Here is a 72,089-nt window from a genome sequence, read left to right as displayed (position 1 = left end):
GGATACAGCTGAAGCGTTCTTGGCTTTGCCAGCCATATATGCCGTCACTGAGGAGACATCTTCCAAGGTTCATATCCTACGGGAGGATGAGGAGCTTACCAACTGGACTTCAGTTCCGTTCTAATCGACCATGGTTGCCGATGTGTAAGACGGTCTTTATATATAATGATACCTGTATGTCGGCAATGCCATAAGCCATATAACAGAAAAGTAGTTTTTGTTATGGCTTGTTAATAAAATCCTTGCATGCTTTTTGAATTTCTGTGTCTAAATTCTCTCTCTCTTGCACTTACTTCTAGCACCTTTAATTTCTAAAACAATTTGCTTTCATTTCCAGGCTCCAATCGAATCCAAATCACGGATGCAATGATTCGAATTCATCCGAAACACGCCTCGGAAAGTCCCTTCCCATATACTTCAGGGAAGGACTTGACGAGGACGGTCACGTGCCTGAAATAGATGAGAGTTTGCATCGTCTCGAAAACCACCAAATCACTTCAATCGAGCCAACCGAAGAGATCAACATAGGCACTGTAGACGAACCATGCACCCTCAGGATCGGGATGGGTCTTGAACCTGCACAAAGATCCCGGATGATCGATTTCTTGATAGAATATCAAGAGGTCTTTGCTTGGTCTTACGCCGACATGCCAGGCTTAGACCCTTCAATCGTAAAGCATTTCCTCCCTCTCAACGAGCTGATCTTCTTCTCCGCATTAAAGAGGAGGTTGTCAAGCAGGTAGATGCGAGATTCTTGGAGGTATGCAATTACTCTGAATGGGTAGCGAACATTGTGCCAGTGGAAAAGAAGAACAGGAAAGTCAGAGTCTGCATCGATTACCGAGACCTTAACAGGGCCAGTCCCAAGGATAACTTCTCGCTGCCCCACATCGATGTCTTGGTGGACAATACAGTACGTCACACACAATTCTACTTCATGGACGGCTTCTCTTGATACAATCAGATTCAGATGGATGAGGAGGATAAGATCAAAACGACGTTCATCACGATGTGGGGTCCCTTTTGCTATAAGGGCATGCCTTTCGATCTCAAAAACGCCGAGGCAACCTATCAGCGGGCAATGATCGCACTCTTTCATGACATGATGCATAAAGAGATAGAGGTCTATGTCAATGACATGATTGCGAAGTCCAACGAAGGTGAAGGTCATCTGGTCAACCTTAAGCGGCTATTCGATCGTCTTAGGAAGTACAAGCTCCGACTCAACCCAGCGAAGTGCACCTTTGGCGTCAAGTCAGGGAAAATTTTAGGGTTTGTAGTCAGTGAAAAGGGCATTGAGGTCGACCCCGACAAGGTCAAGGCGATCATGGAGCTGCTCCCTCCATCAACAGTGCGCGAAGTAAGGAGCTTCTTAGGACGGCTGAATTACATCGCGCGTTTCATTGCAAATCTGACAGACAAATGCCAACCGCTCTTCCACCTGCTTCGCAAAAATGCAGCGGTAGAATGGGATGACGAGTGTCAGAAAGCCTTCGATACAATCAAGGTATATTTAGTTCAGCCGCCGGTGTTGATTCCACCTTCACCGGATCATCCTCTTGTTTTGTACCTGACAGTGCGCCAACAATCCATTGGATGCATGTTAGGGCAGAAGGACGATTCACGCATGCAGAGCAAGCAATTTATTATTTGAGCAATAAGTTCACTGAAGGGGAGTCTAACTACCCTGAGATAGAGAAAATGTATTGCGCACTTGTGTGGGTCATGCAAAGGCTCCAACAATACACTCTCTATCATACTGTCCGTTTGTTGTCCAAGACGAATCCCCTGAAGTATCTACTCGACAGTCCATCCTCCATGAGGAACTTAGCCAAATGGCGTTGCCGACTGACGGAGTACGACATCGAGTATGTGTCGCGTACATTAGTGAAGGGCTAAGCAATTACAGATCATCTAACAGAGTTCCCGATTGATGATGATACACCAATCAACTCTGACTTTTCAGACGAAGAAATCCTCCAAGTGAGCGATGAGGAGGAAAATCCTGGATGGAATATGTACTTTGACGTTGCAGTCAATTCCACCGGATTCGGTATTGGCGCAGTGATGATATCCCCTGAAGGACGTCATTTCCCTATTGCAGCGAAGATCCACTTTCCTTGCACAAAACAACATAGCTGAATACGAAGCATGCATCTTTGGCTTACAGGCAGCAATCGACCTCAAAGTCAAGGAGCTAGAAGTGTTTGACGATTCCATGCTCACGATCTTTCAGACGCTCAAACAGTGGAAAACAAAAGATCCAAAGCTGGTACCGTATCACGAATATCACGAGGAGTTGATAGAGAACTTTGAGAATATCTCGTTTATATACACAACACGCATGAAGAACCAGTTTGCTGACGCACTCGCAACGCTCGCATCTATAATGAGCATTACGAATGAGAATCTCATCGAGCCTCTCGAGTTTGAGATTGCCAAAGGCCCTGCCCACTGCGACATGATCGAGGCTGTCGATTGCAAACCTTGGTATGGAGATATCAAGCATCTATTGCAAACTGGCCAATTCCCTGCTTTCACTGATCGACATGATCGAAGAACTCTCTGACGCATCGCACCACACTTTTTCCCGAGTGGCGAGACTCTCTACCGCCGTTTATTCGACGCCACACTACTCCGGTGTGTTGACGAAAACGAGGCACAACGTCTCATGGAAGAAGTGCATGAAGGCAATTGCGGTCCTCACATGAATGGGCTCATGCTTGCAAAGAAACTCATGCGATTGGGCTATTTCTGGTCTACAATGGACACTGACTGTGTCAAACGCGTCAGGCACTGTCACTTGTGCCAAGTCTACGCGAATCAGATCAAAGCACCGCCCAACGAGCTGCATCCAATGGCTGCTTTGTGGCCCTTTTCAATGTGGGACATGGACGTGATCGGTCCTGTCAACCCCAAAGTATCCAATGGACACTTGTTCATACTAGTAGCTATCGATTACTTCACCAAGTGGATCGAACCTATCACCCTTGCGTCAGTCACTGCAAAGGCCGCGGCGCGCTTCCTCAAACGTGACATCATTGCGCGGTACGGAGTCCCTGCGACTCTCATCACCGACAATGCCAAGAATCTGAACAACAAACTCATCAACGAGCTCTGTGCACAATTCAGAATCCAACATCGTAATTCCTCTCCGTATCATCCATAAATGAATGGTGCGGTAGAGGTGGCGAGCAACAACATAAAGAAAATCATCGAAAAAATGTCGGTGAATTACAAGGACTAGCATGAGATGCTCCTGTTCGCGCTCTTGGCATATCGGACATCTATCCGCTCATCTACAGGGGCAACCCCGTACTCTTTGGTCTACGGCATGGAGGCAATTCTTCCAGTCGAAGTGGAGATTCCCTCCATGAGGGTTCTTGCCGAGTCCAAACTCAAGGAAGCAGAATGGGTGAAGCGACGCTACGAACAGCTTAATCTCATCGACGAGAAGTGACTCACAACACTTTACCATGGTCAATGCTATCAGCAAAGAATGGCCCGAACATTCAACAAAAATGTTCGTTCTCGTGAGTTCAGCCCCGGCGACCTCGTCTTGCGAAAAGTCTTGCACATCGCCCCAGATTCCAGGGGCAAGTTTGCTTACAAGTACGACGGTCATTTCATCGTTAAAGTCTTTGACGGAGGGGCAATCATTCTCAATGATATGGATGGGAATGAGAACGCTCTTCCGGTCAATGCTGATGCTCTTAAGAAATACTATCCGTGATGGTGCTTCTCTCATCCCACTGCGGGTGTTTTCTCCAATGCACATTACATTTTATCTTTCTTCGCATGTACAGTCCCCATCACTTTTAATTTTGCTAACTCATGCACTCCCCTCTTTTGCTCTTTCCATTTCTTTGAACTTTTCATGAGAGAAAAGGAATGAATTTCCCGCTAGGTTGAAAACCTCTTTGAGACGGCCTAGGCAAAAATTAGGGAATGAGGGGCACGGTTTAAAATCCCGCAAAGGGGAACTGTGGCAAAAGGAGAGCATGAAACGGAATCATCGCTAGATCGAAAACCCGCAAAGGGCGGTGTAGGCAAAAATTAGAGGAACCGAGAGGTGTGATTAGATCCAATCAGGGCGGTTGTAGCAAAATGTGAGCTCTAAATGAGGGAAATATAAAACAAAATACCTCGCTGGGTCGTCACGCGTCTTGCGACCTAGGCAAAAGTAAGGGGCCTTCGGCAGCTCGACCACGAAATGACCGCTACACTCAGCGTGCAGCGGCAACAAGTAGTGGTTTGGCAGTTTTCGATGCAAGCAAACTCTCCTTGACTCTCATAACATGAGACACGTTTCGACATGCAGTCGAATCGTTGTATCCTTGATTTGGAGAATCCCAAAGATTTCCCTCTTTACCTTTATGCAAATTCTATGGGTCATACCCGTTTTGTAAAAAGTTTTTCTTGTCAAGTCACAATCTAGCGGGATACGACCACCCCTTTAAATGTTCAACAAGTTCAAATCCCCAAAGCATTATTATTCAGACTTCTTTGCACATCTTCATTATGGCTGTAGAGTAGGACTGGCAACCACTGTTAGCTCCCATGGTTCTATATGCAGGAACCAGGATGTGAATCCCGAAAGGAGTCTTTCTTTGACGAATGCATGTCTGCCTTATGCCAAGGACCACAGCCAAAATCCCAAGAGAAATCTTTAGGATAGCTCTGTGCATTCAGTTGCATCACAATCAGTTGGCAAGCAACGAAACATTTTGCCACACCATCGATTGCAATACAGACAAGCTCAGTGATGGAGGAAGCACAATGATTCCTTCCACACCTCATGCAACCCCACGGCATTTGCACCTTTCATTTTCGCAATCCATTTTCAATTGGCGTGCACCTTCTCAGGAACGCAGTGCACCTTTTATTTCCGCAATGCACCTTTTAAGTGGCGTGCACCTTCTCAGGAATGCAGTACACCTTTCATATTCGCAATGCGTTTTTCATTAGCGTGCACCTTCTCAGGAATGTAGTGCACCTTGCAACCCGCTGGGCAAGCGCCCTGCACCTTGCAAACCCCGCCGAGCAAGCGCTCATGCACCTCGCAATCCACAGGGCCATGCGCCCGTGTATATTGTAAACCCCTCGGGTTAGTTCCGATTTTTAAATTTCTGTTCAGGGGTCCATCCCTACTTTTAAATTTTTGTTCAGGGGTCCGTCCCGACTTTTAAATTTCTGTCAACGGTCCGTCTCGACTTTAAAATTTTTGCTCAGGGGTTCGTCCCTACTTTTAAATTTATGCTCAGGGGTCCGTCACGACTCTTAGATTTCTGTTAGGGGTCCATCCCGACTTTTAAATTTCTGCTTAGGGGTCCGTCCCGAACTTTACATTTCTGCTTCAGGTATAACATCCCCTATATATCCAAAGTAAGAGGAAGACGAAGGTCATCAGAGGTGCTAAATTGATCATTGCTATTAAATTGGGGTGCTTCTGAAAGTCTTTGGCTACATCCTCTACTCGAGCACGCAGTCAAAGAGGGGTAAGCTGTCAACACTCCATTTTGGCTCACCAGTTCAGGCAACGCCTATCAACAGCAATTCAGATTACGACTTGAGCATCGATACAGAAAATGGCTCAACAGAGCAGCAAATTGTTATTCATTCTCAAGTCAACAGAGATAGCCAGATGATTCAAGCATATGACATAGGAACATATAGAATCATTCAGCAACATACAGAGCAAACAGACAGCTCAGACAGCATTCAAATCGGCATTTTCAGAATACATCGCCGACAGTGTTATTTTCCACTAGTCCGCTCGACCCTCAGAAGATAGTCAATATTGGGCTTCAAAAATTCTTCGCGATGTCAAACAGATGAAAAGTGTCTCCGAACACATTTCGCAGATCAACTGCTCCATACAGAACAATTTCAGAATACAGACAACTTTTTAGTGGAAGTCCAAAAATGCCGGTTCATCCAAGAAAAGTTAATGCCCGATGTCAGATACAGTCATGTCCAACAATTATGCAGAGCATGATCATTGCTTCAAATTGTCTTTTAGAAGTCATACAAACTCCTCTAATGACTCCCGAACGACAGAATAATCACACCTTTCAACGGAAAACCTTATCCGAAGACTGGTCTGATAGAACATCGGCAAACCAAGTTAGCCATGCATTACCCAGAAAACTGCAGCGGACATATGCAATTGGGCAAATCAGACAGCAATATCTCTTTCAGTTTCCTGAGTGACCTCCGAAGAGTATAAAAGTCCGTTTTCAACGGAAATTCATAAACGAAGGTCATTTTCGTGGAAACTTGACGCCGGATTGTTGGCAAACCCAGTGCTACTCATCTCAACGCTCAACGTGAAATCCTCAAACGGAATCTCACAATCCATCTAGACCCTCATAACACCATTTTAGGGTTTCATATGCAATTTTTCAATCTTTCGAGCCCAATTCTCAACAAATAGAGATTACAGTGATCTTCGGCTTGCCCAAGTAACTTAGAAAGCATTCTGAGAAATTTGGCCTCGGACTCTTAAGACGTCTCTGGCTTCACATTGACAATACCGGCTTATTGGTCAATAATTCAGTCTGATTGACAATGCATGTCAAAACGACCGATTCAGAATACATACAAGAGATATGCATTCAAAAATGACTAACTTTGCTCCAATCGCCTGAAACAAGCAAAATCGGCTTTCAAGCCAAAAAATCACACGAACATTCTTTAGGGCAAAATGGACAATCTTAGGCTCATTTGAATCGTTTTCGAGCGTACAATGGAAATTAGACGTTCGTTTGAGCCACGAACCTCGAACCCGCGATCAATTGAGACTCGAACTTTCCCTCAAGGCTGTGAGGCCTACGACTCATCCATGACCAGCCATGACTCCCTCTTGACCACCCTATCTCCTTTGGCTTCTTCTCCTTGCAAGTCGCCTTATCTTCCATTCAAAATATCAAGCCTACAATTTCATTTCAACATTCCAACTTCACTTCACCATCAATGCATTTAGCTCTTCTTCATTAATGCATTTCAAGAAGTCTTCATCCCCATTTTCATTAAAAATTCGGATCCCCCCTAATCCATGCCATTAATCAAGCTTTTTCTCACTTAATTGCACTTAATCTTTACCTATTTATATCCTTTAAGTCATTAACATAATCACAAGTGACCACACATCATCTCTCTAGCTTTCTCACTCTTGAAATCCTCTCAAGAACTCAGAAAAATCGCGGCTCTAGTTCAACAAACACCAAGTAAGAACATCAAAGACTTAAGTTGGAATCATCCCAGCTTAAATCCAAACTTCACCAAACTTCATATCCCACATTTTTTCGACCTCCTCTATCCATTTCGGGGCTTAGATTTTATTTTTGGAGCCTCCAACCCATCGGAACAAGCAACCACAGAATCGAATCCCGTTTTGGTCCTTCTTGGGTCAAATCTTTCAACCCAGGTTTCAAGCCCTTTCAAGTCGGTTTGAGTTACCAAAACCCATCAAACACCTCCCCACACAACCCTAGGGTGTCAAGAAGTCAAGAAATCCAAGAAAAACCCGTCGATTTAACCCCAGGAAGAAGAAACAGCCCGACTGCCCAGTCGGGTCGAAATTTCTGACTGTTTGTGCGGTTTTCTTGCAGATCGGGTCGATCCGAGACTCTTTTTGGAAAACGACCACCACAGCCACCTCCGAAGGTGAGTTAGGAGTTGGGAACCGTTGGCCTTGCCTCAAAATTCCATCGGAAGACACCATAGTGACGTCCGACCCGAAAACAGCCCAGTCGAGTCTATTTTCTAGACGTACTCTGTTTTTCGTGATCTTTGCAGGTCTATACGGGTCGACCCGATAACTCTGGGAGCAAACAACCACCACGGTCACCTAGAAGGGTCCCTTGGCTACCCAGAGTCGTTGACCTTGCCTCAAAATTCCATTGGGAGCCTCCGTGGCGACGTTCGACCCTACTTGTGCCAGTCGGGTCTGTTTAGTTTCCAGCTGGGTCTATTAAGGTTATTCGGGTCTATGCAAGGCCAAAACAGCCCAAACCCGACCCAACAAAGGTCCAACTCGACTTTTTGCAGTCCCATCTCGTATCTCGGGACTAGGTATGACCATTCCCGACTTAGAGGAGCTAGGACTTTTATATTTTGTTGTGTTTACGGAGTCATAAGCGTTTTTATGAAAGTTTTACTCCCAAATTTTAATATTATGCAATTTCCTTATTATATCATGCATGTTTATCATCGTTTAATGTGCTAGCATGTCGAGAAACGTTTAAATCGAAGTCGATGAGACCGATTTAAACCCAAACGACCAAAGAGGCTCACAGGTTTCCTTTGAGAAAAGGTAACCGTGCCCATTTGTTGGTTTTTCGGGTTATAATCGGTTTCCTTATCCCGATTTGAGTTGATTCCCGAATTTTTATGTTTTCCCACATCCATGAAGTCGGTATTATTTTATTGATTCTCTAAATAACTTGTTTGTGCAAGTTTGCATGTTTGAATGTGTTATTTAAATCATGGCAATATCGACTTTCGTTTAATCGTGTCATTTATCGTGTTTGTTGCTTGAGCATGCGAGAAATAATTCGAAACGAGACGGGGAAAACTCGTGGAACTCGATGTGGGCCATGAGACCTCTTGGTTTTCTCCAAGGAGAAATGGCCGAGAGTCTCTTAGACTCGTACGAGTTGCACGAGGCTTCCTCTCCCCGTTTTAAGTCCGTTATCAGATTTTGTGTAATTTGCAATCTACATTATTGTCGCAATATCGCATGAAAATGTCTTTTCCAAACAAAACATGCATGGATTCGGGTATCGATGACTCATTTGGGTCCATTCGGTTATGAGAGTATTTTCGGTCATTGGACCAAATTATTCTCGATCCTTATGGAATTATCTTGGTCGCCGAGTCACGAATCGTTTTCATAATTAATGCATTCGACACAACCCTTAAGTATTAATTTCACGAACGGGTTAATCAGGACGCTCACACGGTTAATTCATTCAATTTAAACAACTTTGCACGAATTGAACATTAATCTGTAACTCGCGTCGACGAATTACAAAACGGTGTTAATGCCCTTTTCAAAATACACATACTTCCAAACCCGAGACATGCAATACGAAGTAACATGGACATCTAGGAGAAACTTGTGTGTTTTGACTTGAGTTTCACCTGACTTCAGGTAATTCAGGTCGGAATACAAAAGCTCCTTTTAGACCACTTTCGGATAGATCGACCAAATCTTTGGCTTTTACGGGGTTCTCGCATAACCCTGAAAGATCCAAGGAATTGGTCAACACCGGTTACAGGCCGAGGTGGCCCGTATTGCGTTGTTTCCCTTTTCTGAAAGTACATTTTCAAGTCAAGGGCAATAACATCATTTTGTCATTTGGCGACACCTCAGGGGTTAGTTCGATGGAAACACGAAGGTATTGGAATAGGAACGGGCTACCTATTCAGGCGCAGGTTCATCTGCATAGCCTTTCTTATTCCCACTGATGAGTTTTTGTCATCCTAGCATAGTTCAGGGTGCTAGTTGGGTATTCTGTATCAAAATACAATTACTTGACTAATCATTTCACTCGATCTAACCAAATGCTAGAAAATGGTTAGGTGGATTCTAGGTTCCAAATCTAAAGTCAAAACACAAGTTTGGATGAATTTAGTGTAACTTCAGTGTCACAACACCGAATCACTGTAAAAGCAATCAACACACAGGAAACTTGACTACGAACATCCGATATGTTAGGTTCTCAAACCAAAGATGAATGCTAAAACATTGGCACGTTTGTTTGTCTAGGGTAGGATTTGCATGCCAAAATACCTCGGATTAACAATTTTTTTAAAACACGTACACTTGACAGTAAAAAACACTTTATCTGTTATTAACATGTTGTGTGTTACATTTCTGCACTTGTTTGCCATGTGGGTCGAGCCTGATCCCTAGGCCGAATAATATTAGGGTTCAACGCCCTAATCATCGTTCAACAGGGTCCAACGCCCTAATCATCACTCACAGAGTCCGACGCCCTATTCAGCGAGAGCGTACATCGAGTTCCATTTCTTCGATTTTTTTCCTAAACTCACGGTGAGTTGGAGCGGAATAATAACCGAACGCGAATCGACTGGAATTCGACCCTTTTTGTAATTTGTATTTATTATTTTCGAGAGCATTGTAAGGATTTTATTATGTATATTCATTCTGTAAGAATTCCAGTTGGTAAACGAACGGTCCGAAAGTTGAATTAATCGAGTCGGTCTAATGCTTGCCTAAAGGAAAGTATATCCAATATCTCACGGTTCTGGTTCACGCAGGGATTCAACCTCCATGGTTTGATGAACTGTAACGCGAGATTGTGAACCAATTCCATGACACATAGATTTACTTCTCTCTCGGCTTCTCAACCGATATTGTTTGATTCGTCGAACTTACAGTGTCAAAACTCGCGAGCCGAGAGCAACTTAATTCATGCGGTAAATAATAAAACATGCAAGCCTAGCAAATCAGAGTACCGAAAGGGCGTGCGGGATATAGGCCTGCACATAGCATGAACCCCCAAGCTCGGACTTTCCGGTTCCGCACATATCAATGCCTTAACAACAACTAGGTGTTCCATACCCTAGACCCGGGTAACTTATCCGCCCTCGACCTTCGGGTCGTAAAATGATAAGTGGCAACTCCTTCTCACGCGTGTCCGTCACACGTCTCCACGGGAAGGTGGACACTCCCAAGCCGCGCGATCCAAAAGTACGCATGCGGGTCCCGACGAGAGTCCACATTCGGCTCCGTACAATAGGCTGGGGTGCATTCAGATCAGCTAAGTCCTCGACTGCACCGTACCTATGCCGACCCCGACCCGCACGTTTGGGTCCCATTGCTAATTTCCCTAAACAAAACACAAATTAGTCGAGCATTTAACAAACACAAGTATAAGACATATCCCGCCTTGGGACCGCATCTAATAAAAAAGAACGGGATCAGGCACCCTAAGTCTACAGAATCCTATAACCCTTGGCTCTGATACCAAAAATTTCATGACCTGAAATTTCAGCAGAGTTTCCCCTATATTTTCTCAATATCCATTGTCACATAAACAATTCATATATAAACTGCTTTCCACAACTCCCAAAACATTTAACCCATCTAGCAGGCTCTACAAAAACATATAACCAATCCAGCAGGTTCTAATATGTATATAATTCTCAAGAGAGTACTTTTTCTCAATCATTTCACTAAACCAATTAAACAAAAGTTTCAGATCGTAACATAACTATAACATTCTACAAGAACTTACTACTTATACTATGTGTGGGTCTATGCACCAAAAATATTCTTCCCTGATCCCCGTTGTCCAAAAGTTCTCCCGTACGACTAGTCTGCCTCGTAACTTATCTGGAAAAATATATGTAAGGGGCTGTGAGCTGCATCTCAGAGAGTATTATATTCCAAAGTAAAATAAACTAATATACTATCACGATTCACACACAATAAATCATATACACATATATATGTATATATATACGTATTCTACCACAATATCGAATCCAATACCAACATAATCCTTTCACACAACTCATTAGACAAACAATCTCAAGTAATATCAATATAGCAATAAGGTCGCGTTTCTTTGCGACAAAATTATGACGGTACCATGACCCTGCATATCTTAATAAATTATCTGCATCTCCTCATAACATATCTTATAAGCGGAGGCCGCCTATTAACCTATGGCGGTAAGAGTTGACCCCAATTTCTATTTCGCAGGGTCCAGCGGCTGATTGGGCCTCCTTTTCTATTTCGCCGAATCCAGTGGCCGATCAAACTCCTATTTATATTCCACTGGGTCCGGCGGCCGATTGGGCCCCTATTTGTATTCCGTCGGGTCCAGCGGCTGATCGGGCCCTTTTTATAATCCACCGAGTCTAGCGGTCCCATGGCTATAGTCAAACAACAATCACAAGCATACTCAATAAATATATTAGACTATATTCCTCAATCATTTAGCCACATCCACATCTATAACAATACATATAAATACTTATTATCATTTGACGATGGAAGAAAGTATTCACAAAGATCCCCCTAAAAAAGATAACTCAATGAGTCGAGCCTTTCGGGTGTATAATCTCGGTCTTCTCGGCTTCTATAAATTATAAATATGATTAGAAAATCAGGTACAAATATATATATATATATATATATATATCTCAATCTTAATCAGTGCATAGCTTTTTAATTATAAAATTGATCTCATTGAAATCTACTCACACCAAAATCACATACTGACTAGTTATGAGATACATCCACAAATAAGAAATTTAACCTCATTAAAACCATTTTAAGGTAACAGAATCTTTCTTTGCAACATTTCCACCTTGACCAACTTCAACAAAGCAATACAAGTCAAAAGGACTAACTAGAAATCCATAGAGTAATACCATTCAACCTAACCGAAATGTCTAGATCAGCTAGTGATAGGGCAATTCAATCAATATAATCAGAAATAAAACTAATACCAACAACTCTAAGCAAATGACAAGTGTTCTTAATTGCTTCAGGAACACTAACTCCAAATTTTAACTTAATAAAATAACTATAAAACACTCAAGTAGAATAGCAACGGCAAGCCAAATGCCTCGACAAAACTCAGCTCCTAAAATACTAAATCGAATTATCCATCCAACGTATTCAACTTACTACTCAAAACAGATTTTCACTTCCTAATTTGAAGGAAACAATTAACGCTAAGTGAATAGAAGACATAACCAAACTGGAGAAAAAAAATTCAGCTATACATACCCAAACTTTGTCAATAACCTACCAAAAATGCAAAATTAAACCCTTCCTTATGAGATGACTGCCTATCTCGATAGTCCTCCCTCTCTCTGTCGTTATTCTTCCTTTGGTCTCTCTCTCTTCTGTTTCTTCCTTCGACTATTTCAACATAAAACAGAGCGAGAAAGGAAAAGAAATAGTCAGTGGTGGTGGGGTTGCTGAGTAGAAAGACTAAAGGCCACATGGGGCCTCTTGCTACCTTTTTTTTTTTTTAAGTTCTCCAGCCACAAAAATTTAGTATATAATATGCATTTATATTACATAAGCATATGCATGTATAAGTGTATATATGCATGTCTTAGAAAATCAACCCGTGTCTCACAGAGAGGTTTTACTGCGTAAATCGGTGTGTTGTCCTTCTCTTCCCTTTCCTCTACTTCGTTGTTATCGAGTTTGGTTTCTTCATTTTCGCTTGCAGCTACGTGTTTGCAGCTAACTGCTGGTAATTGTCTTAGACCATTGAGGGTATGGGGCACAGGGAAATGGTACTTTTCTTTCAGCCTTTAAATCCATTATCTGTTTTACTCTGGTTGATTGTTCTGATTGTGCTTGTTCATTGTTTATAGGATGGGACTGCAGCTGGTGATAATGATATCAATTGGAATACCGAGGATGAGCTCGAAGTTGAGAACTATCGTGTGTCATCATGCTCTGGAGAGGTAATTTGTAAAGGGGTCCGCAGTTGTTTACCCATTTTACTATGGATTTATGTTGTTAAGTTTGGAGCCTGCTGAAAGAATTTGGCAGTGTTTCTCACATCAAAAATTGCTGATGGGTAGATGATGATAAAACCAGGCATGCCAGGAGCTGTCCCAAGAAAATAGAGACCGACGCAACACTAGTCGACTCCACCGATACAGAGCATAGTACCACGGCATCGAGAGTCTGCGGGACTGAACGGCGACTGAGTTTCGAATAGACAAAGTAAACAGTTGAATGCGCCTCAGACGATCTCGCGGCTCAGGTATTTAGTCTCTATGAGTTCTCCACTATTTATTCGTCCTTCCAATTCGAGATCTAATAAAGAATGGCCCGTGAGCTTGCTATCTATTTCATAAAGCAATTGAGTTGAATGAAGTCAATCCTCTGCCCTTGAAATTGATTACTTCGGCTACTTGTGCCAAAGGAACATATACTGCCTTGAAAAATCAAGGATGATGATGAACAGCCAACAAGCCGATCAAACAATGGTCGGCCTTCAATGCCCTAAAAGAAGGAATCTAGGCCAGAACCCAGACTCGATGGAATAGACGGCTCATAAGCCCGTTCCAAGAATGATGCCACCACGAATCCCAGAAGACTCGTATCGCGTGGATCTCGGCCTCATAAATCCGAGAGGAACTGCACCTAGGTCCGGAAACCTAAGCTCGGTTGGAAGCCCGTTCCTTGCTTGGAAGCTCGAAAAGGGGTAGAAGGATAGGTGCCGAATGATTGGCGGTTGTAAGAAATTAAAGGTGCATGGTAATAAAGTGCTAGAAAGGTAGATATTGGATGTGCAATAATGCAAGTGCGACGTAAGTAAAGTGTGATGAAATTGATAATTGTGCCAAAGGGGGTTGTAATGAACTCTCAATCACGTACTTATAGGTGTGTACATGAAACACTAGGAAATATATCTCAATTGGATATGCCTATAATTACGATACCGGAATAAAATTCGAATATGAAATTGACTACTTAGCCTACCTAACTTGTCCAAAAGATAGAATATCAAACCATATGGGAAAAATATCCGACTTATTAGACTTCCTAAAATCAAAGAAAACACGAAAATATCACATGCGTGCTCTCCAAGAATTATATCTCGGCTACCCATGGAAATAAATCTACCGCCTCGACCAATGTAATTCACGACTATCCACATATACATGCATATATGTATGTATATCTTCATGTCTTCATGTTGGGCTCACCTAAGTGGGCTTTCCCCAAATGGGCTTCTTCCTCTGAAATATGGGCTTCCTTCATTTCTTAGACTTCCATCTATTCGGTCCAAGTCACAGCTCGCTTCTTGACCCAAGCCGACAAGCTCAAAAGCTCGAAAAAAATCATCAAAATCACCAATTATATCTCACTAACCGGCAATCTTCACATATTATGGAAAAGAGGTGTAAATAACATGCATTTATGAATCTGACTCATTTTTTTCCCGTTCTTCCAATACGGAATTATTTGATCAATTCGTTGGGATGGGTTCTCTGAGAAGTTGGTTGCAAAGGCTATAACAGAACATGGTAAGTTCTTGATGTAGCTGTTTCTTGTAAATTTATCACTAAGTTGATCCAACGAAGCGTCATTCCGCAACTCCACAAGGTGATGGTGAATAGTTCTTAGTGGATGTAAGCAAATGTAATTTGTACATATTATGTTCTTAATCTAATTGGTATTGGATATGGATATGGATATGGATAAGAATGTGTTTTGAATTGTGAAACTTATTTTTTCAGAGCTATGTTCTATTTTGGATAATTTATATTGAAATTGGCTTTTTTATTTGTCAGAGAATGAATTATGTACTTTCTTTGAGAAAGAAATATGCATTTTATTTGATATATATGCGTTCGAAGCAGGTTCAAAATGGGCTAAACTAGTCAGATTTAGTTATAGCAATTGAAATTCAGTACTCTATATGGATTTTGTATTACTAATGATAAGCTGTGATTTATTAAAAAAATAAAAGCAATTGAAATTCAGTGGACGGATTTCGTGACGAATTTAGCTCATGAATGATTCGAAAGTGACGGAAATTTCCATCACTGGTCGGGCACAGAAGCAATACATCACTAATCCATCACAAAAGTGCATCACTAATATAGCATAAAGTGATTTTGTGTTCAGGTTTTGTATGTTACTAATCAGACACGGTTTCATCATAATTTGTGACCAGAAATGTATGTTCGATCATAGACATCTGTGGCAAGTTTTTGACGGAAGGATTTCCATCAAAGATTTTTGTGACAGATATAGCCTTCATAGAAGAGCGAACCAAGCATCAGCGATGAGGTTTTCAGCATCGGATGTTGCGATGGAAATTTCCACCAAATACCTTCAATAATAGATTTTCAAGCATTTGTCACGGATTTTTCCAGCACTAATGCCCGTTTCTCTTGTAATGCTTTTGCCATCATAATTTTTTTATGAGTCATGGAAAAGTTAACAACTATTTATTCTTAATTGAGAATGAAATTACCCATATTTTAACTAGGAGTATTAAAATTTTCATGGACTAGTGAAAATTTTCTTTTTATATAGTATAAACTCTCATAAAATTCGTCAAGAACATCTGTAAATATTCTTTTGAAATATAATGAAATTTCATTTGTTGTGGTACTTTGATATGCTATATAGTTAAATATATCGAGATTGTGCCCGTAAAAGAATTTCTGATTTCATCACCGTGGAAAGGGTGTAATTAACGGGGCACGGAGAGTCCTACCTATGAATGTATGGGAATTTTTACTTGTGCATATAACATGATGTTTATGAATATGCCTATAGAAGTGGAAGTCCCATGAGATATCTCGGTGTAATTGACCCAGTTTAATTAGTAATTACAGCATGCAAATCATTGATTGCATAAAATCTATTAATATATGCATTTTTTGATAAGAAATCTCGTAATTAATTAATATCCCCACTCCACAAACTAATCTTGATATGAATTGATAGAGATTTAATGGTTTGTTGGTTAAATTATGGACACTGACTCCATTAACAGCACAGAAACGGGAATATTGTCCCGCACAGCGTTTCTGAACATACAGTACGAGGAAAGTCGGTGACGGGACCGTCGATTTGAACAATTAAGATATGTGGGAACCCATAATATGCACTCAGGTATAATCGTCAACCTTGCTGGCTCTTTCTTTCTTTTTTGTTTTTGTTTTTGTTTTTTGTTTTTTTCCGGACGTTGAATGGGTCACAACAAAACTAAACTAAAATTAAACGAAAGACGGATATTGACACGCCTACATAATCTCCTTTTTTCTTATTATCTTTTTGGTTTTTGCAGCCATTTTTTTTTTCAGTTAAACTATGGCTATTTAGAACATATTATACAAGACCAATTGAGATAAGAGTCCGGGAAAATCCATTATTCAGTAAGTGTCATTTCCTCGCCCATAGCACAGCAGTCCCTTTCCAGAGAATTTTTGAATTGGGCTCCATATAAGGGTACAATTCCGCAAGTTGCTGCAATGGTCAAATTGTTCATTGATAGATTATATATATGTAATTACATGTATTAATTCATGAGATACAACGGGTTCTAATGAGTACGTAATAATTTAAAGGGACGAATATGACGTAGGAGTTCTACTAATATGTAGTATATAGCTTTGTGCTGGATTAAAAGATGAATCTTCCTAAATATAGGTGCACAAGTCCATGGAGATTCGCCACCGCAATCTATTCTAGACCTATGAATTTAAAGTTGCAATGCACATAAAGATTCATTTTGTTGGAATATAATTGACAATTATTCGTATAATGAAATGAAAAAGTAAGATTAAAAAGATAACACAACACAAGCAAATAAAGGATAAATGTCCACTATCTTCATCCTTACGGAGAGAGATATATTTTCATTATATAAATTACGTAATTATCGAGCGATACCAGTTATTAATTATATCATTGGAACCGAGCATAATACTTTTGATTCATAATTTTAGATAATATGATCGATATCATGGTATTTCATTGTAAATGGAATGATTTAAATTCTTCTTGGTAGAAGTAATATTTGATCAGAGTTATTTGTTCTCCAATATAAAGTGATATGAAAGAGGATGCCGCGTGGTGGCAATTTTACATGGAGAAAGCTTTGTATACAACGGTGGTATACAACGGAATTCACGTGGAAACATCACAAGCCTCTAGGGTATCTCTATTTCTATTGAATTTTAGAAATATTACAAAAATAGAAATTTTTATGTGTCTTATAATGTTGCCACATGAATTCCATTGCTTGCAAAGCCATTTTCTTTTATGTGACAATTTCATAACACAATAGAGGTTTCCAAATCCTCTTAGTTTTTAGTAACATCACCAAAAAAATTATTGTTGCTGAAAATAGCTTCTTTTTTTTTTCATGTGTCTAGTACGATATAGTGCTACGAGGTAACACACAATACCTTCTCATAATCAATAGGTTTCAGGTTCGATACTTAGAGGGATTATCTGTTCCCCTTTATTCGCGACTAAATTTTTTATTTTATTATACTAGGCTAATGGACTTTATTATAATAAAAAAAAAAAGAAAATAATGAAGAGGGAACACTCGGCTTTATGTGGAATAAGAGAGGGAGGACCTGATTTCATTTTTTTGTAACCCTCACACTTATCGGGAAAATATCATGAGCATGAAAATTGCTTTTGGACTGTCCAAAACACGTAGGAGTAAAGACTATTATGCTTGTCATCGATGGGTTTAACAGTATGGCTCACGTCATTTCATGTGTCAAGACCTTTGAAGCAAAGATCCATACTTTCAACATCTGTACTAGTAGGAAGCGATCCTAAGTTCATGAGTCACTTTTGTCATCCTTGACCTGGGGGGAAAGCATGATTGAAGTCAGTTTCAAATAAGCTCCAGCTATCAACTAAGCTCGTGACGGATTTTAAGAGATCAATTGCAAAGAATCATCGATAAGAGCATGCATAATTGCAGTATTATCCGAGCACAATACAGGTTCTTCATAAAATTGACTATGTAAATCGTTTAACATAATATTTTCTAAAACGTTTTTCCCACTCCACAAACAATTGAGTTAGCAAATTATTAACTTCGAAACTTTTGGAAGCTTTAGAAGAGTGGATACCGTTATAGTGTATGTACCTTGAGCGAGTACCACAAGCATGTGTGCAGCCACATACAAACTAATCTCGACGTGATGAATTAATAGAGAATCAACGGTTTGTTAGTTAAATTATGGACACTGACTTCCAACTAACAGCACAAAAACGACAGTATTGTCACCCGTGGTACTGGTGAACTTACGGTACAAGTGCTACTTTATTGCTACTTTATTGTTTGAGCACCTTTGTTTTAGGCTTCGTAATTACTTATTCGTTCAAGGAAATAACCGGCCTTTAGCCTTTACCGTTATAGAGTTTAAACACGAAGTTTAACAGGGTAACTAAGAAGCCGCTCACCATACATAAATTGAATTTACATATAGTAACTGCCATCAAAAGAAAAAAATGTTTCGGAATTTGTTTGAAGACTTAAATCAGAATTTCTAAAAATTAAACAAGATCAAAAAAGTTGAAAACGTACTGCACTGGAAACCAATGGGGGAACGGATTTCCAAATTCCAATTTCAATTCATTGCCTTGCAAGTAAGTAAAACACCAAATAACGACAAGCTAGCTGAAGACGACGACACATGCATAGCTCCGGCAGAATTTTGCCCTAGTAATTTCAATTCATCACTTCTAATGTTGCTCTGCTCCCTCCTGACCTCGTTCGAGAACCGTGAAATAGAGCTTCCAATCATAATGGCTCCAGAAGAATCCTATCTCATCACCGACCTTGAGCCTCCTCCGAGTCACGAACTTGTCAATCCAATGGCCATTGAGAACGAAACACCCAGAAGACCACCAGTACTTTAACACCACCGGATGCTCAGATTCCGTGTCCCTGTCCCACATGGTCACGCCCATCCCATTGTCACTCCCGATTTTGGCAACCCACTTGTCGCTCATGAGGGGAAGAATGTGCTTCTTGACGTCGGGTTTCGGGAGGAGCAACCTCGACAACCCGCCCAGGTCACTTTTTTCGAGCTTCTTCTTGATCTTCCACAGACAAGAGTAGAGAACCAGATCAGTGGACACCTGATTATCTCCTATGGCTCGGCCACTACCTCTTAAGAAAGCAATCTTTCGAGCCGGTTTCCACATAGGCCCCTCATCTTTTGCTGCGGGCTTCTTCTTCTTCAAGGGCGGCTTAATCTTGCTGGCCAGTTCCTCGGAACCTGCAGGACGCTTGAGGGGCAAGACATTCTCTCTTGAGTGCAGCGAGAATTTCCCTGGAGACAAAGGCTTAGGGTTTGTGGAACAACCAACACTTTTTGAAGGTAGGGCGCCACAGTGGCACAACTAGTCACGATCGAGACAAGGATCCTCGACTCTTTTGCTGCTGAAGTCATGTCGTCAGGTAACAGAGATGTTGATGATGGACGGTGCTTCCGCTGGCGGGGTTGGGCTGGGAGCAATGAGTATATTGGGAGAAAATATTGTTCGGAGAGTGGATGACCTTTATGACTGGAAGACCCAAGATATATATATATATATATAGACACATACATATATAGTATATGTAGCCGTTGGGAATATATATCTGAAAAGAAATACATACATAATCATTATTATCAAATGGTTAGTTTCCCGTTCTTGGAATTCAACGTGAGAATTGTTGTCCAAATGAGGAAATTACTCAACTGATAAACTGCCTTCAATATGAGAAATTGTTGTCTAAATTACGCAACTCAGAATGTGCATACATGCATGACCGCTTGACTTTGACGATATTAGTTTCTTTAGTAAGAATTCACGGAATATCTCAGGCAATAGTTCAATGAGCAAAATCAATTCCGGAAATTTTGATCTCTGGCAATTTCGGGCCAGAGATATTGTCCAACATGCATACTCTTTTCTTTATTTTGGCCACTACGTACATACTTCATTTGAGCAAATATTTGCTGAGCGTTTTATTTTGATGTGTAATGGATCACGGCAAAAATAAAATTAAGCTAAACAGAGACATATATAGACACGCCTATTAGCTAAGCTCATTTGTTTTTTCAGTCCGACCACAGATATAGAGTCCGGAAAATTTTGTTATTATAAGCGTGTTTTTTTGGCCATTTCACAACTGTCTCATTCTAGGGAATTTTTTATTGGGCTCCATATTACCAGTTACCCTCACACTCATCAGGAAAATATAAGCATGAAACTTGTTCTTGGACTGTCCAAAAGGCGTATGATAGAGACTCTATTATGGTTGTCATCGATAGGTTTAACAAGATGGCTCACATTATTTCATATGTCGAGACCTTTTGAAGCAATGTAGATACTTTCAGCCGGATGTTGTCCAACTTCATGGAATTCAAGAGACAAGACCCCCGCCGGATCACGATCCTTAGTTCATGACTCACTTTATCATCCTAAATCCCTGGTGGAAGCATTGGAGTTAATTTCAATTAAGCCCTCCATTCATCTCTTCCTCACTGTCCACACGAGGGAGAAATCAGGAATCGAAATTAACAGCTACATTGTCACTCACCTCTTCTGCTTCTATGAATACATCAATCACTCCATTTTTTTTTCCCAAATTCAACTATATATTGCATACGTGACTATCTATACTCATTTCAACCGATCCACAATGTAAAGCCTTTGTAGGAGCTTTATACCAATATCTCTTCGGCTATGAGCTCCATCTGAGGGCGGCCTAAGGGACAAAGTGGCTTGAAGTGAAAAATCAATTGAAGTCTTCAAAAAAAATTTTTTTTTTATAAATATCAATAAAATTAATATAAAAATTTTATTTTAAAATTAAAATTATCAACTTTTGACAGGAAAATTAATAATATATTTCTCCCAATATATTATTCATATCATTTTCAACAATTCTTTCTTTCTTTGTTACCTGTATCGAGATAAGAGTAAAACTTACTAGAAAAATGACCAAAAAAACAAAAGTTAAAGAGAATATCAAGATAAAAGTTGATAGGTTATCCAATAAAAAGAGGAAAATCACTAGGAGAGCAAAATTAATTTAATTGAAAGCTACAGGGGAAGTACAAATTCCGACAAAACAGAGATAATGAGAAATCTCAGTAATAATCATACTAAATTTTTTTCTAATTTTAAAATTCCACTCACAGTGACATGAATTATAATTTACACAACATCGAAGAGCTATTTGAAACATGTAAGTATTAGGAGGATTACTAGGCATAATTTAGGAGGATTTACCATTTTTCTTGAATTTATATATTGATGGTTGATGGTTGAAAGAATTAAGGATCGTGGGAAAAATAAACAATAAATAGATGATTTATAGCAAAAATATTAGGAATTATATACATATTGGCCTATGATATGAAAATAATCAATATCTATACAATATATAAAAGTGTGAAGCTCCTCTTTGGATTTCTCAATTTTTACTTTCAAAAAATACCCTTCTATTTTGTATAAAATTTCACAAATACCTTTACCTTAAATATGAGAAAAGACACGTACCTATTCTCCTAGAGCTCTATATTTTTGTACCCTCAATTTTTTTTGCACAAGCGCATATTCACTTCCATTTAACACCCGTCAATTCCCTTTCGATATTTTATTTCCAGTGCCCCACCTTAATACTACCAAATACCAATATATATAATTAAAAGAAGTCCCATCTATACTATATTTACATATATAATAATTATTGAATGTGAAGGTTCTGAAAGTATTGTGGTAAAAAAAGTTCTTAAACAAAAAAATTCTTAAAAAAAATTAAGAATTTGCTTTTATTGTACTTGGCCTTAGACCTCCTTTGTAACCGAAGAAAAAAGGTTCCAAAAGTATTTTTCTCCCTTCGGTTATAAGGGAAAGTATTGTGGTAAAAAAAGGGGTTTGAAACAAAAGGTTTTGAAAAAAAATTAAGGGAGACCTAAGGTCTAGTACAACGAAAGATAAATTATAAATAATTAATATATGAGCACGAGTAGTCACACTAAATGTTGAACATGCGACATCTATGTATACAGGCGAGGGCGTGCGCCACTAAACTACATCCTATTTTAATTTTAAAAGTCATTCTATTTTCAAATTCTTAATTTGTGTCTCGATTAATTTTCTTTCCTTTTTTTTCCTTTCATCTCACTGTCACGCCTCTTCATCTCCGGCCCTGTAACTGCCCCATCAATATTCATCAATTCCAAATTACACACTCTTATCGTCACCGAAAAGATTACACGCACTCCTATTGACCTGTGTGCTTCCCACTCTCACGCTGCACCGTCCTATTTTTTCCTTCTCCAATCTGCAAATTCTCTCTCTTCGCTTTCTTCACTCCATGACTCTGCGGCAAGAACGAACTTCCAGGCTTGCTTGATCGCTCCCAATCAATGCTGGTAATTTCTCTCGATCTAACAATCGGTGATGCTGACTCTAACGCCCTGTTCCTGGTAATTGTGCACTTATCCTTCCCTCCTCCTCCACCTCCGTCCAATGTCTTACGACCAATTAATTTCCTCCCTCCCAGTTTTCTATACAATTGGCTCTCATGCATTGTCCCATCTGTATAACCTATGTTATTCTGGTCCATCGTTCATCTACAGTTTGCTGATTTCATGTTCCATGAGTGTTCTTTGCACATTTAGGCCTACCTCCTCTTGCATGGAAATTCGAAGTCTGGTAATCTTTATAAATATTATCCGATAAAATTACTTAAACTTTCCTTAACCGTCCGCTGCTCTCGCTAGATTATGCATTATTCAAAGTGCTTGACAAAATGCTTGTGTCAGCCCTCTACGACCTATTTGACATTATCGTACTTTATGGTATTGCGTTTTGGTTTTTATTCTGTCGTTGCGGTATGTCTTGTACTCCATACGGTGGACAAAATAAGCAAAGGTGTTTCCTCCTCTTGGATAGTTTTTTAATTTTATTGGCTTAGTTTCGCAGTTATTATGAAATTTAACCACGTCACTGCGTCCTTTATTTTCAATGCAGCAAGCTTTCAAGCAAAAGAGCATGGGATAGTGTTGAAACTGATAATCGCAAGGGATAATGAAAATGCAGTGCGAAACTCTTCTCATCAACAAGTGTGTGTCCTTTTGAAGGTCTGTTGCTTTGAAACGCAATAAAACATAATATTCTTCTTTTCTGTTGTCTCATACATTCCATGCACATATCGTACAATATATGAAAATATTAGAAATACGAATTTTGTTTACTGTGGCATCAATGGGTTCCTTTGTTATTTTTGCACAATGAGTTTACTTTTAACATGCTAATATTTAGTTCATTTGTGAAAAACTCATGTCGGTGGACACAAAACAAAAATTGATTTTCTAGAACCCCTTTGCTTTCAGCTAGAACACAAATAATACCATTAATAACAGTCGTATTATCAGTTATATGGCATATGCAGTAGATGATGAGTAAGCATGGTGCTCTAGCATAGCATCATAACTAATGCGAGTTTGAGCCTTTACCTTTATACTACCAGAATATTTCGGTGTTTGTCTCTGCACCTGAACTTGGCCTATTTATTGCTTCCAAAGAAAAAGGGAAAAAAGACACTGTCCTCTCTCTATATGAAGACTTTTAATAGAATAGTTTGGGTATTCTCTAATAAATGTGGCACTTTTTGAGTTCCTATTCATGAACATTCTTTTTTATTTTTTATTTCTTTTACGTGCTATTTGATTCCAGTCGTGAAAGATATACACAAATATATCCTACTACTATATATGGTCAAGGCCAACCAGCTTGATTTTCGAATATCATTTCTTTTTTCAAACAACGAGACATGTTTCTTGTGATTTTTACTCATCAGCTGGTTTAAGGACAATTACTGTATCATGGTGTATTCAGCTTTCATAATGTTGAGGCCATGCAAAACCATGATCTCATCCCTCATGCCCTTAATTGGTCTGCATGGAAATGGCACAATTTCTTACCTGCAGAGTCGGAGAGCTGAACCTTGTTCTGTAGAGAAGAAGTAAAGATCATCTAATCAAGCATAAGTGGTTCATGATAGATTTAATAAAATTTTCTCTACCATTGCTCAACTCAATGAACCATGTTTTGCAGAGAAGATAAAAAGGATCGTCTGATCGGGCTTTAAGAATTCCTGATAGGTCTATTGAATTTACTCTACTCTTGCTCTCCTCAATTTTAGTATTGAGGTTAGTTTTTAATTTTATGTACTCTTAAGTTGATGCGTTGGCTAAATCCACCCAATGAAATAGAGTGAGTTTCCAAAAGGACCATATATATTATTTTTGCCATGATCATAGCGATGAAGGTTCTACCGGAACATTTACTTATTGTAGGTAGGAGGACTGTGCTGGGATGAAGAATCCTTCAGTCCATGGGAGGGATTTATGATAATCATTTTATGGTAATGAAATATGTAAACCCAGGACTCGATAAAGCTTAATAAGCAACTTTTTGAAGTTGGAGAACTGATTTGGTTCAGTCTTTCAAGCTAATCCAACATTTTTTCTATTCAGAAGGTCCTTTGAGAGTTTAGAAATATCTTGTGATCATCAAACGTATACTGGTCTTTGATTTGATCACCAACTAAGCTCTATGATCCATCTTTTCTCGTGCCCACTTATAGGAGCTTTACTGGAGCTTCCGTGGTGGGCCATTCACAGCCTTTAACGACACAAAAAGAAGTTGCTCTCCACATGTACATAGAGAAGAAAGGTCAATGCTTGAGAACTTGCCATATATGTTTGTTGATACTATTGAATGGATATCGACAAAGGCTTTTAAATTTCTTCTTCCCTTCAATATCTGAGCAATGATGGTTCTTTTGGTCTTTGATTTTGCTACTAAGGTGTGGGATGTTGTCATTACTACCTCTTGATATTCTTTATTTGGTGTTATAATAATGTCTTTAGTGCTTCTAATTAAGTTACTATCTTGGGCAGGTTGAAGCAATCTTGCTCTTATAACAACAATACGTGGGTTTTCCCTGGCCTAAGCTTTGTCTATTATATATTAGGGATATAGGTACTAAAATGGGCCATAACGTTTTTCTTATAAATATTTTGGTCATTTAATTTAAGAAATTAAAAGAGTTTTAGGAAAAGAAAAAAAGAAGGAAACAAGCTAGCACTGTTCAGCCTGATAGGGAAAAGAGGGAGAGAAGGGCCGGTGGTGGCTGCCCTAGCAGAGGTTGGCAGAGACGGACCTCAACCAGGTTGGCCTAACTTGTGATCTTCGCATGATAACTAAGACTTTTTCTTTTTTTCTTTTTTTCACAAGTTGTGTCGGAGAGCACTTATTGAGTCCAAACATTTCGTAGAAACACATATCTAACTTGTTTTAACTCAAAATTATGTTGGACATATTATTCCACATGCATAATATCTCATGCTAAATGAAGTTTTGCACGTGCAACGCATGTGATTTCATGCTAGTTATTAGAAATGAGAAAAAAAGTAGATTCATTAGGGATTGTTTTGGCAAGTAAATTTGTTAGAGATTAAGTTAGGCCAATTCATGTTAAGGGGCCTTAATCTATCACGAAGCAAGTAACTTTATTAGAAATTAATATTAGTGGAGCTATATATATATATATATATATATAGCCTAAAAATGGGGGCCTAAATCAATTTGTTTTTTTGTTTTTTACAGAAGAGTCCATCGCTAATTTGTCATAAAGTGGTTTTATCTTCTGGTTTTGTGTCACTGATCAGATACAATTTTGGTCATGATTTGTGACGAAAAATCGTTCGATCATAGATAGGTGACAAAAGTTTTGACAAAAACGTTTCTGTCACAAATTTTTGTGACAAATGCGTCATTTATATAGAAGAGGGAACGAGGATCAGGAATGTGATTTCCAGCGTCGGATTTTGTGACTAAAATTTCTATTAGTGGATTCCTTTAGTGACGGATTATCAGGAATCCGTCACAGATTTTTCCGTCACTAATGCCTATTTCTCTTGTGGTGTTTTGCCTTCATAATTTTCTTATGAGTCCTAGAAAAGTCTACAACTTACACATTCTTAGTTGAAAAACGAAATCACCCATATCGAGTTTAAAAATTTAATGGACTAGTGAAAACTTTCTTTTTGTATAATATAGCTCTTATCAAATTCGTCGAGAATTTATGTAAATATTCTTTTGAATTGTAATGAATTTTCATTTGTCGCGATACTTTTACATGCTACAAAGTTTCAATATCAAGATTGCACCCCTTAAGGAATTTCTGATTTCGTCTCGGAGGATAGGGTAATTAATAGGGTATGGGGAGGCCTTCCGGTGAATGCATGGGCATTTTTAGTTGTTATAACCAGTGTTATCAGAACCGGACCGGATGATGAACCGGAAGGGGTACGGGGTCATGGGTTTATGGGTCCAACCGGGGGTTCGATGGGTCGGACCGCTCGTTTACTTAAAATAAAATAAATATTCATATTATTAAAAAAATTATGATAATTAAGATAAAAGTATGATGATTTTAAAGAAATATAACAATAGTATAAGAAAGTATCTATATTTAATATTTTTTACTTCAAAATAAATATTTTATTTTAATAAGTACTTAAAAGTAGAGTTAAAAGAACAAAAAAGTGGTGGTGGCTTGGTTGGTAGTATGCTAATATGAAAAGTAAGAGGTCATGAGTTCAAATCTTTACACAACCAATCAATTTTTACATTAAATAGGAAACCCATAAAAACTCATAGAACCGGCCGGTTTAATGAAATTTTGCTTAAAACCGGCCGGTTCAATGGGTCCGGCGGTTCAAAGCTGCCATTTCGGTTTTTAGGCGAACCGGACCGGACTTGGTGCCGGTTCCCGGTCCGATCGGTCGAACCGGCCGGTCCGGTCCGGTTCTGATAACAATGGTTATAACATTATGTTATTTATATGCCTATAAAAGTGGAAGTCATAAGATAAAGTCGGAGTACATAATCCAGTTTAATAAGTAATTACTGCATGCAAATCATTGATTATATAAAATCTCATAATTAATTAATATCACCACTTCACAACAATTGAATTAGCAAATTATTAATTTTTGAAATTTTGGAAGATTTAGGAAAGTAGATGTCGATATTGCGTATGTACATGATGCGAGTACCATGTGCGAGCATGCTGCCACATACAAACTAATCTTGACATGAATTTATAGAGATTTAACGGCCTATTGTTTAAATTTTGGACACTGACTCCCATTAACAGCATAGAAACGAGAGTATTGTCACTTGTACTATTGTAGAACATACGGTAGAAGGGGAAGTCGGTAACAAGACTGTCGATTTGAACAAATTAAGATATGTAGAAACTCACAATATGCACACATGCATGAGTATTGATTAACTATATTTAATGGGGAGAATTGCAGAAATGATCCTATAAGTTTGTACTTTTTTTACATCGAGATCTATAAGTTTCATTTTGACTTTTTCAGTCCTAAACATCTGCTCCGAAGACACTTATGGTCCAAATTCGTGCTTAACTGTTAACCATTGCTGATGTGGACGTAAACTGCGTTAAATTTTTTCCACCCATATTTAAAATGTCTACGTAAAAATTAAAAGAATTACTTAATGGTCCGAAAAGTTTTTCATGTTTTCAATTTGAATCCTATAAGATTAACCAAAATCAAATAAAAACTATAAAAAATCAAAATTAATTTAAAAAATAATTTTCTTTTAAATTTTAAAATTTTGAAAATAATTTGAAAGGAAATTTAAAAGTTTTAGGAAGAATAGAAGAACAATTATATAAATTAATTAAATCTACATAAAATTTTGAAAAGTTTTTAGAAACAAGAAAATAAAGAAAAAATTCAGAAAAATTAAAATTAAAATTCAAAAAAATTACAAAAGGTTCATAGAAAATTTTAAATTATTCAAAAAATTAAATAAAAAATGAAGATTTAGGAAAATAATAAATAAGAATATTAATATTAAGAATAACTATCTAATTTTTTTAAAAAAAAGTGGAAGATCATTTTCAAACTTGTTGAAGAATGAGAAGGGACTAGGTAATTACCAAAACATTGAGTGGAGCGAGGTCGTCGGACGTTTTGGCTGGAAGGGTCCCCATTTTTTATCCTTTCCCCTCCTCTTCCCCCATTCCCTCCCCTCCAGGTAACGGTGGCAATATTTGTCATGTCATGTTTAAACAGATCGTGTCTAAACGGATTTGTGTCAAAAGGTTCTAAACCCAAACACGACACATTTAATAAATATGTCAAGATTTTCAAACAGGAACACGACACATTTAATTATGGGTTGACACGGATACGACACATCTAATCCGTTTAACTAAGCGTGTCTAAATGTCTATGTATATTTACCTGCACGATATGACACTATTACCTTTAGGCACATATTATACCTACATGATATGACACTATTAAATTTAACTACATGTTACTACACGATTGACATGATAAAAACACCATAACCGGGTAATTTATATAAACAAATTTAGATGATTTTAGTATACTTTCTTCTATTAATTGATACAATATGTTAAAAAAAAATTTAACACGATAATACATAATATAAACAGGTGTAGCCGTGTCTAAACGAGTTATAAGAGTTCAACCCATTTAAACACGTTTATTTATCGTGTCTAAATGTGTTTGACCTATTTAAACACTAAACACATTTAGCCTTAACCTAAACCCGCTTAACTCCATGTCGTATTCATGTCGTGTTATCATGTTGTATTAAATACTGTCGGCCCTACCCCCAGGCGCCCCACTCTCTTTTTTAAAAAAAAAATTAGAATTTTCTGTAAATTTTATTTATTTTTTATTTCATGTAGCTTTTCTTCTCTTTTTATAAAATTTTAATTTTTTTTCAAAATATTAAATCTAAATTAATTTATTAAAATTAAATATTTAAATAAAAAAATTAAAACGAATTTCACGACGTTAAGTCCGCATGATCGTTCGTTAACGGCACGTAATGGATCAAAACCGTTACTTTTTGAAACGATTTAAGACTTCTGTTTTCCAAATTTGAACTTATAGGATTCAAGTTCAGTAAATGAAAAACTTTTAGGACCATTTTTGCTATTTTTTTAATTACCACTTAAGTATTTTAAATATAGGTGAAAAAGATTTAATGTCATTTTATGTCTACATAAACACCGGTTCACAGTTAATCATGATTTAGACTAAACGTTTCTAACGGACCAAATGGTTAGAACTGCAAAAGCCAAAATAATAATTATAGGACTTGATGTCAAAAAACGACATACTTATAGGACTATTTTTGTAATTTTCCCTTATCTAATGTATCAGTTTCCTCATAAAGAGTTTGCAATATCACTCCCGATATTTCAATCAACAATATCAATTTTAAGAAATTTTGGTCCCGGGAATTACGGGTCGTAGATATTTTCCTACATGCGTACTTCACTTGAGCAAACATTTGTTGGGCATTATTTGAAACTTGCCATGTAAGGTCACATAAAAGTAAACTTAAATTAGACAAGACTGATATAGACACGCCTACGTAATCTCTTTGTTTTTTTTTTCTCCTTTTCTTTTGGTTTTTGCTGGCTTTTTTTAGTCAAATTATAGCTATTTTCAATCTATTAAATCAGACTAATTGAGATAAAAGTCCGGGGAATCCATTATTCAGTAAGTGTCATTTCCTCGCCCGCAGCACAGCAGTCCCATTCCAGGGAAGTTTGGATTGGGCTCCATATAGATTAGGGCAAATTTCCGCTCGCTGCTGCATGTCAAATTGTTCAATGATAGATTATATGTAATTACATGTATTAACTCATGAGATACAACGTACCAGTTCTAATGAGTACCTAATAATACAATGGGACGAATGAAGTATAAGTTCTAATAATATATAATATAGTTTTGTGTTGGTCGAGTGGTTAGCAACTTCAATTCTAAGGAAAAAAACACAAGTTTGAGTCTCGTGAATCATACTTGTTAGGAGAGGGATAATTTTTAATGCTCGATCTCCTGGAATTGTGAGAGTAATGTCTCCCACAATTTTTATCATAGAGGGTGTAGTGTAGTAACGCACACTCTCGCCTATTAACCAAGAGTTTGTATGCTCGATACTCGTGGTGGGACTACGCATGCCTTTTGGTAGTTATTAAAATTTCTATTTCATTGTATTAAGCCAATAAACCTCAGTTGTAACCGGGAAAAAAAAATTCTAATTAGGTACACAAGTCGACGGAGAGTCGCCACCACAATCTATTTTATACCTGTGTACTTAACGTTGCAATGCACATGAGGATTCATTTTGTCCAAATATAATTACCAACTATTATATTATTTTATTTATTTATTTTATATGATTACAGGTTCCTCTTTGGACCATGGGAAATTTTCCAGTCTCAAGGGTTTTCCTTTTTTCTTTTAATTTTTTTTTATTTTTAATTTTCAATTTTTTAAAAATAATTTCTTTAATTTGTTGTTTTTAAATCGAAAAGGACAATGCAATGAGTAATTTGATTGATCCATCCACTCAACCGCCCAATCTTTATGACCCAAACCAATCATCTCGAGAAATTTTCCCAACTTCTTTTTTTTTCCAAATTTAGATTCATAATGCAAATTGATCTTGTATAAAAGTAATTCTTTAAAATTAAAAGTTTAAATATTCAGATGTCAGTTCTCAACCTTATTTGTTAGTTATGATATATTTTCAATAATCTCTATGCCAATAGTAACGTAATTACCGTTCCTAAATTCAAATACAAATTGTAATAGATGACTTTATTAATGAGTCTAACTTTAAATTAAATAATACTAAAATTCCTTATAATTTATTAAAATAAATAAAATTACAAAAAATCAAACCGGGTTAATTTGATTGTTCTTGACTTTTAATAATTTATTTTTTATGTTTTTCATAATTATTAATAAATTGATGCTTAAGGTTTATTTAAAAGCACTGTCATCGGTCGAAATTGTCCCAAAATGAAATATTGGAATATGTGCTCTGATAATCATTCTTAACAAACAATTGATATTTGGTTTAAGCACAATGTATAAAGACTATTAAATGAGAAATTACAAGTACTTATATTTGTTACACAAATAATAAAATACAACTCTAAATTGGATCACATAATTTTCTTTTCGCTATTTTTCTTTCCATTTGTTCTTTTAACATCCCAATTTTAATTAAGTAAGAGAGAAAACTTTTACATACTTCTAATATATGAGTTTGTCCTCTGTTATATACACAAAATCCTTTCCTATTACTTATAAGAACCTTCTTCTTAAGAATATATTCTATCATTTCATATGTATCTATATATATACCATTTTTTTCAATGTGAATCTGTTATCTAGAATTTCAATGGGCCTCAACTGACCCAGTTCGAGCTCAATTGGTCCACTAAGGGGTAAATTCCTCCAACATGGATTTTCTCTGTTCACAAAACTCAAACCTAAGACCTCACTAAAAGGAAATAATCGTCGAACCACTTGAAACAACTCAAGCTAGTTACATGTACACCAATATTTTGATTTATTTTTCATTGTTACTCGTAAGTTCGAATTGGATATAAAAATTAATATCTAAAATAATTTCAAATCCATAAAGAAAAATATTGTTGTGTTTGGTTTTAGAGCTGAATAGAATTGAAATTTGATTTTAATTGGTTTGTAATGATTATGTTGTTGAATTATGAGAAAAAAGTGTGAAAAGTATGGAATAGTTAAGAGAAAATAATAATTGTGTTGTTAAATTGTAGAAAAAGTAATGAATAGTTGAGAAAATTTAGTATTAAAAATTGAATTGAATGGTTAAAAAAATTGAAATAATAATAATAATAATAATAATTGTGTTGTTGAATTGAAGATAAGTGGAGTTAAGTGGAGTAAAGTGCAGTAGAATTAAAAATGAATTGTAAAAGCAAACTGGCTAAGGTACTTCGAAATATATTTTCATTTGAAAAATAGAAAACAGATGATATTTTAATTTATATAGCAACTGATTTTTTTTAAGAATGATTCAAAATATTTATAAAATTACATTAATTTTATACCTATCTGACAACTAAAATTTTCGGCCTCCGCGGTATCGCACGGGCAATTCCCTAGTTCATATAATAATATTACACAAATGAAAAAGTAAGATTAAACAAAATCACAGAACCCTAGCGAAGTAAAGATAAGCATCCATTATCAAGCGATAATGATTATTATATCATTGGAACTGAACTAATACTTTTGATTCAAAATTTTCAGATAATATGATAGATATCATGGTATTCATTGTAAATGGCATGATTTAAATTCTTCTTGGTGGAAGTAATATTTGATAAGAGTTATTTGTTTCCTGATATAAAGTGATATCAAAGAGGACATCGTGTGATGGCAATTTTATATGACAATGTCATTGTCATAAGCCAATAGAAGTTCACAAATTCTCTTTGTACCGAAAAATTTATTGTTGCTGAAAATAGATTTTTTATGTGATGCGTCTAGTGATACAATGCCACGAGTTAACACACAATACCTTTTCACAGTCAATAGGTTTCAAGTTCAGTACTCAGCGGGATTATCTGTACTCATTTATTCAATATTAAAATTTTTACTTTATTATAATAGGCTAATGGGCTTCCTTATAATCAGAAAGAGAAAATAATGAAGAGCGAACACTTGGCTTTATGTGGATCAAGATAGGGACCTCATCTCATTTCTTTTATAACCAGAAAAAGAAAATAATGAAGAGCGAACTCTTGGCTTCGTCTTGATAAAGATAGGACCTGATCTCATTTCTTGCATAGAAGATAGCTAGATATAAATGCTCTGCTGCGGGTAACCCTCACACTTATCGGGAAAAGATCAATTGCTTTTGGACTGTCCAAAACACATAGGAGTAGAGACTATTATGCTTGTCATCGATCGGTTTAACAATATGGCTCACGTCATTTCATGTGTCAAGACCTTTGAAGTAAGGATCCATACTATCAACATCTGTACTTTTAGGAAGTGGTCCTAAGTTCATGAGTCAATTTTGTCATCCTAGATTTGTGGGGGAAGCATGATTTAAGTCAGTGTCAAATATGCTCCAGCTATCAACTAAGTTCGTGACCGAGATCAATTGCAAAGAATCATCGAGAAGAGCATTCGTAATTGTGGTATTATCCAAGCACAGTACAGGTTCTTCATAAAATTAACTATGTAAATCGTTTGACATAAAATTTTCGAAAACGTTTTTCCCACTGCACAAACAATTCAGTTAGCAAATTATTAACTTTGAAACTTTTGGAAGATTTAGGAGAGTAGATACCATTATAAAGTATGTACCTTGAGCGAGTACCACATGAATGTGTGCAGCCACATCCAAACTAATCTCAACGTGATGACTTGATAGAGAATCAACGGTTACTGACTCCCAACTAACAGCACAAAAACGAGAGTATTGTCACGCGTGGTACTGGTGAACTTACGGTACAAGTGCTACTTTATTTTTCGAGAACCTTTGTTTTCGGCTTTTTCATTACTTATTTGTTCAAGGAGTTAACCGGCCTTTAGCCTTTACCGTTATAGAGTTTAAACACGAAGTTTAACAGGGTAACTAAGAAGCCGCTCACCATACATAAATTGAATTTACATATAGTAACTGCCATCAAAAGAAAAAAATGTTTCGGAATTTGTTTGAAGACTTAAATCAGAATTTCTAAAAATTAAACAAGATCAAAAAAGTTGAAAACGTACTGCACTGGAAACCAATGGGGGAACGGATTTCCAAATTCCAATTTTAATTGATTGCCTTGCAAGCCCATAATAACGACAAGCTAGCACAAGACTGCGACATATGCATAGCTCCGCCAGAATTTTTCCATAGTAATTTCAATTGATCACTTCTAATGTTGCTCTGCTCCCTCCTGACCTCGTTCGAGGACCGTGAAATAGAACTTCCAATCATAATGGCTCCAGAAGAATCCTATCTCATCACCGACCTTGAGCCTCCTCCGAGTCACGAACATGTCAATCCAATGGCCATTGAGAACGAAACACCCAGAAGACCACCAGTACTTCAACACCACCGGATGCTCAGATTCCGTGTCCCTGTCCCACATGGTCACGCCCATCCCACTGTCACTGCCGATTTTAGCAACCCACTTGTCGCTCATGAGGGGAAGAATGTGCTTCTTGACGTCGGATTTCGGGAGGAGCAACCTCGACAGCCCACCCAGGTCACTTTTTTCCAGCTTCTTCTTGATCTTCCATGGGCAAGAGTAGAGAACCAGATCAGTCGACACCTGATTATCTCCTACGGCTCGGCCATTACCTCTTAAGAAAGCAATCTTTCGAGCCGGTTTCCACATAGGCCCCTCATTGTTTGCTGCCGGCTTCTTCTTCTTCAAGGGCGGCTTAATCTTGCTGATCAGTTCCTCGGAACCTGCAGGACGCTTGAAGGGCAAGACATTCTCTCTTGAGTGCAGCAAGAATTTCCCCGGAGGCAAAGGCCTAGGGTTTGTGGAACAACCAACACTTTGAGAGTAGGGCACCACAGCTGCACAACTAGTCACGATCGAGACATGGATGCTCGACTCTTTTGCTGCTGAAGTCATGGCGTCAGGTAACAGAGATCTTGATGATGGACAGTGCTTTCGCTGGCGGGGTTGGGCTGGGAGCAATGAATATTGGGAGAAAATATTGTTCGGAGAATGGATGACCCTAATGACAGGAAGACCCAATATATATATATATATATATACATATATAATATATATAGCCGTTGGGAATATATATATCTGGAAAGAAATATATATTGTGATCATTATTATCAAATGGTTAGTTTCCTGTTCTTGGGATTCAATATGATCCAAATTAGGAAATTACTCAACTGGTAAACTGTCTTCAGTCTGAGAAATTGTCGTCTAAATTACGCAACTCGGAATGTGCATACATGCATGACCGCTTGACTTTAACGATTTTAATTTCTTTAGTAAGATTCATGCAATATCTCAGGCAATATTTCAATGAGCAAAATCAATTTAGGAAGTTTTGATATCTGGCAATATCGTCCTACATGCATACTCTTTTTTCTTTTTTTGGCCACTACGTACACACTTCATTTGAGCAAATATTTGCTGCGCGTTTTATTTTTTGATGTGTAATGGATCACCGCAAAAATAAAATTAAGCTACACAGAGACATATATAGACACGCCTATTAGCTAGGCTCATTTGTTTTTTCAGCCCGACCATAGTTATTCTCAACCTATTGGATGAGAATAATTGATATAGAGGCCGCAAAAATCTGTTATACAATAAGTGTGATTTCTTCGCCATTTCACAACAGTCCCATTCTAGGGAATTTTTAGTCGGGCTCCATATTGCCAATTACCTTCGCTCTCATCAGGAAAATATAAGCATGAGACTTGTTCCTGGACTGTCCAAAAGGCGAAGGATAAAGACTCTATTATGGTTGTCATCGATCGGTTTAACAAGATGGCTCACGTTATTTCATATGTCAAGACCTTTTGAAGCAATGTAGATATTTTCAGCCGGATGTTGTCCAACTTCATGGAATTCAAAAGACATGACCCCGGCCCGATCATGATCCTTAGTTCATGACTCACTTTTATCATCCTAGGTCTCTGGTGGAAGCATGGGAATCAATTTCAATTAAGCCCTCCATGCATCCTCTTCCTCACCTGTCGACACAAGGGAGAAATCAGAAATCGCAATTAACAGCTACATTGTCACTCACCTCTTCTGCTTCTCTGAAGACATCAATCACTCCATTTTTTTCCCAAATTCAACTACATATTGCATACGTCACTATCTATACTCATTTCAACCGATCCACAATGTAAAGTCTTTGTAGGAGCTTTATACCAATATCTCTAAGGCTTTGAGCTCCATCTAGGGGCGGCCTAAGAGAAAAAGTGGCTTGAAGTGAAAAATCAATATGAGGTCTTTACTAAAAAACTTGTTTATTTTTTTAGTGTATAAATATCAATATAATTAATATAATGATTTTATTTTAAAATTACATTTTTCAACTCTTGACACGCAAATTAATTACTAAAAATTTATAATATATTTCTCCCAATATATTATTTGATTCATTTTCAACAATTATTTTTTTGTTCGTTACCTGTATCAAGATAAGAATAAAACTTACTAGAAAATCACCCAAAAAAATGAAAGTTAAAGGGAGTATGAAGATAAAAGTTGATAGGTTATCCGATAAAAAGAAGATCACTAGGAGAGAAAAATTAATTTAATTGAAATTACAAGGGAAGAACGAATTCCGACAGGACAAAGATGATGAGAAATCTCAGTAATAAACAACCTAAAAATTTCAGAAATTTTTGTGACAGATGCATTCGTTATAGAAGAGGGAACCGTGCATGAGTAATGAGATTTTCAGTGTCGGAGTTTGTGATTAAAATTTCTATTAATGATACCTTTACTGACGGATTTTTAGGTATCCGTTGTTGGGGAAATGGGTGGAGATGATCGATCCGGAGGCGATGTGGGGTTAACACGATAGGATTCGAGGCGCAAATGACGCTTTCCAAAGAGAACTATTTGCCCCCACACAAAGTTGCTAGAGGGTTAAGGCAAAGGTCCTCCCAGAATACAATGAAGCCTTATGAATTCCTTCAACTAGCAAAATCGAGAAATTCCCTAACTCTCACTCTGATTTCTGGAATTTTCTTTATCATCATTTGAGCACTATAGCGTCTCTATTTATATGCACTCAATAGACACTATCGAAGAGTCAAAACCCTTCGTATTGGACATAACTCTTAGATGGAACATCACCATGGATAAGCAATTAATGATCTTACATGAATACTTAGTTAATGTAGATGTAGACACTTCGATATACATTACTTGTCTTGCACTCAAATGTATCCATTGAATGAATGAATCTTCACTTCGTAACCCGAATTCGTCCAAGTACTCATGAATCACACTAAGTGACCCATTAATAAAATCCAATGAATTTGCAATCTATAATTTCCAACAATCCCCCACTAGATTGCTAATTCTAGAACACAAGTACACAACGATCATGCATAAAGAAGTGGTGTCCGCAGATTGAACATTTCCTTAGTGCAAACTCTCAAAGTATCAACAAAGCGATTGGTGGCTAGTCACTTGAACCATCACTCTTAAAGTCAATACCGGAAAAGTCGCACACATAATCATAAAGTATTCGAGTAAGAGTTTATTTGCTTTAGCACCGTTATGGCCATGTGCTCATCCCATGATGGCGGTAAGGAGAGAAGAGAGGATCAAGCCCCCAAAACAACGAGCGAACGACTCGAAAAACCTTAGGAATCCACCTAAGTTATTCGAAGTCAGAGAAGAACAACTCAAAGAATGAGTTACTCTAGAATATTACTTGATTATTTCAAAGATGACTTCCCACATCCTTACACGATCATCCTATTTATAGAATAAGGACACAAGGACTTTTTAGCTTCCCTAGACACCCCATTAACTCTAATTCTATCTTCTCGGATTTTCTGGACACAACTCACGAAAATACCGATAACATTTCCTAGACAACTCCAAATTACAAACAATTTGATGCATTGGAAACTAGACTTCGAGGGCTTTCCAATGACATCTTATTTGACCCTATTTAGTGCATAAACAACTCAAAAAACTAAGCACGAAATTACTCTACGGTTTTAGTCCAACAACCTTTAATTATATTCTAGAACCATCATATGGTCTTCTCGTTTTCTCCATCACCGTTTCATGAACATGTACGAGAGAAAAAAAACCATAAAGAAAACTCTCGTTGAAGCGGCACCACTTCATGTCCATATATATGGATTTCATGACAACTAATGTCCATCTATTAAGAGTAAAACTCATCCTCCTAAAACTCAATCACTAAATCCTAATTCTTAGTGCACGGTGTCATTCAACAACTTGTTATTATCCTTTGAACCTCAAAACTAACTTTTGGCTAGAATGAGGTAGGGTTCCCATTATCAATGACGCGATTAGAATGGTTTTAAACCCATCTTAGCGGTGGTACTCTTAACCAAATCCCTTGACAAACCTTTCGTCAATGGGTCCGCTAAATTGTCAATTGACCTAACATAAGTAACAGTTATCACATCGTCCCTAATCAATTGTCTCACATACTCATGTCTCAAACTTATATGTCTAGACTTTCCATTATACACCTTATTGTACGCTCGAGACATGGTGGATTCACTATCACAATATACGGAAATGGCGAACCTACGTTGTGGCCACAACTTTATATCTAACAAGAGATCTCTTAGCTATTCCGCTTCCTTGCCGGCAGCCGCCAAGGCTATAAATTCAGCCTCCATGGTTGAATGTGAGATACAACTTTGTTTTTTGGAGGCCCAACTAATGGCTCCACCTCCAATCGTAAAAATCCATCCCGATGTGGACTTATTGTCACTTAGACTTGTAATCCAACTTGCATCTGAGTAACCTTCTAGTACCGCGGGATAATCACCAAAGAATAATCCCAAATTTTTGGTCTTCCTAAGATAACCAAGAATCCTACAAATTCCTTTCCAATGATCGGTACTAGGACAACTTGTAAATCTCGCTAATTTGCACACAGCAAATGCAATATCAGGTCTGGTGCAATGCATTGCATACATTAGACTTCCAATTGCGCTAGCATACTCTAATTGCGCTATAGCCCTGCCATTATTCTCACTTAACTTGAAGTTCGGATCGAATAGTGTTTGAATCCTTGATATTCAAGTGTTTGAACTTCTCCAATACTTTCTCGATGTAGTGAGATTGGCTTAGTGCAAAGCCTCTTTCATGCTTTTGCACCTTTATACCTAGAATTGTATCTACCTCGTTGAGATCTTTCATCTTAAAATTCGAGGCTAGATACTCTTTGGTCTCACAAACACCTTCCAAATCCGTCCCAAAGATCAACAAATCGTCCACATAGAGACAAATAATTACACTGTATCTATCGGTGAATTTAGTGTAAATACACTTATCCGCACAATTATGCAAAAAATCATATGACAAAATAATCGAGTCAAATTTCTCATGCCACTGTTTAGGCGCTTGTTTCAAGCCATATAATGACTTGATCAATTTACACACCATATGTTCATTCCCAGGAAGCACAAAGCCTTCCGGTTGCTCCATGTAGACTTCCTCTTCGAGATCACCATTCAAAAAGGCCGTCTTAACATCTATTTGATGCACATGTAACTTATGAATAGATGCAAGTGCCATAAGGACTCGAATGGAAGTCATCCTAGCCACCGGTGCATAGGTGTCACAATAATCTAGGCCTTTATTTTGCCTAAATCATTTTGCCACCAATCTAGCCTTAAAAGTCGGAGAACCCCCGGTTGGGTTATTCTTCCTTTTAAACACCCATTTATACCCGATAGATTTCGATCCTTGAGGAAGATCAACTAGGACCCAAGTATTGTTGAACAATATTGAATCCATTTCATCATTGATCGCCTATTTCCAAAATGCCGCATCCTTAGAAGCCATGGCTTCACCATAGGTTTGTGGATCACCTTCCACATTAAGCATTATGGGGATTTTCCTAATTACGGATTCTCTATCTCCCTCAACGAGATACGCTAGAGATTGCGAGGAAATGAAATCGGGACCAAAGTCCTTTTCTTTTCTCACACTTTGACTTTTCCTCGGCTCCGTATCCTTATTGTCACAAAGACGTCTCTTGTTTTGATCACTTGAGATCATTGGTTCATATTCTTGTTCCGAATCCACTGAATCGTCGGAAAACTTGCTTTCAATGAATACAATATCTCTCGTTTCAATTATCGTATTTGACACCAAGTCAAGAACATGATAATTTTTAAAATGTTGGGCATATCCAACGAATACACCCTTAATGGCTCTTGGTCCTAATTTTGTTCTTTGTTGGTCGGGAACTCTATAGTAAGCCAAACACCCCCACACTTTGAAATAATCTAAGTTTGGCTTCCGACCCTTCCATAACTCATAATGAGATACCTTGAATTTTCTCGATGGTATCCTATTAAGGATATGACACGCAGTCAATAATGCTTCGCCCCATAGGTTATATGGAAATTTAGCATTTAACAACATCGAGTTAACCATATCTACTAAGGTACGGTTCTTTCTTTCCGCCAAACCATTTTGTTGCGGAGTATACGGTGCGGAACACTCATGTACCATACCTTGCTCCTCACAAAATACATCAAATTTATTGGAAAAGTATTCACCATCTCTATCACTACGAAGCACTTTGATTTTCTTGTTAAACAAATTCTCAACCTCATTCTTAAAACGTTTAAACATGCCAAAAGCCTCGTCTTTACTCCTCATGAGATACACATAAGTAAATCTTGAGAAGTCATCAATAAAAGTGATAAAATATCGTTTTCCACCTCTTGTTAGAATTCCATTTAATTCACAAACATCCGAATGGATCAAATCTAACACTTGTGAATTTCTTTCACACTTTTTAAGAAACGGTTTCTTGGTAATTTTTTATTGAACACAAATTTCACATTTATCCACAAGTTTATCATCACTTAGATTGATGTAACCATTCTTTTGCATATATTGTAAAGTTTTAAAATTAAAATGTGCTAAACGAGCATGCCACAAAGGATAAGATTCAACAATATAAGCAGAAGAATTAGCTTTATTCATATCAATGCTCAACTTGAACATGCCCTCGCTACAATATCCCTTTCCCAAATACATATCACCCTTAAGTAAGACTAACTGATCGGATTCTAATATAACCTTGAACCCCTTGTTGCACAAAAGACTCGCGGACAGTAAATTCTTTCTTACATCGGGAACATGCAACACATTGATTAAGGTCAATTTCTTCCCGAATGTAAAGTTGAGTTCCACCGTCCCTTGACCGAGCACCTTGACCGATTGATGGTTGCCCATAAGCACCTCACGGTTTGCCACTGGTTCATAGCTCTTGAATTGTTGTCGGTCGTTACACACATGGACAGTAGCTCCAGAGTCGAGCCACCAATTATAGGACTTATTAGTCGTGGCTATGTTGAGTTCGGTAATCATACCAATCTCCAAGCTCTCGATTCCTCCTGTAACCATGGCGTCCATGTCCTCAACCATATTGGCTTTGGAAGTTGTGGCATCTTTCTCCCTTTTGAGAAGTTTGCAATCCTTAATATAGTGCCCTTTCTTATTGCAATGATAGTAATTGCGAGATTTTCTCTTCTTGTTTTGCGTGTCCTTGGTCTCGAACGTAGCCTTTCGCTTGCCTTTCCGAGAGTTCTTGGACTCACTCACATGGTTCACTTTAGAACCTTGGGGAAGATACAATGCATTGCGCTTCCGAGTTTCCTCTTCAATACGCAAATCCTAAGTATTTTCTCCACAGTGAAGTCCTCCGCCATATGCAGGAGTTTCTTCCGGTAATCGTTCCAAGACGAGGGTAACTTTGAGATGATAGCCCCGACTTGTAGCAATTCCGGAATAATAACTTTCAGGTCACGAAGCCTGCTTACAATGATTTGTAGTTCATGGACTTGATCCATGATAGGGATACTATCGAGCATTTTGAATTCGAAATACTTCATTATTAAAAATTTATCAGTACCTTGCTGCTCAGTGTTGTATTTCTCTTCAAGAGCTTTCTATATCTCCATCAGGGACTGCATCGACATGTAGAGATCGTACAGTCGATCGGACAAAGTGTTGAGGATGTGTCCACGACATGTTAATTTGTCTTCCTCGAGCTTCTTCTTGAGTTCGGCCACCTTTGCGATTTCCTCGGGGGTTGCATCGGGGGTGGGATCCTCCACGGGTTGCAGGTTCGGGTCCCGAATGTACGCCACATTTAAGACGGTAAGGAGGAACAACATCTTGTCCTTCCAGCGGTTAAAGTTTGTGCCGTCAAATCGATCAAGTTTCACGAACTCTTGGTTCATCACTTTGAACGCGGTGGTAGCCTCCGTCACCATCTCAAAATAGTTATCTTTGATTGTTGGGGAATTGGGTGGAGACGATCGATCCGGAGGTGATGTGGGGTTAACAACATAGGATTCGAGGCGCGAATGACGCTTTCCAAAGAGAACTATTTGCCCCCACACAAAGTTGCTAGAGGGTTAAGGCAAAGGTCCTCCCGAGATACAATGAAGCCTTATGAATTCCTTCAACTAGCAAAATCGAGGAATTCCCTAACTCTCACTCTGATTTCTGAAATTTTCTTGATCATCATTTGAGCACTATAGCGTCTCTATTTATATGCACTCAATGGACACTATTGAAAAGTCAGAACCCTTCGTATTGGACGTAACTCTTAGATGGAACATCACCCATGGATAAGCAATTAATGATCTTACATGTACACTTAGTTAATGTAAACACTTCCATATACATTACTTGTCTTGCACTCAAATGTATCCATTGAATGAATGAACCTTCACTTCGTAACCCGAATTCGTCCAAGTACTCATGAATCACACTAAGTGACCCATTAATAAAATCCAATGAATTTGCAATCTATAATTTTCAACATCCGTCACGTATTTTTCCATCACTAATGCCCATTTCCCTTGAGGTGTTTTGCCTTCATAATTTTCTTACGAGTCCTAGAAAAGTTAACAACTTTCATATTCTTAATTGAAAACGAAATCACCCGTATCTTAAGTATGAGTTTAAAAAATTTAATGGACTAGTGGAAATTTTCTTTTTATATAAGATAGCTCTTATCAAATTCGTCGAGAATATATTTAAATATTGTTTTGGATTGTAATGAATTTTCATTTGTCGTGGTATTTTTATATGCTATAAAGTTTCAATATCGGTGCTACCCCTAAAAGAATTTCTGATTTCGTCTATGAGGAAACGGTAATTAATAGGGTATGGAGAGTCCTTCCAGTGAATGCGTGGGCATTTTTACTCATTTATATAACATTGTGTTAAGTGGTTAGTACTTACCCAACCAAGAAGGGAAGTCAGTCTTGGATTTCTGCGCATGTGTGAATTCAATTTGGCGATGCAATTTGGCGTTAAGCATCACGAATTCTTGTCAATAATGACTCTCTTTGGGTGGGCTTCTGTTATGTGTGCAAAATACCTTCCTAGCGGAGGTTTCTTTACTGCAACTGCTCGTTGTCGAGATTCGTAGGTCTGGATGACAATTCTTACTACTCGGCCAGCCGGTGCTAGTGCAAGCCGTGCAGTGGCTGATCCGGGGATGGCTGCTTCATTAATTTCTGACCGAGCCTTGGGTTCCCCGTACAAACTGCTACTGAGCTATACGAATGCAGATTTAGTTGAGAAGGTCTCTTTGGCCATTAGAAGCACAGAGAGGGCATAGGGAGAGTGAGTGCTTGTGCAATTGACTTCCCGAATTTGTGGTATAATATATCATCTCTTTATCACTTTCTTGGTGGGAATGCAAGGATAGATTCATCTGGAAGCACCATTATAATGGCCTATACATGACCAAGTCAGGTTATTCTACACTCACCCCATACGAAGATGACATGTAAGGAGGATCATCCTCCACCTCCCAGACTCAGACAACACCACTCTAGTGCTCTCACCTCTAGGCATTGAAGTTATTGCTCAAAATAAAAAATGTTCATTTGGCATGGGGAATTACCACTCCGTACCAGTCTATTTCTTCGACGTCTTACCGATGATGACTGGTTCCCGTCATGCCCTGCACAACATCTTTTACTTTATGTTGAACAACAAACAATCCAAATCTGAACATCAAAGAAGTATACAAGAATAGAATAGACCATAATGTAAGACAGAAACAGTGCATAGAATATATTTTACCAATATTTCACTTCATAGTACAGGTATTTGTCAATAAGTTATGTCATAGATATCGAACTAGAGTTCACATACATCCTCCCTTCGACATTAAGAAGGTTAATCTAAGCACTCCCGTATAGAAAAGATCACGACTTAGGCCAGTCGAATGCATATATCATTAGACGGTTGAAGGATCGAGAACCTGACCGACAAATAGAACCGTCGTAGTCATGTTCTCTCGAATAAGGAACAGGAATGGGTGGTCCGCGATGAAGTCTATCTTCTTGATTGACGACAAGCCCCTTAATTTCATAAAGCAGGCGGAGGCAGCTGCAGCTTCGCTACCTTCCTCATTCACTTCAATGAAGGAAGTGTGGAACAAATTCCATACAGAGAGGTGTCTATCCGACTTCTCATCGTACACTATCTCCGTAGACCCCCTAAAAAGGGCTCGATCACTCCAAGCTTCTTGAGAAGCTCCGAAGCTTCAAACCCAAATGAGATCTTGAACCTCTATAGTTAAAACATCAAAAGTAGCTAATAGTGCATCATTAAAGCATATAATAACCATTGTCTTCAGCATATACAATCCAGTCAAAAACCCAGCCAAAAACCATCTATATCCCAGCCTAAAATAATATTAGACTACTTCCTATCACCATCCAATAATCACAATCTTCATCATCCAAAATGCATCCATCATGAGTATTATCCTGTTTCAACATCAACCAAAATCATTGAGGGGGCCATGATGCTCCTGCGTTCATAAAGGCTACAAAACTCTAGGCAGTTGCAGCACTGGCACCTTGAATGGTTTTTCCTTGTAATAGGAGCTCTTGGAGGGGGCATCATGCCAAGTCTCACTAGAGATGGTCTAAATGCAATTCCACTTAGAGAATTGACCTTCTTCATGTTGGCTAGATCATCTGCGGAGGAAAAGTACTACCAATGCACCTATACTTCAAGCAAAATGACATTAAGATGACAAAATTAATTCATTCAGTAATGTCATCATGAAATTAAAATAAAATAAAATAAAGGGAAAATTGTACCTGTGTGGTTTGATGATCAGTCTGTAAGGGCTATGTTGATTGAGGTGGTGGTTGAGGTAGGATAAGACCAAAATGTCCCTCTTGAGCAGCAACGGATGCATCATTTGCACCATCACCTGCAGCAGCTAGGTCCCCATCACTTGACACATGAGATTGTCTTGCTTCCTCAGTAGTAGCAGCTAGTGAACCTAAGTTGGCCTTGCAACTATGTCTTCTTATGTCCAACCTATTTGCACCTTGAGTATCTAGGAGGGCCAAGCTTCCTCTTCAACTTGTGAGGGTTAACATCTTCTTCCAGTGTCTTCTTTCTCTTGGTCTTTAGTTTGCCTGGTTTTCTCTTCATCATAGGAGGTTGGATAGGGTCAATGTCATTTCTCTCCCAAAATACCTTACTAACTGCAGGGTTAATAAAATAGGAGTGTATCTTCTCATTGGTGTCCTTGATTAACCAGCTGTCGACAAAATTATTCAGGTTTTTGACCATTTTGGTTTATACAAGCAATGACATGCTCGAATGCCAGACGACTCCCAAGATCTGCATGAGCAAGACATCTCTTTCAAGTCAACATCACATTTTGAATGGGGAGCACACGTTACCTCAAACTTTGCCCTATTAGGATCCCTTGACTAGTGAAGAGTCCAATATAATGACTTTTGAATTAGTTTATCAAGCTTAATTTGGACTTGTTGGTAGAGGGGTCATTGGCTCTTGGCAATCAAAACATGTGTCTTCACCATCTTGCTAGTGATATACATTCTTACACCTTCAGGCATTATAATTATAGATTTACCCCTATACTTGAGGATTACCCCATTAGACTGCTCACACATATTGGATGTCACTGCCTTACTTTTGCAAATAGTATCAAAGGCTGACCTACTCTACCAATCTGTGGGGACGTCCTTCAGCCACTCTGCAGCATCCTTATTTAGCCTCTCAAACGCCTTCATTGCTTCATCAAAATGACGATGTGTTGTTGACTTAGTACAAACTCAAAATGCTTTTTCATATTCTGGGGTGTTCTTGAATTTCGTTATGAAGTTAGCAAAAATATGTCTGCAATAATATTTATATGATGCACCATGACAAACCAACTCCAAAGCACTATTTAGTCCCTACATGAAAAATGAAGGAATGAATCAAATCAATTACTAACATGAGGACCTAAATGATGTTATTATATTCATGTGACGGACAATTTAATACACGTAACCTGTAGCAATTGGTTACTCTTTGTCTATTAGAGATGAAAGTGAATCCCTTTTCCACTAGATCCCCTAAATACTAGGTTTTCTAAAAACCAAATCATGTTCTCTTTGTTCTCCACATCCATAATAGCGTATGTTATGCATAAAAGGAGTTGTTCACATCCTAACTCACAGCAGTTACCAATTGTCCACCATAATATCCCTTAAGGAAGCAGCCATCTAAATCAATCAGGGGTCTACACCCAGTTAAAAACTCCCTTTTACAAGCTTTCAAACAGATTTACATTCTGTTAAACTCATGAATATATAGTGTGCACTGCAAGCCAATAATTGACCCAGGATTTCTCTTGAACAGCTTATGAGCATAATTATGCAACTTTGCATATTGCTCATTCTCTTGCCCTTCACAAATTTCATGAGCCAATTCAAAACCCGAGGTACCATGGCATCATTCACATTTACTCCATACCTATGAATCATATAGTCATATGCTACATGCCCAGTTATATCCGGTTGGATCCTGACAAGTAAGACCAACTTAGGGGCTATCCACTCCCTTGTTGCTAGCTTATTGATCCTCCTTCTAGCACATGTGTGTTCAGAGTAGAAAGCCTTTACCTGGAAGGCTTTAGTTGCCTTGCTCTCTGAGCATAGTATCTCCCTCTTAACACACACAATCCTGACCCTCTCAGTATTATTTTTCACAAAATCAACTTTCCTTCCAATGGAGATATTCAAATCTCTCACAGCAATCTTGAACTGCTCCAAATTCTTAAACTCCATTAACTTAGTGACAACAATATTTTGATCATCTTCTGAATTGAGACATGGATACTTGATACTATCATCTTCTGAATCTTCATCATGGATTGACTTCAACTCATTTGTTTCATAGCCCTCACATATCTGCTCATTTTCAATGTTGGCACAGATGTGGATGCAACAACAGTTTCACCAGCAGCAACACCAGTAGCACTGGTTGAGGATGCAGCAAGAGCTGTAGATGTTCTATCTACACTATTTCCTTCCATCCCCTGTACAGAGCTAAAATCGCTTGCAAACATCTTATCTCTCTCAACAGAAGTCTTGTCCTTGAACATTCATTTGCTCTTATATCCTTTTTTATTAATGGATTTGGAGTTGCTTTTTGGAGGTTGAATAGCTAGATTTCACTTTGCACTTTGTCTTCATTCTCTTCCCAAATTGTGTGCTTATTTCACCTCCTTGCACTCTTCCTTCTCCTCTTTCTACTCCTTCACCTCCACTTGATTCAACCCTTCCCTCATCAAACTCATCTGAATTATTGTCATCTTCATCATCTGAATTGTTGTCCTCAAGTCCCAACTTATAGGTACTGCCATCTGCAGTGTCATCATTTGAACCTTCCTTTCCCTGATGACCTTCATCTTTCCGATCACCATCCTCTTCCTAATCACCTTCCTCTCCCCGATGACCTTTTTCTTACATTCTCTTTCTCTCAAGCTATCTAACATCATCTAAGAAAACTTCTTCAGCCACATCTACCTCATTGTGCTCAAAGTACAAGTGAACCTCCTTCACAGGCTCAGTAACTTCTAAAATTACATTAAACAACAATCTTGCATCATCATCACTAGCGAGAGGTTCATGCCCAACATCCAAATCACTAAATATTAGATTTTTGTAGAAGCAGGCAGTGGGTTTGGTTCTATATTTCTTCCCAAGCATGTCTAAAAGCCCTGGAGCATTGAATCATTTATGTATTCGTCCTTCTTCACTTCTACAACACGACTTCATATCGCAACATGGGGTCCCTAACAAACCTTCTATCATGATGTATAACCACATCCACTGTCTTAAAAATGCTTCCACTGTCACAGACCACACAAAACAAAATATTAGAAAAACCTTACAATGTTGGCCAGAGCAATGTCCCAGCTCACAAAATTCGAATAGACAGACATAGTAACCAAACTGTAGTGCACCTCATTCTGATCACTAAAAAAAATGTCATCTTTTCACTCAAAACAATAGCTTGTGAGAGTTAACGAGAGACACACCTTGGCTCGCGGACAAATTCGAAGTCAACGTCCATGATGAGGACACACGGTGCCCTAGCGCGAAACTGTTCTTCTTCTCCAAAACGAAACCCATGTTGCGTCGCTCACGTTTGGAAGGAGTTGTGAGAGAGTGAGAGAGCGGGAGTTATGAGAGAGAGACGAGAAGGAGTGATTCAAGAGGGAAAAAAATAAATTAATTAATTAAATTTCAAATTTAAGCGAAAAGGTGAACATTGACATCCAATAACGAAATTGATGCAAAATTATTTTTCATCCAGTACTAACGATAGATTTGACGGAGGGATGGATTTAATGTCACTCAAGACCAAATTGATGTGACTATAGACCAAATTAATATGACCAATAACCAAATTGATATGACTAAGAACTAAATTTATGTAATTAAGGGCTACATTGATGTGATAGGAACGAAATTGATGTGATCAAGAACCAAATTGATATAACTTTTTTTCTCAGGAACCCAATTTATACAACTTGTATAAGTCAGGAACGAAATTAAACATTTGGGCAAAAGGAATTTCCAGTGGAGCGGTGGAAGGCTTTAGTTGCCTTGCTCTCTGAGCATTGTATCTCCCTCTCAACACACACAATCATGACCCTCTCAGTATCATTTTTCACAAAATCAACTTTCCTTCCAATTGAGATATTCAAATCTCTCACAGCAATCTTGAACTGTTCCAAATTCTTAAACTCCATTAACTTAGTGACAACAATATTTTGATCATCTTCTGAATTGAAACATGGATACTTGATACTATCATCTTCTGAATCTTCATCATGGATTGATTTCAACTTATTTGTTTCATAGCCATCACATATCTACTCATTTTCAATGTTGGCACAGATGTGGATACAACAGCAGTTTCACCAGCAACAACACTAGCAGCACTGGCTGAGGATGCAGTAAGAGCTGTGGATGTTCCATCTACACTATTTCCTTCAATCCCCTGTGCAGAGCTAAAATCGCTTGCAAACATGTTATCTCTCTCAGCAGAAGTCTTGTCCTTGAACATTCATTTGCTCTTATATCTTTTTTTATTAATGGATTTGGAGTTGCTTTTTGGAGGTTGAATAGCTAGATTTCACTTTGCACTTTGTCTTCATTCTCTTCCCAGGTTGTGTGCTTACTTCACCTCCTTGCACTCTTCCTTCTCCTCCTTCTACTCCTTCACCTCCACTTGATTCAACCCTTCCCTCATCAAACTCATCTGAATTATTGTCCTCTTCATCATCTGAACTGTTGTTCTCAAGTCCCAACTTATAGGTGCTGCCATCTGTAGTGTCATCATTTGAACCTTCCTTTCCCTGATGACCTTCATCTTTCCGATCATCATCCTCTTCCTAATCACCTTCCTCTCCCCGATGACCTTTCTCTTGCATTCTCCTTCTCTCAAGCTATCTAACATCATCTAAGAAAACTTCTTCAGCCACATCTACTTCATTGTGCTTAAAGTATAAGTGAACCTCCCTCACAGGCTCCGTAACTTCTAAAAGTACATTAAACAACAATCTTGCATCATCATCACTCGCGAGAGGTTCATGCCCAACATCCAAATCACTAAATATTAGATTTTTGTAGAAGCAGGTAGTGGGTTTGGTTCTATATTTCTTCCCAAGAATGTCTAAAAGCCCTGGAGCATTGAATCATTTATGTATTCGTCCTTCTTCACTTCTACAACATGACCTTCATATCGCAACATGGGGTCCCTAACAAACCTTCTATCATGATGTATAACCACATCCACTGTCTTAAAAATGCTTCCACTGTCACAGACCACACAAAACAAAATATTAGAAAAACCTTACAATGTTGGCCAGAGCAATGTCCTAGCTCACAAAATTCGAATAGTTGGACATAGTAACCAAACTGTAGTGCACCTCATTCTAATCACTAAAAAAAATATCATATTTTCACTCAAAACAATAGCTTGTGAGAGTTAACGAGAGACATACCTTGGCTCGCGGACAAATCCAAAGTCAACATCCATGATCAGGACACACGGTGCTCTAGCAAGAAACTGTTCTTCTCCAAAACGAAACCCATGTTGTGAGAGAGAGAGAGAGCAGAGAGAGAGCGGGAGTTATGAGCGAGAGACGAGAAGGAGTGATTCAAGGGGGAAAAAAATAAAATAAAAAAATAAAAAAATAAATGAAATTTCAAATTTAAGCGAAAAGGTGAACATTGACATCCAATAACGAAATTGATGCAAAATTATTTTTCATCCAGTACTAACGATAAATTTGACGGAGGGATGGATTTAATGTCACTCAAGACCAAATTGATATAACTAGAGACCAAATTGATATGACTAATGACCAAATTGATATGACTAAGAACTAAATTTATGTAATTAAGGGCTACATTGATGTGATAGGAACGAAATTGATGTGATCAATGACCAAATTGATATAACTTTTTTCTCAGGGACCCAATTGATACAACTTGCATAAGTCAGGAACGAAATTAATCGCTTGGGCAGAGGAAATTTCCGATGGAGCGGTGAAATGCACTAAGATCGAAAAGAACACCAACGGCGAAAACACTCTACTAGGCCGACACTGAGAGACGAAAGCTAGGGGAGCAAATGGGATTAGATACCCCAATAGTCCAAAGAGTAAACGATGGATATTAGGCGCTGTGCGTATCGACCCGTGCCCTGCTATGTTCCAACTACTTTTGTCTTCATCTCCTCAAATTAAATTAAACTTAACTTCGTTCCCAAACGCTATGACAATATTCTATTCATATTTTGACAATGAAAAAGGAAGAAATAAACATCTATTCTTGCACCCTTTTCCTTTCATAAGTAACTCAAAATTTTAAAGAGAAACCATTTAATTTATAGAGAGGCGGTATGATAGGTTCTTACATAGATGCAACAAACACAAGAAAACCTGACAAGTAAAGCATACACTCGCCTTATAGGACATTAGTTTCCAGGAACTAAACAGAATAGCTATTTTACAGGGCGAGGCTCGACCTGTAAGCCCAGGGATTGATTCTCAATTGGGAGCCACAAAATACCAGATGATACATGATACCATGAGTGCTCACTCTTCTAAAATGGCACGCCCGAGATTAGTCGCGAGGGATAGCCTTACAGAATTCAAGGCCTCCATTGGGAAGTCAGGCTTGACGAAGTGTGGACGAAGCCTAGCTATGGACAGCTCTTGCAGTTTATTCAACAAAAGATTGGTTTGGGAAACGTTCAGAAGAGGCCGATCCTGCCAATTCAGCAGCTTCAACTGCAACCGAAAAAACCATCCATACATAACAGAAAGAAAACAATGAAGGCGAAATCTGTATTTTCATGTCAGTGTCGGAAATGACCGAGAGAGAGAGAGAGAGAGAGAGAGAGAGAGAGCAAAAATCAATTAATAAACCACTTCTCGGTTAGACTTTCAATTACTTGATAAATCAAGTTTTCATTTATATAATGCTCAATTTTCTCCTCACCTTTTTCCACTGCTGTTTTAGTTCAACCAACTTTTGAGCACTTAACCGATTTGAGTTCTATTAAAATGCCACTTTAATAGTGCTTAATCACAATCTAAACTAACATTACCACAAGAACTTACTGAATCATTAAGCAGAGGCAGCCAAAATCTTTGAGGCGTCGAAGGGTTCTTCATAAGCTGCAGATTGATCAACAGATGAAACCCCCACCAAGTCAAATCAAAATATAACTTCCTCCTTCCAATGGGAGAAAAATGTACAAGAGTCAACTTCAATCATTTTGAATGCTGAACCTGAATTACAAGATTACAGGATGCACATAATATCGACTTACCAACATGAGAGACTCGACAGCTTGCTGAGCAGCGACATCATTCTTCCCGTCACCAATCTGCTGTAGCAACCTTTTGAAGTCTCTATACCTGTTATCAAAGAGCAAATTAAGTTTGGGACACAAATATCCAATTAGGAGGGGAAATTTAAAGGGAGATTTTTACTTGAGCAGAAACTCAAGGCCACCAGCAGCTTTAGATTCAGAATGCAACAACTCAATTAGACCTTCCCATTGCTGTTACATACCCAGGAGAGAACTCAAATCATGTAATGCAGAGCAAAACCAACAATAAACTGGTTGGACAAAAACTGAAGGCATTAAAGTACCTTAAAACTTTCATCTGAAATTGATTTGCCTACAGAGCCGAACAGCAGCTGAGCAATTTTGTTAAGACGAAATTCATCTTGTGCTTGCTGAAGCCAATATACTCCAGAACCCTTTCGACCATGCTTCCAATGATGAACTCCAGCCATCTTTTACACCAAGAAAAGCACTAAGCAGGAGTTCTGAAGCAGATCTCATTAACGAACAGAAAACTGACCCATGTACTTCGAAGTAAGTTTCGCCAGGGTAAGGTGTATTCATGCAAACCTTAAGGTAATTAAAGAATTTCATTTCATAAAGGCATTCACTGATATGCTGAAAAATTTCAATGGTTGAAATTACGAAAAGAGATTATACACTAAAATTTCATGTACCTTCATGATATTAGAACTGATGTCGTCAAGCTCATACAAACGGCAAATCTCCAGATTCTTCTTGGCCAACAAGAAACATGAGTCACTAAAATGAAACAGTGGTAATGGTAGGAAGCACAAAAAAAACATAAATGAGCACAAGCAGGTTCTAGGATGATAAGCAATTTTTCCAAGTGGAATACCTTGAGCAGCAGTTCTTTGTGTGGGACAGGTTGCCTATACAGTAAAATCTCTAAAAGACCCATTCCTTGCTTCAGGCATGATGATAAATAAACAGGAGCAATCTGGAAATATAAGATGATCATGGTTCAAGACAAATTTTCCGTTCTTGGCTCAGTAAAGAACATTGTCATTTCCAAGATAAGTATCAGTCCAAAATGAGGCAAAAAAATGTCAACAGCAATAGATTTAAGTAGGACACCGCGAGGATGTCCGACTAACAATAATGAACCATCCACTTTAAAGTCAACAACAGGCAAGTAAAATGGCATTCGCTCTTGCTAAGTGAGGAACTAATCATTTCAACATTTCACCAAATCAAAATATCGAGAGAAAGATCCATGAGGTCATTACTGCAAGATGCTTTTATTTTTTCCCTTCATAATAGAATTTGCTTACAAATATTATATTTTATGAACCATCATATTATCTTTTGCGAACCATAAAAGTTCTTCGTTAATAAACTGGGAGATTAAAGATCCTCTACAAATTTTTATATGTTTTTCAAAAGCATATAGAGAAGGGATTCTGCTTCATCCAAATGTGATCAAGAATTCAAAGAAAACAAGCATTAGCAAAGCAATAGAATAGCTTACATCCAGGCTAGATAAATATCATGTGACATCACCGAGATCCAAGTAGTAAACCCTTCAGATTAATGATTCAAACATATATCCGATTTTCAGTGGAACAACTTTTACTCACCTGCCAACTTAAAGCATGGGAGGACAGAACTTGGGCATAAACAAGTCGATGGAGTTCCTCCAAGCTAATTTCCCCCAAACTATAACGCTCTTCACGCAAAAGAGCTTCTGCTTCATCGCTTCCAGCAGTCAACAATTCTATGGCATGGGCAGCCATCCTAATTGAGAAGTGAAACAAAAGGTATATTTACAAAATAAATCTCGAGATTGGCTCAGCAAAGGCCAAGGATATAAATTTTTAATTCTGCTACAACTAAGAAAACCTTCAAAAGACGAACCCTGTAAAGTGGACAAAACAATTGATACAGAAGATTTCAAATATGATAGATATCTTTGCCACTTACCAAGGGCCAAACTCTTTCGAGGATTCTGCTAACACAACCTAAACATGAGCATGTAGTTTACAATGAGAACACAAGACATACAGGGAAGAGATGCAAAATACAGTCTGAACCATGATCATCACCTCAGTGTTTTCTCCAAGAATTCCAATCATTACTCCCATCAACTTATGAGAATTGGACATTGGTTTCAATTGGATACACCTCTGGGCTAGGCTGTACATGCTTTCTAAACCCTGAGTTTGGGAAACAAAATCAGCAGGGATGTATTGACACTAATTAAAATTAAAGCCCCTTGTGCTAAGAAAATGTTGATGTGGAAATTATAAAAGTCTACTTTCACTGAAAATTTATAGGAATTACCGCTGTAAATGGCCTGACATAAAGGAAGTGAGAAATATATAACTCCAGCCAATGAGAGGTTGCTGCTGAGAGGCTGCTCATGTTTCCCAGCATGATCTGAAGCAAATTTCTTAATCCCTCCCGAGTCTGAACATGATGGCACTGAATCCAAAATGCACTACAGTCCAGCTTATTTATTTGTCCTCTCCACTTCTCCCATGCCTGACCAATGTAAAGACATAAACAGGGAAAAGTAAATGGGGAGGATAACAGACACGAGCTCGATTTTAATTTTCTGATTGTCAATACCTTGATAAAATCAGGCTTAGCTTTGTAGCATTCACCTAACCTCCTAGGTTCTAGTTCAGGACGCATGCGTGGCATTTTCGAGATAAGAACAGCAACAGCTTCTACTAGTCCATTTTCTGTCTATCCATTCAGAACAACAAAGTTCAGTAGCAGCACCAGTAACATTAACCTCTAAAAGATATATTCACATAAAATAATCTCTCTTTTTTCTAACAGTACTCTTTAATGCTAAAACAGGAAACAAAAACAAAAGCAGTACTTTTTCACTACAATATCTGAGTTAAGTACTTTTTCATGCTAATGACCCATACCTAAAAAAAAACGGGAAACAAAGGAAACAAAGTCGAAAAGAAACTGACAAATTTCACTACAATATCTGAGTTGAGTATCAATTGATAAAATAAAAGTATGCACATAATAAGCATGAGCAAACTGCAAAAGACAATAAAGGCGAACACCTCACTATCTGATATTTCAGAGCAATAGCAGAACTGTAGTAATTACAATCTTTATGAAGCTATCTACCCAACTCAATCAAAATCTAAGGTAGAAACCAATCGAGACAAAATAAGTGATTATACTAAGCAAATTAAATTCTAGTGCGTGAAGTGGTGAGATTATTCATAAGGTACAATTTCTCCCAGTTTTCTTTTGAACTTTTTTTTCTTTTTTGGAACAAAAATGAGGTTTGATCAAATATATCCCCAACCTCGCGATTACTGAGCTGATCCAACTGGTAAGATCCATGTAAGCGTAACAGCTTCACCTGCCCAAAATAAAGACACAATAAGACTTGATTGTCTAATACATCCTATTGCAAGTACCAACCGCTAAATAAAACGATCTTTGTCAGCATGAAAAGACAAACATGCAAAACACTAACCACAATCTCCAGCCAACCAACTGCTAATGCCGACGCTATGACCTCCCAATATCTAGGATCATCTTCAATGACCTGCATCCAGTTGATCATCCGTAACAGATATTTTTGCATTTCATATAGAGATCCAAATGATTTAGGTAAATAGTGGAAAATTGAGGTAAAATGCCTTATGTTGAAAAGAATTTGGAAGCATACCTGTAAGTTGATGAGCTCATTCTGAAAATTCAAGAGCTTCGAGTAAACAGTACCATAAGCACGGGCAAAGAGGCTATCATAATCCTGCCACAAGCAACCATCAGAAAACAAGTGCACCCAACAAATGGAGGATCAGAAACATGAGACTGTAATTCACAATATAAATGTAATATTCAAGATACCCAAAATATAATAGAATTAAGAAAAATCATACAGCTAGCCAATCAACAAGTCGCTCCGGTAGCCATGGTTGAGATAGCTTATCTGCATAAAACATTTCCATCAACTCCCATGCAGCCTTTAAACATGTAGGCTCCTCACTTTTCTACAATGAGAGTTTCAATCAAATGAGCAATCTTCCTCCGGCTATTGCACGTGACAAGAAGCATCAAGATATCCTAGAACAAATAACTGGAAATTTACCTGTACAAACGTTTTCGGGTCTTCAATTAGACTATTCTTGGAAGATTTTGGATTACCCAGGAGCGAGTTTATGTCCTTGCTGTACTCCATCACATATTCCCACCTACATTCTCAGTGAAGAGACAGAGTAGTAAGATCAACTGTTAATAAGAACCCCAAAAAATTTTCATAAACATAAACAAGCTTCGAGTGATAACATTGCCCGATATTAAATTATTGCCAGACAAGAATTAAGAACCCACACAACCCAGAAACACCATAACTTCAAATGGCAAAATGTAAGTTATGCAATAGCAAAACTCAAATTGCTAGCTTGCTAACGAAAATCAACTAATGTAATTAATTTTTCAGAACAAATCCATCACGCATGACAACGTTTGGGATAACTTAGAAATTAGTGAATGCTACAGGAACATTGACCAGAAGTATCAATCCTGTGAGTGAAAATTGAGGATTTACCATTCAAGGTGATAAGGCGAGGAATTAATCTTCGACAAACTCGAGAACGAATTCCTCCGACTCTGGAGCATCGCAAATGGCGAGACTGATCCATAGGCGATTCTACGCCACTGAGCATTGCTGATCTCTCCGTCTCCGCCGTCGTTAAGCTTCAGCTCGACCACTTCTCCACCGAATTCGACTTCGGAGGCAGGCTGAGAAAAGAGGGAGACGCGCAGAGAGTTGCCGCGGCACCAGCAGAGAGAAACGCGAGGGGAGAGCGGCGAGCGGAGCGAGTGACGGAGGGGGTATGAAGGAGGCGGCGTGGGGCTTGAGGAGAGTGGACCAAGCTCACCGCCGTCAGGTTCCGGCATTGCTGGCGGAGGAGCGGTGGTCCCACGGAGGGTTTAGGGTTTTGGGAAAGATAGGGAAGAAAGACGAGATTGGAGAGCGGGAGATGAGCGGATCAAGAAAAATGAAAACTACGCTTTTGGTCTTACTTTTTATTTTAATCTTTTTTCTAACTCTTTTTCTACTTCCATTCTATACCTTTACTTTGTTTTCTTATTTTTATCCTATCATTAAAATTTTACATTGAGTTGGATCTCCGTAAATGATCCATGTCAGAAAATTTGCCACATCTACATCTTCCTCTTCCACTTCGTTGGGTTTACTGCAATTCCTTTTACGAAAAAAATTAGTTTTATTTATTAATTAAAAAAAATTTCTCCGTGATCCCATTCTTGCTTGATTTTCCAACACATTCTTCTAAGCTCCACTCCGCTTAGAACTCCCCTTGACTTAACACGGGGAAATTATAATCCTTCAATCTTCCATGACGCTGAGTTCAGAGGGATCAAGTGCTACTGCTATTGGTCGGTGACTTTACAACCACTAGGGGGTTCTTCTTTCTATCTCTTAAATTCGAGCGTGACTCCCACCTCGCCTAATTATTGTTTCCCAATCCAAGTTGAAATGACACTTGATCGGGGTTTCCAATGCCGTTGACTCAAAGAAGGGGAACCTTTTTATGTTAAAATAATTCGAAATTTTAAATTTTTTGACATTTATGGATTGAAACCCATATTTTTGGAATTCGCAGTGGAGATTAGCTCATGCCAAGTGATTTCCTTTTAGCTGTGATCTTTCCACAATAAGAGAAATTCTTGTTATTAAAATGATTGTTTCCGATAATGGCTATGCGAAATTTTTGAATAAAGTATGTTTTGATGTAACTGATCTATATAAAATAGAAGTTTGATTGGTGGTAAAAAAAATTTGTTAATCTACTTCTTTGATAAGGCGGAGATTCTGTTTGTTTGGATTAATTTTGCTTAGATCTTTTTTGAATTTGGCGAATTGGTTCTGCATCTCTATATGGGAAAAGAAAAGGAAGCCCTCCTCGTTACTGTACTGGCTGTTATTCAATGTTCGTCGTCTTCTTCTGTCTTCATCGTCTTCTTCTTTGTTCATTGATTTTTTTCATTCATTTGGTTTTATTTATTTTTCTCTAACAAATTAATTAAGGTAATGCGAGTAACATGCAATCATGCAATTTTGATGAGAGAATTTTGAACAAAATCAATAAAGGGGCCACTAGTTCGGTTCAATAGGAAAGAATTAATCCATGTGGCTCATTTTTATTATGTGAGTTATTTATGAATGTCCAACTCAGTACACTTAACGAAAAAATTAACGGTACGGTGAAAATAGAAAAGTAATTTAAAGTACAGGACGAAGTAAAAAAATTTAAAAAATGATGAAAATAGAAAAGTACGCTAAAGATAAATGACCAAAAATGTAGTGTTTTCAAAAAAAAATACACAAAATTCTTCTATTTTTCCGAACTTTCTTTCTCTTTCCATCATATATATATATATATATCTTTTTTGGATAAATTCCTTGTCATGTTTCATAAAATGTCAATTTTCTCTACTTTTTTCGATTGCATGAAATGTCAATTTTCAAATTTTTAATTGATTCGTTGTCGTTCAACTAGTTGAATAGAATGAACAATGATAAAAATTGAGAATGCACCGTTTTAAAATTTTGAGAGATTTGTTTATATGATTGGAAGTAATTGAAATGTTTTTTACAGTGAAAATTCTTTTTTACCCCCCACAATATGAGCACGGAGCCTATTTATCCCTTAAACTATTTTTTTTAGAACATTTAACTTAACCCTCAAGTATGATGAACGGAAAACGTACCCTCTCGCGGCCCTATTGCAGTAGAAAACAACTGCTGGGGAAGTCACATAGGTCCCCTTAACCTCGGTGAAGCCCATCTCATTCGTTAGCAGTTGAGAGTTCTAAAAAAGAGGTAAGCCTAGTCGTTATGAGCTTATTAGACTTTTTTGAGACTGAACCAGCCGCAATTGAGGTCAAACCTTAGGGACGAGCTATCTCGAGTTCGATTGGAGGTGAATAAAGGGTAATCAAAGTAGTAAGTGAGGGGTGTGATAGGCAAAGAAGGAGGCATGTTGATCTTAGGGAGGTTAATTGCTCTTTCGAGATTTACAAATATAAAATAAATGTAGACATAAAAAGTTGAAATTTTAAAGTTATAATTTTAAATAAAAATTTAAAATGTTACATTTCAAACGTATATTTGATTCATTTTGGAAATCTTAGGAGGACAGTTATTCTTTGAGATCAACATAACTCTCCCTCTACCTGTCATGGCATTTTACTCTCCGCTTTGCTTATCCTTATAGTCTCCTAGGGTGAGTACGATATAGCGCACTCCTAAGTTGGCCTTAACAATTCAGCTAAAAAAAAAAAGTTGACCTTAACTAAATTTGATTCAGATACAATTCACAACGGTTATGCTAGTAGATTATTAGAATGATCCGTAGAATTAAAATTAATGATAATTTTTCAATCATACCAGTTACTATTCTTTCTAAGTTTATTATTCTCTCAGGCATAATCATTTAAATTGTATAAGTGATTTATTATCTTTTAGAAAATAATATAGGTATTTGAAAAAATAAAGTGTCTTTTACAAATTTTGTATCAAAAGGTCCTTCTTAAAATTTAAAAGTTCAATAAATCACGTTTTTTTTAAATAGTCTTACCTATATAATTTGTACTCTTTGTTGGGGCAATAGTGCTTTTTTTTTTAAACATATTTTTAGTGAAGTTGGTAAGGTTAAGGCTACATGATGAAATTAATTTGTTTAAACATGCCTTATACAAAATTTTGCCCAAAAGAAAAAAGTTTGGGTATTGTTTAAAGAGTAAATTCTAGAAACATAAACTAATAGCTATTTTCAAAAAATAGGTAAAAGGAAAATTTAAAAGGAAAATGTGCACACATAAAAAAAATTTAAAAAAATTCCCACTTATCCAAAAAAGCAAATTAATAAATTAATAAATTTATGGAACACATAGCTTTACTAGTTGAAGATGGATGATAAATATGTTAAGCTATGTCATCAATGATAATCCACCGCAAAGAGCGGTAAAATGGCTAATAAACATAGACTATGAGATCTTCTCATTTTGAACTAAAGGACTATCAGTGTATTGAATCCATTTTCCATCACCTGTCAGATTTTATCTTTTCCCAATGTCAGTGGATCACATCTGTTGAGGAGTAAAATGGGATAAATCCCACATCGAAAAAGAAAAAGAAAATCCATGGGTTAATATATGGCTTGGGTACCACCACTTATCAGCTTGAGCTTTTAAGTGGATATGGGTCCAGGCCCGTATAAGCTCAAATGAAAATTTAATAACATCTATCTCAAATTACTAATAGGAACAATGGGTTGACTAACCGTTCACTATGCCAAAATCTATAATCATAGGACAAAAGTGTGAGCCAGAACAGCTAAATTCAGATCGATGCAGTATGTGGAGATCAAGTCCTGTGTTAGCTTATACATCATGCTTGGATGATAATCCTCGATTACCCAATTGGCATTGTCACAAATTGTGCAAGACTAATTTTATTATTTAGTGTGATCCTCCAATAAATCGGGCATAACGAACTTACGCTAGAACAAGTAGATTCAATATACTATTAGATGAACAAGAAGTTATTTCATTGCTCTATAGAAGGAGGAATAAACATAAAAGTACCCTTCAATTTATTGCTTCAACACTCCAACGGAAGACGAAAGAGATCCACACGTCAATCCTAACAAGATGCTCACTGTAGCCAATTATCTATAAAAGGGTACTACTCATACCTCATTTTACAGTCGTACAGCACCACTTCGGCACCGACGCTCATAAGACAGACGTTTAGCACTTGGTCCTTGGAAGACATGACAAAAATGAAACAGTCATCTCTATATATATAGGAAAATGACACTGTTGGTCCTAAATATTTGACATTTTTTGACATTAAGTTCTAAAAGTTTCAATTAGAAAAATCAAGTCCTACGAGTTTTAAAAAAGTGTCAGCGTTGGTTGGTCCTAAAAGTTTTGAAAAAGTGACACCAGTGGTCCTATCCGTCAAGTGCCATTACCGTGCTGCCTATGTGGAGTTAATGCCGTCCGTTTCAGCGACGTGGCCGTTAGTTTGCTGACATGGCAGCTTGAATTGACCGAAAAACATCCGAAAGCATTGGATCCAACCATGCTGGAAGGAAAACCCAGAAGGAAGCTTGAACCGACGGGGCTAGAATGAAGGAAAAACCCGAAAACATTGAACTCAAACCCAAAACTCTTCTACTCGAAAGCTAAAAGTTGTCCTCTCCTACTCTCCTCTACTCGGTAAAGGAAGAAGAAGACTGCATATGTGCTCAACCGAAGAAGAAGAACAATACTCTTTCTCTGTTACTTTCTCTTAAAAGAGGGATTTTTAGCATTCTCTTTCTCTATTCTTTCTCTTAAAAGAGGGTTTTTAGCATCTTGGTTTGTCATGTTGGTTTGCCTGATTTCTGTTCTAGTAGGTGGGCTGTGATTTCGGGTGAAGAGAAGCTGACCCGAAACCGAAGAAGAAGAATACCCAAACAAAAGGAGGGGAAAGCTTGAGCTTTCCTCAGTACTGATAATTTAAGGTTTCACAAGGTAGTGTTCATTTACTGATGAATTTTTTGGGCAAACTGTGTTTTAATGAAAGATTGTTGGCAAGGCCTGTCGAAACCCCCAAAATAAAATCGGTTTCTCCAAAACTTGTAGTGAGAAAATGGTGAGAGCCAAGTCGAAATCCCAAAGGAGGCTAAAGGATTCTCTAAACCAATGAGCTAGCAAAAGTAACAAAAGGGGAATTTTGCAGCAAAAACAATTTAAAAGTGCAAGGGAAAGTGAGTAATCAATAACCAGGAGACGTATAACTTGAGTTCGAAAACCACCTAGCGGATGGTTGATCATAGAAGCATCAAAATGTAAATTTCAGCAGCTAAGAGTCGAGTTCCCGCTACCGCAAGGAATCAACTAGCATCTAAATTCTAACTAGTCAAAACACCGTCTAACTGGTAAATTCATCAATTAGTTAACAAGGTATCGACCGATTCCCTAATTAACTAAGCAATGGCTTTAAACACAAGGATGCCTTAACCTGAGCGATTAATCGATTCGTCAATTAGTTGACTCGTCCTATCATTCTCTAACAAATTAGGGCAGCAACCTCCGTTCGTTCCTAATTAATCTTGCTTCGAATCAATTTCTACAAACACCGTAGTAGTCGTCGATAAGCTAACTTACAAATATCCTATTCACGACCGTGAGAGAATACTTGTAACGATGACATCCAAGAATGAACAAGTGCTGAAATTAAAATATTAAAACCTGCTCCTCACAACCAAATCGTGAGGTTTCCGTTCTCAAGTTAAACGAAACGAATTAGCCACACATGGCTATGCAGGAATCCATGAAAACTGACGATCGTTGGAGGAACACTCCGGAGCCGCCCGCCTCTTTTCCAAGTTTCTCTTCCCAGAAAAACTAAAAAAACCCTAAACCTAGATTGTCCTTAGGTTTTTATATCTCCCTCAAAAATAGGAAACAAATAATGAACCTATCTTTAAAGATTTTCGAAAAACTCCCATTGTAATTAAAGGGAAATCCTAGGATTTGCAAATAAATCGGGGATTAATTCTGAACTCCCTCTTGAATCGGTTGTGCACATGGTGCACCACTAACTAGAAGTCCTTGTATCATTGCAAGTTCCATCTTGATACTTCAATGGTCTCCAATTCATCCCAAACATGCATCAAATTGCCTCCAACTCTTTTCTCGCACAAGTTTTCTTAGAAACTGTCATCCAAGCATCATATACCATGAAAACAACATAAAACCAAGTCTAAATTGTACCCATTTCATGGACAAATCCTCCCTTATCATTTGTGAATACTCATTACATGCTTGTTCTATTACATTGGTCTTGTAGGATGGATAACTTAAACTATCATGGATACATACTTGAAATAGACCATGGCGGTTGTACGGACCCGAATGTGGACTCTCGTCGGGGCCCGCATGCGCGCTTTTGGATCGCGCGGCTTGGGAGTGTCCACCTTCCCGTGGGGACTCGTGACGGACACGCGTGAGAGAAGGAGTCGCCACTTATCATTTTACGACCCGAAGGTCGAGGGCGGATAAGTTACCCGGGTCTAGGGGTATGGAACACCTAGTTGTTGTTAAGGCATTGGTCTGTGCGGAACCGAAAAATCCGTATTCGGGGGTTCATGTTACGTGCGGGCCTATATCCCGCACGCCCTTTCGGTACTCTGGTTTGCTAGGCTTGCATGTTTTATGATTTACCGCATGAATTAAGCTGCACTCGACTCGCACGTTTTGACACCGGAAATTCGGTGAACTAAACGATGTCGGTTGAGAAGCCGAGAGAGAATTAAACCCTTATGTCGGGGAGTTGGTTCACAATCTTGCGTTACAGTTCATCTAACCATGGAGGTTGAATCCCTGCGTAAACCAAAACCGCGAGTTCTTGGGCTTACTTTCCTTTGGGTAAGCATTAAACCGATTCGATTAATTCGACTCTCGGACCGTTCGCTCACCGACTGGAATTCTTACAGAACAAAATGTACAAAATAAAAGTCCTTACAATGCTCTCGAAAACAATAAATACAAATTACAAATGGCCGAATTCCAATCGACTCGCGTTCGGTTATTATTCCACTCTAACTTACCGTGAGTTTAGGGAAAAGACCGAAAAACTGAAATTCAATGGACGCGCTCACTGAATAGGGCGTTGGACCCTGTGAGTGTTGATTGGGCGTTGGACCCTGTGATCGATGATTAGGGTGTTGAACCCTAATATTATTCAGCATAGGGATCAGGCTTGACCCGCATGGCAAACATGTGCGAAAAGATAACACGCAACATGTTAATAACAGACAAGGTGTTTTGTATTCACCGAATGTACGTGGATTAACAAGTTTATTAATCCAAGGGTGTTTTTGCAAGCAAATGCCATATGCTAAGCAATCAAGCACGTGCCAATGTTTTAGCATTCGGCTTTGTTTTGAGAACTTGACAAAGAGAGTCAAATCTCATGTATGTGGATTGTTTTTACGGTTGTTCTGTATTGTGACACTGAATTACCACTGAATTAACCAAACTCGTGTTTTGACTCTAGATTTGGAATATAGAATTCCTCCTAACCATTATCTAGTGTTTGGTTAGGTCGAGTGAAAGGTTAATCAGGATTTTGCATGTTTTCTGACAGAGATAACCGTTCTAGTTACCCGAGTCTATGTTGGGATGACAAAAACTCATCAGTTAGATAAGAAAAGGCTATGCAGATGAACCTGTACCTGAACAGGTAGCCTATTCTTATCCCGTACTGTAGTGTTTCTGTCATGCTAACCCTAGGGGTGTCGCTGAATTGTGAAAAGACGATTTTGCCCTTTATTTGAAAGTTGTTTTCAGAAAAGGGGAAACATCATAGTGCGGGCCACCTCGGCCTGTAGTCGGTGTTGACCAATTCCCTGGATCGTCCAGGGTTATGCAAGAACCCCGAAAAAGCCAAAGAACCGGTCGATCTGCCCGGAAGTGATCTAGAAAGATCTTCTGTATCCTGACCTGAGTTACCTGGAATCAGGTAAAAACTCAAGTTGAGACACAGAAGCCCTTTTCAGACGTCCATGCTACATCGGACCGCGCGTTTCGGGTTTTGAAATTGATAAGTTTGAAAAGGGCACCAACGTCATTTGACAACTCATTGACGCGAGTTATCAGTTAATGGTCAATTCGTGTAAACTTTATCAGTGTGAAGTGGGTTTAATCATGTGAGCGTCCCGATTAACCCGTTTGTGGAATTAACGCTTAAGGGTTGTGCCGAATGCATTAATTGTGAAAACGATTTGCGACTCGAAGACCAAGACGATTCCATAAGGATCGAGGATAATTTGGTCCAATGACCGAAACTACCCTCGTAACCGAATGGACCCAAATAAGTCATCGATACCCGAATCCATGCATGCTTTGTTTTGAAAAGACATTTTCATGCGATATTGCGACGATAATGTAAATTGCAAATTACACGAAAGCCGAGAACGGACTCAAAACGAGAAGAGGAAGCCTCATGCAACCCGTACGAGTCTAAGAGACTCTCGGTTACTTCTCCTTGGAGATAGCCGAGAGGTCCCATGGCCCGAATGGGGTTCCACGAGATTTCCCCCTCTTGTTTCGAATAATTTCTCGCATGCTTAAACAACAAACATTATAAATGACACGACTAAACGAAAGTCGGTATTGCCATGATTTGAATAACGCATTCAAACATGGAAACATGCACAAACAACTTATTTAAGGAATCGATAAAACAATACCGACTTCATGCATGTGAGAAAACACGAGAAAACTCGGGAATCAAGCTTGGATCGGGCTAAGAAGGCCGATCTTAACCCGAGGAAAGCAAGCCAAGCCTCGGTCACCTCTTCTTGAGGCAAACTCGAGAGCTCTTTTGCTTATTTCGGGTCGGGAAGGTCTTCCGAGGGTCGATCCAAACGTTTCTCGACATGCTAACATGTTATATGATGATGAACATGCATAATATAACAAGAAAGTGTATAAAAATTAAGTCTTGCAAGTTAAACATGCATAAAACGCCATATTACTCCATAGCCATGCAAATAATGTAAAGAGCCCTAACTCCTCTAAGTCAAGAGTGATTTACCTAGCCTCGGGATACGAGGAAAGAGTCAGGGAATTGTTCGAGAGTCGGGTGACTCGGTTGAATGCTTGGAAGAGTGCTCGGGTGCACGCTTGGAAGAGTGCTCGGGTGCAAGGGCATGCACGTTCGGGGAGCAAGGTGCACGGGGCGGGCGGCTGGAGTGCACGGGAGGAGCGTGGGCGCGTGGGGTGCGCAGCTGGTGTGCGCGGGGCGCGGCTATGCGCGCGGGGTGCGCGGCGGTGCGCGCGGGGTGCGCGGCTGCTGTGCGCGGGAGCGCGGCTGCTGTGGCGGGCGCGCGGCTGGACGCGCGGGAGGCGCGCGGGGCGCGCAGCTGGCGTGAGCGGGCGCGGGCTGTGCACGCGGGCGCGCTGCTGTGCGCGCGCTTGTGCGCGGCTGGACGCGCGAGCGTGCAGCTACGGGTGCACTGTTCACCCGAGAGCACGATCTTTTCCCGAAATGAGGAAATCAACCTGAAATGATGAGCAAATGACTTCAAACCAAAAATCTAAGTTCATGAATGAACTCCTTGGGTCCAAAACATGTGGTCCATGGAGTTTGAGAAGTTTTGAACTTAAGTCGGGATGATGAACATCGGCTTCCGACTTAAGAAACTCAAAGCTTTCTTCGGGTTTGCTTCAGTTTTTCTCTCTTGGTTTTGAAGTGTTGAAGCTTGCTGGTTTTTGAGTGTTCTTGGCTATGGAGTTTGAGAGGATTTCTTGAAGGAGAAAGGTTGGAGAGAGTGTGTAAGAGGAGAAGTGATTATCTTAATCACTTTTGGGCCATTTATAGGCAAAGCTAATGGGTAATTAAGCAAAAGTAAGCACACTTAAGCCTCCCATTAGCAAATTTCGGTTTGCCTAATGAGGATGAGGATGAATGTGGACCAAGTGTTCTTGATGAAGATGATCCAAGAGCATTTATGAGCATTGATGAAGGCTTGAGTGTTGTCTTCAAACTCTTGGATATTTTCAAGCAAGAGTGCAAGTTGGCTTCTTGCATTGAAGAAGAAGAAGCTTCTAGAATAAAGGGTGACTCATCTTGGGCATCCCGTCGGTCCCACGACCGAAGAGGAGAAACCGGGAAAAAGCTCGGTTCTCGATTGATCGCGCATTCGAGGATCGGGGTTCGAACCAAATGTTGAATTATCGATATACGCGAGGAAACCGATTTAATGAGTCCGAGATTGGCATTTTCCATGAGGAATTGCCAAATGTCTGTATGAGGCTCGGAAGCCGGTTTTGCTCCTTTTATGCATTCAAAGCGAGGTTACCCACTTCTGACAGCATATCTTGTATCTGCATCCCACGTCGGTCATTTTGACATAAATTGTCAAATTACGTGGGCACTTGTCCCTTAAGCCGGTAAATGCAAATATGGAGCCGGAGATGTCCTAGGAGGCCGAAACTGGATTTCTCAGATTGCTTTCTGAGTTTCTTGGGCGATCCGGAGATTACTGTGATTTCTGTTTGCTGAGATTGGGCCTCTAAGGATATGAGAAGTGCATCTGAGACCCTTAAAGCACTGCTCGAAGGGTCTAGATGAGTTGTGTGATTCATTCCGACGATTCCACATTGAGCCTTGAGAAGGCTAGCATTGTGTAAGGTAAGCATCCGGCATTAAGTTTCCCCAAAGAGGACCTCCGGATATGGATTTTCTCTGAAAATGGCCTTTTGTGCTCCTCGGAGGTTACTCGGGAATCCGTGAAGGGTTTTGCTGTCTGTTTTGCCCAATTGCGAAGGTCCGCTGGAGTTTTCAAGGCAATGTAGTGTGAACTTCGTTTGCCGTAATTCCATCAGACCAGTCTCCGGTTACGCTCTTCCGAAGAAGGGTATGCCTGTTTTGTCGTTCGAAAGTCATTCAGAGTGTCTGTATGGCTTCTAAAAGACAATATGAAGCACTGCTCGTGCTCTGTATGATTGAGGGGCATGGCCGCATCTAATATTTGGAATTAACTTTTCTCCGAGAAACCGGCATTTTTGGACTTCCACTGAAAAGTTGTCTGTATACAGAAAGTTGTTCTGTATATAGCAGATGATTTGCAAAATGCATTTGGGGACACTTTTCATCTGTTTGGCATTGGAGTGGATTTTTAGAGTCCAATATTGGCTATCTTCCGATGATCGAGCGAACTATCGGAAAGTAGAACTGTCCGTGTGATATACTGAAAATGCCGGTTTTGGATATTGTTGAGCTCTCTAGTCACTCTATTACCCTTTGGTGACCCCTGGAGTCCTTCTGTCATATGCATGTGTCATTAGCTCGATTTTGCCGACTTGATGATGAATAGTGATTTTCTGCTCTGTTAAGTCGTTTTTCTGTATTCTACTCAAGTTGTGGCTTGGATCATTGCTGATATCATCGTTTGGAAAGGTGAGCCAAAATGGGGTGCTGACAGCTTGCCCCTCTTTGACTGCATGCTCGAGTAGAGGATGTAGCCAAAGACTTCAGAAGCGCCCCAATTTGATAGCAATGATTGATATGGAACTTCTGATAACAGTCTTCTCCCTCTTACTTTGGATATGTGGAGATGTTATACCTGATGCAGAAATGTAAAAGTCGGGACAGACCCGAGGGGACGGACCTTGAATAGAAAAGTAGTCGGGACGTACCCGAAGGGGACGGACCCCTGTGCTGAAAAGTAGTCGAGACGTACCCGAAGAGGACGGACCCCTGTGTAGAAAAGTAGTCGGGACGTACCCGAAGGGGACCGACCCCTGTGCAGAAAAGTAGTCGGGACGTAGCCGAAGGGGACAGACCCCTGTGCTGAAAAGTAGTCGGGACGTACCCGAAGGGGACGGACCCCTGAGCAGAAAAGTAGTCGGGACGTACCCGAAGGGGACCGACCCCTGTGCGTAAAAGTAGTCGGGACGTATCCAAAGGGGACGGACCCCAATGTAGAAAAGTAGTCGGGACGGACCCCTGAGCAGAAAAGTAGTCGGGACGTACCCGAAGGGTTTGCAATATGCACGGGGCGCATACCGAATGAACAACATGGTTCAAAGGCGCCTACCCAATGGACTTGCGGGGTGCGAGGCGTGTTGCCCGGCGGGTTTGCAAGGTGCGGGGTGTTTTGCCCGGCGGTTTGCATGGTGCAGGAAAAAGTAGTCGGGACGTACCCGAAGGAGACGGACCCCTGAGCAGAAAAGTAGTCAGGACGTACCCGAAGGGGACGGACCCCTGTGCAGAAAAGTAGTCGGGACGTACCCGAAGGGGACGGACCCCTGTGCAGAAAAGTAATCGGGACGTACCCGAAGGGGACGGACCCCTGAGCAGAAAAGTAGTCGGGACGTTCCCGAAGGGGACGGACCCCTGAGCAGAAAAGTAGTCGGGACGGACCCCTGTGCAGAAAAGTAGTCGGGACGTACCCGAAGGGGACGGACCCCTGAGCAGAAAAGTAGTCGGGACGTACCCGAAGGGGATGGACCCCTGTGCAAAAAAGTAGTCGAGACGTACCCGAAGGGGACGGACCCCTGTGCCGAAAAGTAGTCGAGACGTACCCGAAGGGGACGGACCCCTATGCAGGAAAGTAAAGTTGCATGGGATGCATTGCAGGATGAAAATGCTTGCAGAATGTAAATGCAAACGCTGGGGAGTTGCATGAGGTGCGGAAGAAATCATTGTGATTCCTCCATCACTGAGCTTGTCCGTGCTGCTATCAATATTGTGGCAGAATGCTTCGTTACTTGCCAACTGATTGCGATGCAACTGAGTGCCTGGAGTGCTACTCTGAAGATTCTCCTCCTGGGTTATGATTGTCTCCCGTCACATGAAGTAGAGATGAATCGATCTTGGGGAGACATCTTCCATGGAGCGCCGATTTGTTTGAGGCAGGCATTGATGCTGGGACGAAGTCGTTTCACTGAAGCCTTACCTCTATGGCAGTAATGTGTTTGATCTGCCGAAAGCCGAGCTCGTCGTTAGGCGGTTACCTGTTAGGCTGCCGGAAACCGGCTTTGTTGCTGAGGAATGATTGTGCTTTGCCGGAGGCCAGCTCCGCTGCTTGGGCGGTCATGCTTTGACCTGTAAGAAGTTCGCCGAAAGTCGGCGTCTTGTATTGCGAGACTCGAGCTCTAAGACAGAGCGCCTACGTATCTCGTGGGACCGGGAATAAGAGTCTATCATAGTTCATGCGATACTTGTGATACCTGTGATCTTGGCATTACTAGTAAATCATAAGAGAAATACTAACAAGTGATGGACACAGGTATGCATGAAAATGTTGTTGCGACACGCAGATCTTCAGTTTTGGGTCGCCTGAGCAACCCATGAAGATTTTGCTTTGACAGTGCAAGTGGGTCCCGTTCTCGGAGGCCTAGATAAGATGCCTCCAGGGGCTCCCGTTAGCCATGCATGGGCATATCGAGACTTCCCCGACGATGCCCTAGCAATTCTATCGTTTGTTCGACGCGCCCGTCGGCTTTGAACCCTTCTCAATAGGGTACAGTAGGGCGGCTGCATTTGCAACCCGCTTGGGGATTTCTGGTCAGATTTGGTTAGACTCGGTCTGACCATTTCCAAAGTGTTATGACTAAACCCCGGAGAGGAATGTCTGGGATTTTGGCTCTGTGGTAGCCTGTTAAAGGGCGGTTGTGACCCGTTTGGAGTTATGCAAAGACAAAGAGGAAAGAGAAAGCTTGGGAAGCACGTTGCCCCAGGCTAAAAGGATACACGGGTTCACGCCTGCAGCGAGATGTACCCCCATTTTCCTTCGTCCTTCTGTTGTGTAGGTTGTACCGAGCTGCTTGGATGGCATGCTCGGTTTGCCCACTGTGCTTGAGGAGGAATCCTTCGCGCTGGATGGTTGAGCTGTGTTGGAGGGCTGATCGAGGATCATGTTGAAATAGATAACCTGGCCACTTTCCTTGGGGATCCCTTGTCCGCACGATGTGTGAGGAAACAGGGGGTCATTTTTATCCATCTCTCGTTTAACTCTCCTTTTGCTACGGTCACCCACCTCGGGGCCGCACCTCTCAACCTAAAGGGGAAGAGCTCTCCTTTTACCACAACCGCCCCAAAGGGTTTCCGGTCATGCCTCTCTTTTACCCTAACTTTTGCCTAGGCCGCCCCAAAAGGGGTTTTCGACCTAGCTGGTTCGATTCTTTTATCTCTCGAGTTTGCAAGGGCGAAGGGTTCGAAGGATTCAACCTCCGAGTGCATTGTGTTCTGTCTCCGTCGAGGAGTTGTGTCTGCTGCTTCCCCTTTTTTTTTTTTATTGATTGCTTTTGAATTGGCGGTGCCGATGCTTTTGGTGAATGTCGGCGTTGCCTTGTTTTGTTCATTGGCAGTTTTTTTCCGCGTCTTTTCTCTCTCTTCATTGGCGGGTTTTTCCCGCTTCTTTTTGCTCTGTTTTTTTTTCCTTGCAGCTGGGGTTTGTTTTGTGCCCCGTGTCTTTGTTTGAAACTCCTCGACTTTGTATCGCCGAGGCCACTTTGGTGTGCTTCGCCTCGTGGAGACTTGTTGTGTGTTGCTAGCCCTATTTTGTGAGGACCGGCTTTCTTGGAAGTTTGACTCCCTTGCACTCGAAAGTTGAACTTCGTGTCATTTGCCCTTGCAATCTCTTCAGGTGAATTCCCCTATTGTCTAGAAGGAAAATACAAATTTGCCCTAAGGAATCAGTGGCCGGGGTTGTCCTGGTGCTTGTTGTGGAGGAGGCCTGGTCTTGACGCAAATGACCAGGAGCGTTCCAACGTCACTTGCTGGAGTGGCCCACAATAGCGACCTCGGGGCGAACTTCAACCAGGGAGGCCCCAGTGTACGTAGCTTGCCGAGGTTGTGTTGGCGCGAACTTCAACTGGGGATGCCCCAGTGTACTTCGCTTGGAAATGTTTATCGTGGGTGTATGATGTCCGAGGTGGTCTCGGTGTAAGCGTTGAACGCGAATGTCCCGGTCTTTATCGTCGATGTGACTCGTGGTGGGCGGTTTGTGCAACTGTCGCCCCTGGTCGTCTCATGTCGTCAATGTCAACTGAAATGGTTGCGTTGATGGCATATGGCTCGCTCAGTTGTTTTTGTCTTTAGCTTTATAGGGGGTACCTCCGTGCCGAGCCCCTTCCCTGTCAAAGTAT

The 72,089-nt window shown here is 39.2% G+C and overlaps 3 protein-coding genes and 1 long non-coding RNA gene across 8 annotated transcripts; 2 read left to right on the top strand and 2 right to left on the bottom strand.

Annotated features, from left to right (window-relative positions):
- Nucleotides 1-1,036: 1,036 nt before the first annotated feature.
- On the top strand, nucleotides 1,037-2,569 carry LOC116204044. Its single transcript, XM_031536089.1, has 2 exons — nucleotides 1,037-1,351; nucleotides 2,105-2,569. Exons 1-2 carry the CDS (start codon nucleotides 1,037-1,039, stop codon nucleotides 2,567-2,569), a joined length of 780 nt encoding a protein of 259 aa, XP_031391949.1.
- A 20,128-nt stretch (nucleotides 2,570-22,697) lies between these two features.
- LOC116197339 lies at nucleotides 22,698-26,652 on the top strand. Of its 3 annotated transcripts, none has more exons than XR_004155028.1 (5): nucleotides 22,698-22,941; nucleotides 23,543-23,652; nucleotides 24,871-24,938; nucleotides 25,161-25,249; nucleotides 25,477-26,652. It is a non-coding gene; the product is annotated as an uncharacterized LOC116197339 (long non-coding RNA). The 3 variants fall into 3 exon arrangements; XR_004155029.1 differs by having other exon boundaries at nucleotides 24,629-24,938; XR_004155027.1 differs by having other exon boundaries at nucleotides 23,543-24,938.
- A 7,652-nt stretch (nucleotides 26,653-34,304) lies between these two features.
- LOC116193159 (putative B3 domain-containing protein At1g78640) lies at nucleotides 34,305-35,137 on the bottom strand. The gene has a single exon (XM_031521948.1). The coding sequence runs from the start codon at nucleotides 35,085-35,087 to the stop codon at nucleotides 34,377-34,379; it is 711 nt and encodes a 236-aa protein (XP_031377808.1). The 5' UTR covers nucleotides 35,088-35,137; the 3' UTR covers nucleotides 34,305-34,376.
- Nucleotides 35,138-51,396: 16,259 nt separating this feature from the next.
- LOC116192415 (nuclear pore complex protein NUP85) lies at nucleotides 51,397-57,424 on the bottom strand. 3 transcript variants are annotated; one of them, XM_031520961.1, is made up of 18 exons: nucleotides 56,953-57,422; nucleotides 56,494-56,596; nucleotides 56,285-56,395; nucleotides 56,071-56,154; nucleotides 55,876-55,947; nucleotides 55,702-55,758; nucleotides 54,993-55,112; nucleotides 54,705-54,905; nucleotides 54,467-54,577; nucleotides 54,345-54,382; nucleotides 54,002-54,158; nucleotides 53,260-53,361; nucleotides 53,078-53,134; nucleotides 52,706-52,852; nucleotides 52,543-52,613; nucleotides 52,380-52,467; nucleotides 52,168-52,224; nucleotides 51,397-51,834 (listed from the first exon to the last, which is right to left on the bottom strand). In XM_031520961.1, exons 1-18 carry the CDS (start codon nucleotides 57,303-57,305, stop codon nucleotides 51,640-51,642), a joined length of 2,124 nt encoding a protein of 707 aa, XP_031376821.1. In that variant the 5' UTR covers nucleotides 57,306-57,422; the 3' UTR covers nucleotides 51,397-51,639. The 3 variants fall into 3 exon arrangements, 2 of the variants coding, with proteins under 2 accessions (XP_031376821.1, XP_031376822.1); XR_004154069.1 differs by having other exon boundaries at nucleotides 51,660-51,834; nucleotides 52,706-52,970; nucleotides 56,953-57,424; XM_031520962.1 differs by lacking the exon at nucleotides 54,993-55,112 and having other exon boundaries at nucleotides 56,953-57,423.
- Between the last annotated feature and the right edge of the window lie 14,665 nt (nucleotides 57,425-72,089).

This window comes from Punica granatum, chromosome 1, assembly GCF_007655135.1.
Source record: "Punica granatum isolate Tunisia-2019 chromosome 1, ASM765513v2, whole genome shotgun sequence".
Lineage (NCBI taxonomy): Eukaryota > Viridiplantae > Streptophyta > Magnoliopsida > Myrtales > Lythraceae > Punica > Punica granatum.
The sequence above is the reverse complement of the archived record's forward strand: the minus strand, read 5'-3'. Positions and strand labels throughout refer to the sequence as shown.

Excerpts from the sequence above, each read along its gene's own strand:
- LOC116204044 (XM_031536089.1), top strand. The coding sequence starts at position 1,037 with ATGCCTTTCGATCTCAAAAACGCCGAGGCAACCTATCAGCGGGCAATG. Across the intron at positions 1,352-2,104 it reads AGCTGCTCCCTCCATCAACA|CGAAGATCCACTTTCCTTGC; the intron begins GTGCGCGAAGTA and ends TCCCTATTGCAG.
- LOC116193159 (XM_031521948.1), bottom strand. The coding sequence starts at position 35,087 with ATGACTTCAGCAGCAAAAGAGTCGAGCATCCATGTCTCGATCGTGACT.
- LOC116192415 (XM_031520961.1), bottom strand. The coding sequence starts at position 57,305 with ATGCCGGAACCTGACGGCGGTGAGCTTGGTCCACTCTCCTCAAGCCCC. Across the intron at positions 56,396-56,493 it reads ACCCGAAAACGTTTGTACAG|AAAAGTGAGGAGCCTACATG; the intron begins GTAAATTTCCAG and ends CTCTCATTGTAG. Across the intron at positions 55,759-55,875 it reads TTGGTTGGCTGGAGATTGTG|GTGAAGCTGTTACGCTTACA; the intron begins GTTAGTGTTTTG and ends TATTTTGGGCAG.